Here is a 72,089-nt window from a genome sequence, read left to right on the forward strand (position 1 = left end):
CCAAGTCATTTGTCCTATAGAATATCCTCCATTTTATATATAACTGACGTCTTCTTTCTGGTGACATAGACAGGTAACAAGCATTTTAGGCTTTGTAAGCTAACTACCTTTGTAGCATGAAACAGTTATGAATGGTAATACTTGGATGAGTGGGACTGCATTCCAGTAAACTTTTTTATGGACATAGATATTTAAATTTTATATAATATTCATATGCCACAGAATATTCTTCTTCTTTTAATATTTTGCCACCATTTAAAAATTTAACTCATTTTAGCTTGCATGTTATACAGAACAATGAACTGGAGAGCCATTTTGGTTACTACTGATTTATGGTTTATATTCTATAAGCTGATAATTGAATTTAAAATATGGATTTTTTTTTTTTTTTTTTTTTTTTTGTGGTACATGGGCCTCTCACTGTTGTGGCCTCTCCCGTTGCGGAGCACAGGCTCCGGATGCGCAGGCTCAGCGGCCATGGCTCACGGGCCCAGCTGCTCCGCGACATGTGGGATCTTCCCAGACTGGGGCACGAACCTGTGTCCCCTGCATCGGCAGGCGGACTCTCAACCACTGCGCCACCAGGGAAGTCCTGTGGATAAGATTTTGATCACTTTTTTCAGAAAGAGCACTTCATGGATGGTACATTGTAATTATTATTGAGTGAAATCATAAGGTCCCTAATGTCTGTTATGTCCATTTTTAGTAATGCTGATTATGGTCTGTCTAATTCCTCCATTACAAATTTCCCATGAACTTTCATTTATTGACATTAGTTTCTATTGATGACTATTGGCTTTATCGTTTCCTTTGGGTAAATAAATTAGTGATTTTCTAATACCACCTTTTTTTCTGCATTTATCAGCAGGAATTAATCCAAAGAGAAAAACAATAATAATATATTCATTTGGTAATCCTATCATTAGTAGTGGGTTGCCATTATTTCTTCTTAAAGGTGTATTTTTGAATGGGAGTTTCTAGGTTCAATGTCTGGTGAGCTGCTATAAAATAATTCCATGAGTTTTGTTATGAATCATTTGAGTTCTTGTGACTAATACTGACAATAGTTTATTAATGTACCCTGAAAAAAACTTTTTAGTTTACTTTTCAAGTCTATCTATATCAAATTAGTGTAGATTTATAGTGTTATGTAACAACAAATCTTGCCTATTTTTACTAAAAGAGAGGCATTATTTTAAATGCTTAAATTACTTGCTGTACTTTATTAGTTGTTACAATCTGGCATTGAACACTTTAAAGAGGATGGGATTATTTCATAATTAATTAAGGCTTACTGAGATTATTTCTCTCTTACATTGAGCTTTTCCTTAAAGTTGCTCAGGAAATTTTAAATATTTAAATTACAAATGAAAATTGATCCTCAAATTTCACTGTGTTAATTAAATGAATAAAGAAAATCAGCATAAACTGACTAATTTTAACAACTTAAAAAAACAGGCCCAGTGATCAGTTTTGGTCTTTCAAGTAAAATACATACAGTATTTCTAATTATCTATAATGCTTATGTAATTCTGTATTTTGAGATTATTTTATAGTGAAATTCCTATCTGAAAATAGAATATGTGACTCAACATGTACATCTTGGATGAAGTTGGACCTTTAATTTGTTTTTTAAAAAGGAGTAAATAAGCTATTCCTTCTCTTTTTGAATTCACTCTCCCCATTTTTATTCTGCATCCCATGTCCTCTCTCTTATCCACAGATGTTTCATCAGCAGTTTCCGACCTGTGATCTATATTATCAAAGTTTCAACACCTACTGGCTCATTTCTGTCCACATATACACATCTTAATATTTCTCTCAGGTGATTGCAACAACAACAAAAAAGAGGTCCCTCTCCCTCCTCCATTTTCCTTCTCCATCTCCTCCATTCACTTATTTTCTTCCTATTTCAGCAAAACTCCTCAACGTATAGAATACAGTCCTTGATTCTTTACCTCAAATCCTCTTAAATTCATTCTAGTTAGCCTTCCACTCCAATCCCGTAAATATCTATCCAAGATCATCAATGACTTCTACTTTATTAAATTCAGTGTTTAAGTACAAGATCTCAACTCATTTATCATAACAGCATTTCATTAGTTGATCACTCTCTCCTTCATATACTTTTTGACACCTGATGCTGTTTTGCTTTCCTCTGATTTCATTGGCAATTCTTCACTCTCTTTTCCTGGTGTCTCAACATTTATTTCTTACCATATATTCAGTGCATGTCAACTTTGCACAGTTTTTAAATTCCATTTTTATAATTTCAAATGCCATTATAACTATTTGAAATTCTGCATGCTCTTACATACGGCATTCATGATTTTTGTTATTTCTTATTTGTGTCATTAATTAGAAGGAAGTTGTTTCATTTCCAATAGTAAGTTTTATGGATTTATGTTTGCATATGTGCATTTTTATTGTTAATTTCTAATTTTTATTGGATAAATTCCAACAACATAGCCTGTATTCTATATATTTCAGGTGATGTTTTGAGAATTCTCTTGCAGCACAGTACATAGTCAGTATTTAAATTTTGCATTTATATTGTTATTTATGATCATTAAACTTATGTTTCAATTTTTTGACTGCTTGGTTTATAAGTTATTCAGATAGGTGTGCTAAAATCTTCTAATTTGATTGTGTTTTTTTGAATTTTAATTTATTTTTTTATACAACAGATTCCTATTAGTCATCTATTTTATACACCTCAGTGTATACATGTCAATCCCAGTCTCCCAGTTCATCCCACCCCCACCCCGCGACACTTTCCCCCCTTGTTGTCCATACATTTGTTCTCTACATTTGTGTCTCAATTTCTGCCCTGCAAACTGGTTCATCTGTACCATTTTTCTAGGTTCCACAAACATGTGTTAATATACAATATTTGTTTTTCTCTTTCCGACTTCCTTCACTCTGTATTAGAGTCTCTAGATCCATCCATATCTCAACAAATGACCCAATTTCATTCCTTTTTATGGCTGAGTAATATTCCATTATATATATGTCCCACATCTTCTTTACCCATTCATCTGTCAATGGGCATTTAGGTTGCTTCCATGACCTGGCTATTGTAAATAGTGCTGCCATGAACATTGGGTTGCATGTGTCTTTTTGAATTATGTTTTTCTCTGGGTATGTGCCCAGTACTAGGATTGCTGTATCATATGGTAATTATATTTTTAGTTTTTTTTTTTTTTTTTTTTTTTTTTTTTTTTTTGCTGTACGCGGGCCTCTCACTGCTGTGGCCTCTCCCGTTGCGGAGCACAGGCTCCGGACACACAGGCCCCGCGGCCATGGCTCGCGGGCCCAGCCGCTCCGCGGCATGTGGGATCCTCCGGGATCGGGGCACGAACCCGTGTCCCCTGCATCGGCAGGCGGACTCTCAACCACTGCGCCACCAGGGAGGCCCTATTTTTAGTTTTTTAAGGAACCTCTATACTGTTCTCCATAGTGGCTGTATCTATTTACATTCCCACCAACAGTGCAAGAGGGTTTCCTTTTCTCCACACCCTCTCCAGCATTTGTTGTTTGTAGATTTTCTGATGAGGCCCATTCTAACTGGTGTGAGGTGATACCTCATTGTAGTTTTGATTTGCATTTCTCTAATAATTAGTGATGTTGAGCAGCTTTTCATGTGCTTCTCATCCATCTGTATATCTTCTTTGGAGAAATGTGTATTTAGGTCTTCTGCCACTTTTGGATTGGGTTGTTTGTTTTTTTAATATTGATCTGCATGAGCTGTTTATATATTTTGAAGATTAATCCTTTGTCCGTTGGTTCTTTTTCACATATATTCTCCCATTCTGAGGGTTGTCTTTTTGTCTTCTTTATGGTGTCCTTGGCTCTGCAAAACTTTGAAGTTTCATTAGGTCCCATTTGTTTATTTTTGTTTTTATTTCCATTACTCTGGAGGTGGATCAAAAAAGATCTTGCTGTGATTTATGTCGAAGAGTGCTCTTTCTATGTTTTCCACTAAGAGCTTTATAGTGTCCGGTCTTACATTTAGGTCTCTAATCCATTTTGAGTTTATTTTTGTGTATGGTGTTAGGGAGTGTTTCTAATTTCATTCTTTTACATGTAGCTGTCCAGTTTTCCCAGCACCACTTATTGAAGCGACTGTCTTTTTCTCCATTGTATATCCTTGCCTCTTTGTTATAGATTAGTTGACCATAGGTGGATGTGTTTATCTCTGGGCTTTCTATCTTGAACCATTCACCTATATTTCTGTTTTTATGCCAGTATCATATTGTCTTGATTACTATAGCTTTGTAGTATAGTCAGAAGTCAGGGAGTCTGATTTCTCCAGCTCCGTTTTTTTTCCCTCAAGACTGTTTTGGCTATTCGGGATCTTTTGTGTCTTCATACAAATTTTAAGATTTTTTGTTCTAGTTCCATAAAAAATGTCATTGGTAATTTGATAGGGATTGCATTGAATCTATAGGTTGCTTTGGGTAGTATAGTCATTTTCACAGTATTGATTCTTCCAATCCAAGAATATGGTATATCTCTCCATCTGTTTGTATCATCTTTGATTTCTTTCATCAGTGTCTTATAGTTTTCTGCATGCAAGTCTTTTGTCTCCCTAGGTAGGTTTATTCCTAGGTATTTTATTCTTTTTGCTGGAATGGTAAATGGGAGTGTTTCCTTAATTTCTCTTTAAGATTTTTCATCATTAGTGTATAGGAATGCAAGAGATTTCTGTGCATTAATTTTGTATCCTGCAACTTCACCAAATCCATTGATTAGCCCTAGTAGTTTTCTGGTGGCATCTTTAGGATTCTATATGCATAGTATCATGTCATCTGCAAATAGTGACAGTTTTACTTCTTCTTTTCCAGTTTGTATTCCTTTTATTTCTTTTTTTTTTCTCTGATTGCCATGGCTAGGATTTCCAAAAATATGTTGAATAATAGTGTTGAGAGTGGATATCCTTTTCTTGTTCTGGAGAGTTTTTATCATAAATGGGTGTTGAATTTTGTCAGAAGCTTTTTGTGCATCTATTGAGATGATCATATGGTTTTTATTCTTCAATTTGTTAATATGGTGTATCACATTGATTGATTTGCGTATACTGAAGAATACTTGCATCACTGGGATAAATCCCACTTGATCATGGTGTATGATTCTTTTAATGTATTTTTGGATTCTGTTTGCTAGTATTTTGTTGAGGATTTTTTCGTATATATTCATCAGTGATATTGGTCTGTAAGTTTCTTTTTTTGTAGTGTATTTTTCTGGTTTTGGCATCAGGGTGATGGTGGCCTCATAGAATGAGTTTGGGAGTGTTCCCTCCACTGCAGTTGTTTGGAAGAGTTTGAGAAGGATGTGTGTTAGCTCTTCTCTAAATGTTTGATAGAATTCAACTGTGAAGCTCTCTGGTCCTGGACTCTTGTTTGTTGGAAGATTTTTAATCACAGTTTCAATTTCATTATTTGTAATTTGTCTGTTCATATTTTCTGTTTCTTCCTGGCTCAGTCTTGGATGGTTATACCTTTCTAAGATTTTGTCCATTTCTTCCAGGTTGTCCATTTTTTTTGGCATAGAGTTGCTTGTGGTATACTCTTAGGATGCTTTGTATTTCTGCAGTGTCTGTTGTAACTTCTTTTTCATTTCTAATTTTATTGATTTGAGTCCTCTCCCTCTTTTTCTTGATGAGTCTGGTTAACGGTTTATCAATTTTGTTTATCTTGTCAAGGAACCAGCTTTTAGTTTTATTGATCTTTGATATTCTTTTGTTTGTTTCTATTTCATTTATTTCTCCTCTGATATTTATGATTTATTTCCTTCTGCTAATTTGGGGGTTTTTTGTTCTTCTTTCTCTAGTTCCTTGAGGTGTAACATTAGATTGTTTGAGATTTTTCTTGTTTCTTGAACTAGGCTTGTATAGCTATAAACTTCCCTCTTAGAATTGCATTTGCTGCATCCCGTAAGTTTTGGATTGTCATGTTTTCATTGTCATTTGTTTCTAGGTATTTTTTATTTCCTCTGTGATTTCTTTAGTGATCTCTTGTTTATTTAGTAATGTATTGTTTAGCCTCCATGTGTTTGTGTTTTTTACATTTTTTTTCCCTGTAGTTCATTTCTAATCTCATATCATTGTGGTCAGAAAAGATGCTTGATATGATTTCAATTTTCTTAAATTTACTGAGGCTTGATTTGTGACCCAAGATGTGATCTATTCTGGAGAATGTTCTGTGCACACTTGAGAAAAAAGTGTAATCTGCTGTTTTTGGATGGAAAGTCCTATAAATATCAATTAAATCTATCTGGTCTATTGTGTCCTTTAAAGCTTCTGTTTCCTTATTTATTTTCATTTTGGATGATCTATCCATTGGTGCAGGTGAGGTATTAAAGTCCCCCACTATTACTGTGTTACTGTTGATTTCCTTTTTTATAGCTGTTAGCAGTTGCCTTATGTATTGAGGTGCTCCTATGTTGGGTTCATATATATTTATAATTGTTATATCTTCTTCTTGGATTGATCCCTTTATTATTATGTATTATCCTTCCTTGTCTCTTGTAAAATTATTTATTTTAAACTTTATTTTATCTGATATGACAATTGCTACTCCAGCTTTCTTTTGATTTCCATTTGCATGGAATATCTTTTTTCATCCCCTCACTTTAAGTCTGTATCTGTCCCTAGGTCTGAAGTGGGTCTCTTATAGACAGCATATATATGGGTCTTGTTTTTGTGTCCATTCAGCAAGCCTGTGTCTTGTGGTTGGAGCATTTAATCCATTGACATTTAAGGTAATTATTGATATGTATGTTCCTATTACCATTTTCTTAATCATTTTATGTTGTTTTTGTAGGTCCTTTTCTTCTCTTGTGTTTCCCACTTAGAGAAGTTCCTTTAGCATTTGTTGTAGAGCTGGTTTGGTGGTGCTCATTTCTCTTAGCTTTTGCTTTTCTGTAAAGCTTTTGATTTCTCCATCGAATCTGAATGAGATCCTTGCCGGGTAGAGTAATCTTGGTTGTAGGTTCTTCCCTTTCATCACTTTAAGTATATCATGCCACTCCCTTCTGGCTTGTAGAGTTTCTGCTGAGAAATCAGCTGTTAACCTTATGGGAGTTCCCTTGTATGTTATTTGTCATTTTTCCCTTGCTGCTTTCAATAATTTTTCTTTGTCTTTAATTTTTGCCAATTTGATTACTATGTGTCTAGGCATGTTTCTCCTTGGGTTTATCCTGCATGGGACTCTCTGTGCTTCCTGGACCTGGGTGGCTATTTCTTTTCCCATGTTAGGGAAATTTTCGACTATAATCTCTTCAAAGATTTTCTCATCTCCTTTCTTTCTCCTTCCTCCTTCTGGGACCCCTATAATGTGAATGTTGTTGCATTTAATGTTGTCCCAGAGATCTCTTAGGCTGTCTTCATTTCTCTTTATTCTTTTTTCTTTATTCTGTTCTGCAGCCGTGAATTCCACCATTCTGTCTTCCATGTCACTTATCCGTTCTTCTGCCTCAGTTATTCTGCTATTGGTTCCTTCTAGTGTAGTTTTCATTTCAGTTATTGTATTGTTCATCTCTGTTTGTTTGTTATTTCATTCTTCTAGGTCTTTGTTAAACGTTTCTTGCATCTTCTCGATCTTTGCCTCCATTCTTTTTCCAAGGTCCCGGATCATTTTCACGATCATTATTCTGAATTCTTTTTCTGGAAGGTTACCTATCTCCACTTCATTTAGTTGTTTTTATGGGGTTTTATCTTGTTCCTTCATCTGGTACCTAGCCTCCTGCCTTTTCATCTTGTCTATCTTCCTGTGAATGTGGTTTTTGTTCCACAGGCTGCAGGATTGTAGTTCTTCTTACTTCTGCTGTCTGCCCTCTGTTGGTGTATGTATTTCTTTTTAATTTTATCAATTTTTTTTGCCGTTTTAGAAGTATATTTTTAGGTGTCTATAAGTTCATTACATTATTTTTCATTTTGACCTTTAATCAGTATTTGTACTGAATTATTTCACCCTAAGTCCTTTATTTTGATATGTTATTTTGATATCTAATTATCATTGTAATATTTCTGTTTCTTCATTTCTTCATTTTCAAACGGACTACTGTTTCATTTTCATATAACTATTTATTTAGACTGAGCGTATTTAAATTTTTATTTTAATTTTATTTTTTCCTTACCATGGCTTTCTGGCTACTTCCTTCTGGGTTCCTTTTTCTTATCAAATATTTTGTATTGATCATTTTGTTTATTTGTTTCTTTTGGAACTCTTCCTAAATACTGTATTGCTTCTTTTCAAGTTATTTTGCATATTCTTAACTTCCTTATTAAAAAAATACTTTCCTTGAGAGACTTACCTGGCGGTCCAGTGGTTACGACTCCCTGCTTTCAATTCAGGGGATATGGGTTCAATCTTTGGTTGGGGAACTAAGATCCCATATGCCACATGGTGTGGTCAAAAAAGAAAAAAATGTTTCCTCTTTTTTATTGCTTCACTTCCATTCTGGATTATTATTTTATTTCTAGGTTAAAATTTTTGTAATTCTCTCTTCAGCAGATTTTCCCTTTTGTTGATTTAAACAAACCCTTTAACTGCCCCTTTATATAGCCATCTTGTATTTTAAATCATTTTTACTCTAATTGTAATGATGACCTTCTTTTATCTCTTTGAGATTATATAGATATATAAAATATAAATTATGAGTATTTATTGAATTTATTAGTTGCTCATGTAATTGAGTTTCTAGGGCTGTTTACAGTACTTCTCATTTTGCTTGATAATTCTTTTTCTGCAACTTGTTCCCATATTTGATTTCCTGTCTCTTCAATCCAGCTCTCTGGGTTGAATTTTTTTTTTTAATTTTAATTAATTAATTTTTGCTGTGTTGAGTCTTCGTTTCTGTGCGAGGGCTTTCTCTAGTTGTGGCAAGCGGGGGCCACTCTTCATCACAGTGCACGGGCCTCTCACTATCGTGGCCTCTCTTGTTGGGGAGCACAGGCTCCAGATGCGCAGGCTCAGCAGTTGTGGCTCACGGGCCCAGTTGCTCCGCGGCATGTGGGATCCTCCCAGACCAGGGCTCGAACCCGTGTCCCCTGCATTAGCAGGCAGATTCCCAACCACTGCACCACCAGGGAAGCCCCTGAATTTTTAATTTAGGAAGTCAGACACTTAACACTCTATCCAACTAGTGGCCTCTGGATGGTTTGTTTATGGAGGGTAAGTAACTTGTAGAACTCCTTAAATGATTCTATATCAGAAGCTCAGCTTTCATCTCTATTGTAGATAGGTCAGATTTTCAGTATCTCTATTTCATAGTGAAAGCAATGTGTGTTGGAGACTAGGGGCTGACTGAAATCTACTGTCTGAGTCATCCAGTCTACTGGGTTGTTTATTACCTCTTCCACAGATGATGATCTCTGATGGACATTAATATATAATGTGAACGTTCTCACATTTTTTGCCTATTCTCATTGCAGCACCCACATGCTTCTTCTCCAGAACAACTTTTCACCAGATTTCAAAAATTCCTACTCCTAGGTACCTGACCAACTAGACATGCTCTTTGCTACCATCATGAACTCACATAAATGTTTAACTCATTCAACTTATCTTTCCACATAATGTAAATGAAAAAGTACAACTTACTAAGATTTGGCTCCTGGAAGGATTTTCCCTCATCACTGCTGGGGGACTCTTTAGTTCTCACTAATACAGCCATTTTCCACTTTTGGTGGCTTGATAATAGTTACATAATGGGAAGTTTTGGCTACGTGGTGTCTTGATATTCCATGGTTTGGCACTCAGGTTTTCAACAGGGCCCAGTAGCTATGTTATGAATGGTGTTGGCCACTCAGGTGTAGATAGAATGCTCTTGCTCTGAAACACTGGGGAGATGCACTGCATTTTTTTTTTATTGGGTTTACAGATGATCCACCCATTGTCTTTATGACAGACACCTCTAGAATCCTAGGGTCTGTTAGATCATATGGTCTAAGCAGCAGGCCTGCTTATATTGCAAGTCAGATATAAGCTCTTTGTTCTATGGCCACAGGCTTTAACACTAGAAGCTTTTTGTATCAAGTGCTACATGGGTTGGAACAGTATTGTCAAGCATGAAATATGATGCTCCCAAAACCTAGAGTCCTACCAGGGATTATTCTTCTTTCCTAGCTGTAGAAGCTCTAAAATGCAATTATTTACTCTTTATTTTGAAGGGGATGCTCTGGCATGCAGTAGAAAAATGATTTCCTAAATTCTTTACCTTGGAAATTACAAAAGAAACAGGAATGCCCATACATGAAACCCCACCTGTACAGGAGAAACAAGCATCACTGCCATGACATGAGCCAAGAAATTCCCGTTGTCACTGATACTACTACTATAGGCGTAGACCTACCCACACTCAAGAAGCTTGTGCTTAGACCAGCAGACATAGGTTTTGCCTGCTGAAACTGTAGAGTAATTTGTGAAAGATTACCTGAAATTTGCACTGATGTTGAAATGTTGCCTCCTCTGTGCTTCTGCCTTATGCATTTCACACAAGTGAATCAAGAAGACAGAGTCTAAATTATGCCCAGTCCTCTGGTTACATACAAGTCTGTAAAATGTAGATTTAATCTTCCATTCTCAGTGATACAAGAGTGATCTTAGGAAGGAGTGAGAATAGACGCTGAGTGTCAATAGGCATCATCTTAAACATGTACAGTATTTGATGAGTATATGTAAAATGTTGAAAATATGTGCCATTTTAAGCAAGAAATTTAAACACCATTCTCTCTTATACACAAGCAAATGCACTAAATCATTAAGTATTTAAACCTGACAAAATCATGCTTTGACTTCTTGGCAAACATCTCCTATATTAATCTCCTCTGGCTGCTACAGCAAAATACCACAGCTAGATGGCTTAAACAACACACGTATATATTTTCTTTTCCTCATAGTTCTGGAGGCTACAAATCCAAGATCAAGGTGTTGGCAGGTTTGGTTTCTTCTGAAGTCTCTCTCCTTGGCTTGCTGATGGCCATCTTCCCACAGTGTCCTCACATGATCTTCCCTCTGTGTGTATCTTTCATGTTTCTGTGTGTGTTCTAACATCCTCTTTTTATAAGGACAACAGTCATAATAGATTAGAGCCCACCCAAGTAACCTCATTTTAAGTTAATCACCTCTTGGGGAGAGGGAAATTCAGCCCATAACACTCCCCTCCCACATTTTTTTTTAATCTCACAAACAGATTCCATGGAATAGGACCACTTGTATTCTCATAATAATTATGAAATTGTATAAAAGGTCATTCTCATGTACATTATTATAAACATTATTATAAAATTTAGGGTAAATTTTACTTTAAAATGTTAAAGTTTATGTATATATAAATTGTTCTTTTTTTTTTTTTTTTTCTTTTTGCGGTATGCGGGCCTCTCACTGTCGTGGCCTCTCCCGTTGCGGAGCACAGGCTCCGGACGCGCAGGCCCAGCGGCCATGGCTCACGGGCCCAGCCGCTCCGCGGCATATGGGATCCCCCCAGATCGGGGCACGAACCCGTATCCCCTGCATCGGCAGGCGGACTCTCAACCACTGCGCCACCAGGGAGGCCCTAAAATTTAGGGTAAATTTTACTTTAAAATGTTAAAGTTTATGTATATATAAATTGTTCAACCAAACTTACAAAATATCTAGGCTGAGTTATTTACACACCACATTAAAAACTACCATATGTAAAAGATAGCTAGTGGGAACCTGCTATAAAGCACAGGGAGCTCAGCTCGGTGCTCTGTGATGACCTAGATGGGTGGGATGGGGTGTGTGTGTGTGCAAAGGAGGTCCAAGAGGGAGGAGATATATGTATACATATAGCTGATTCACTTCATTGTATGACAGAAACTAGCACAACATTGTAAAGCAAATAAACTGTAAAAAAAAAAGTGAAGAAGTCCTCTTAACATTGTACAATGGTCATTATCATTACCAATTTATTCATTATGGCCCTAATAATTTCACTTTGAGAAAGAAATCCAATTTCTAAGATTATAAGAGACAGAAATGGATGTTTTTCACTTGGTTCAAACTAGTTAATTTATTTTTTTTAATAGATAGAACAGGTGCTTCTGTGATTTATGAAAGAATGTAGCTCACAATTATTATGATGAAATGTCAAAATTATGTTAATCTACATTGAATGGTGAAAGCACTACAGTCATAGATAGCACAGTCAAGTTAGAACAATGTTCTTAAATTCTAACTAGGCTTTGAATGACATTGTTTTAACTATGCTAATTTAAAAGTTTCTTAAATGTTCCTGTTGCTCATTATCTTTCAGCATATTGTAATTATTTTCTGGTGCTGACAACTACACTTTGGAATAGAAGCCCACTGGCATTTTAATAAACTATTTAAATGTAAAGATTGCTGTACAGTGGTTTATATGAGTCACTTTTATCACAGACAGTGTTCAAGGTATGAAGATTCAGTGACATATCATTTCTAGGTAGAATCAAGATGAGAAGTTTGGTCCAATTACTGCAAGGAATTCCAGTAATAAAATGCTCTTTTTTTCTTAAATTGGCAACTCAGAAGGAAAGGTCAGATCTGGCATATGTTTGAGTATAAAAGTGCGCTTATTAATTTGGCTTATTATACACCAATATAACAAGTCATTTCTGGTACACTTACTGCTTTTTATTCAAGGTAAAATAATTTATTAAATTCAGAAAAAGTCACGCAAGATTACAGAAAGCTGTTATTTTCAAGTCAGTTTGAGTGTGTCTCAAATAATTATTTTAAGATATATTTTAGGAATTCAACCATATATATATTTATGATTGAAATTTGGTTCACATACCATATAATTCATTTATCAAAGTATATAATTCAGTGTTTTTAGTATATCCACAGCCTTGCAATTACTACTATTAATTTTAGAACATTTTTATTACCACAAAAGGAAGCTCCTGACCAATTAGCTGTCACCCTCCACCCCAGTCCCAGTCCTAGGCAAATAACAATCTACTCTCTGTCTCTATAGATTTGTCAATGTGGGCATTACATATAAATGACATCATACAATATGTGATCTTTTGTAACTGACTCTTCTCACAGCATAATATTTTCAATGTTCATTCATATTCTTGCATGTATCAGTATTACATTCCTTTAAATTAACAAATAATGTTGCATTGTATGGAGATACCAAAAGTTATTTATCCATTCATCAGTTGATGGATATTTGGCTTGTTTCCATTTTTTGGCTGTTATGAATAATGCTTCTATAAACTTTGTGTGCATATGTTTTATTTCTCTGGTATATTTCTAAGAGAGGAATTACGAAGTCATGTAGCAATTCTATGTTTAATCTTTTGAGAAACTGCCAGACTTTTCTAAAGTGGCTTTACATTTTACATTTCTACTAGTCAAATATGAGGATTCTAGTTTGTCATATTCTCACCAATGCATGCTGTTATCTGTCACTTTGATTAAAGCTATCCTAGTAAATATGAAATTATATAACATTATGGTATGATTGTCTCATATTCATATATCAGTTAGTAGCAAATGTCCTCAAGTTATCACTAATGACCACTTAAATTGTACTGGATGAGCCATTATGTATGCTGAGCTTACAACTGCAAACACTGATTTAAATAATTGATAGAGATATCAGTAAAGAAAGAAAGAGTAGAAGGACAAGGGAAGAGCAATATAATAATGTTCCATTTATTGGATATATTATATTTTGTTTCTCCATTCATTGATTGGGGGACATTTTGATGGGAAAAAAAGAATAACAGGAAAAGAAGATATACTAGCATGAATAATGAGGTGATTCTAACTTTAAAGGACATCAACTCTTTTTAATGTCCCAGAAAAATAATTTCAATCTAGAATCCTATACTCAGGCAACTGATCAAACAAATTGGATAACAAAATAGACTTTAGGCATAGATATTTCAACAAACAAAATAAAACACACAAAACACAAAAATCTCTCATGTACTCTTTCTTAGGAAGCTAAACTAACTCAAATGAAAGAGTAAAAAGTGAAAGAAGAAGATAGAGCAGCATCTTCAAAGGAAGATGCTCAGCAGATCTGGGAAGGTAAGAAAATGCCCAGGATGCTGGAACAGGCATTTCCTTCCAAGCAACTCACTCTTAGTCTCTTAGAGTGAGGAGAAAAGATTGCAGCATTAAACTTCTTTTCTCCAGAAAATAAACTGAAATCACAGGTAGTACAACAAGTTAGTGTGGAAATTTGCCTGAGAGGTTGAAGAGGATGTAGAGAGAATTCTCTTGGAAATAGAGCAAAGTAAAGATATATTAAAAAAATAAAAAAATAATAAGTTGTGCATGAAAGGTAATTTAACAATAGTACACTGAGCAGCTCAAAAGTGTAAATATATATTCCTAAAATCAAAATAAGCACTACATATTGATTTAACCCAGTGGTGATTTAAAAATAATTGCAGATGTAAGGAGGGGGAAAATGGTATGACGTGGTAAGAGAAATAAATCATCATCTCCTACAATAGGAAATTAATAGATGTTTAAAATGATAATTTATTATTGCAGTATAGGCATATAATTTAAAGTTATGGATGGGTATATGAGAAACACAGGAAAAAGAGTTGTAAGTACTTTTTTATATGGAGATGAATTAGGAGTGGGGATGAATTGATCCTTGGATTCCTCTACCTTGGATATTTTTCTTTGATTATTTTAAAATATTATGTTATTAACATATATTCATATTACTGTTATAAAATTTTGTAAATAATTTGTTGTATAAGTGGCAATTTACTATAATGGTATCCTCATTAATGAAAGCAAAAACAATGGGAAGATAAAACACTGCACTGTATTGCCTAGAGATTCTTTTCTAATTGGAGAATGCATTTCTTAACCTCAAGTCTTTTATTTCCTCTTTCGTGCTTTTCTAAAATATATATATATATTGTTTCTTGAACATTGAAGATAATTGACACTTTGAACTTTTTATTAATTTATTTTTTAATTTACTTATTTGCTTTCAGGCTTATTATTACTTAGTGTATGGCTACCACCAAATCACAAGTATCTTACATTAATTTTCTTTGATATCCAGTGTTACAGTCTTTCTTTCATGCCTCCAGAAGAGAAATTCTATTTGGTTTCATGGAAATATTTCTAACAATGTTATCTAACCAGGAAGAGCTCATGTTCTTCCTTCTCTTTTCCTTTCTGGTTCACGTCTCATCCTTGGTTTCCCCCTTTTTTTTTGAAAGCAATGTAATGGAACATTTATACATGCCATTATAGGGTTGAGAAAAGGGGACAGGAATAGCAGAGATTCTATAAGCTTCCTGATAGCAGGAACTAAGTTCACCATCATTTCCTATATGGTTTCCCATATTGTTAAGGCCAGTTTGGTGCCAGTCTCTGCATGAAGATTTTCTATGTAGAAAAAAACTCTCCTTAGAAAAAAATTCAACATTATAATGTATTCTCTTCTTTATTACATCGTCAGTCTCTTGTCACCATAAGATAGTATTTTTTTTTTTTCGGTACGCGGGCCTCTCACTGTTGTGGCCTCTCCCGTTGTGGAGCACAGGCTCCAGAGGCGCAGGCTCAGTGGCCATGGCTCACGGGCCCAGGTGCTCCATGGCATGTGGGATCTTCCCAGACCGGGGCACGAACCCGTGTACCCCTGCATCGGCAGGTGGACTCTCAACCACTGTGCCACCAGGGAAGCCCATAAGATAGTATTTTGTACATTAAAATTCTCCAAATCCCCTAGCCAAGTGTTACATCTATGAAAGGTAATAAATATGAATATGAAATTTCAATAAACTATTGAAGTGTTAATCAAGAATGGTTTTGTGACTCCTATTCGAAGGTAGTTTTCCAAATCTTGATTAATTATATGATTAGCTTCGAATAATAATATTGTTTGTTTTCTTAATCATAAAATAACATGTAATCATAAAAGAACAAGTTATTCAAAATATATTAGTATTGTGTTTTGTTTTACAACTCAGTGAATTATATGATTGCCTTTTTTTTGGATATATTCTTAGTTCATTATCTGCACACATATTCACAAACAGAAGTTGAAGAAACTCACAGAATATTAGGTACAAGAGATAAATTTTAGAAGTTTAATTTCAGGATATATATTTATTTTATTTAAATTATGAGCTCCTTTTCTTGACTTAATTTCTTCATGTCTTCATTGACTAGATAATAGAATTTTCAATACTTGACTTCTTAGTGATATTCACTATAAAAATACTAAGGAAAGTGAGTTTTCTGTATCCCAGTTCATGGAAGCAGCATTCTCAAAGGAGGTTTAGATATTGTTAATGAGAAATAGTATTACTGGTGAAAATATGGGTACTAGAATGCATTGATTATCATTCCACAGTACTGGCACGTGGTAGGCTGGCCCAATCTCTAGGCCACGGAGGTTATTTACAAAGCCAAAAATAATTTAGTTTTTAATAGAGTGAGTTCACATCAGTAATTCTCTTTTAAATTTAATTATATAAAATGTTTTACTTTAATTTTATTTAACATAAATTGCTCAATTTTCTTCTATAATATGCTTACTAAAACTTTTATAACCTCAGTCTCTTGTAATTGTATACTCTTCTTTTTTTTAACCCTTATACAACTCACTGATTACCTTTCTGTGGTCATTTTATTGACCTTAAAGCTTTTCAACAAAACTCTTGCCTCTAATTATTATTTAAAACAATTTGTCTTCATAATTATAAATTTCATATTTCAAGTAATCAAATTAAAGATTTATATAATGGAAAATGAGGTTAAATTTAAATATTGTCTTTATTCTTCCAGATAAATTGATTTTGAACTTTTCTTTCCCTTTTTGTGCATCTTTCTCATTCTACCATCATAAGTAATTTCCATTAATTCTGCCTAGAACAAAGCATATTTCATAATTACTCAATTCAGTCAAGGAACCAGATATTACCATACAAATAAATATTGCTTATGAGTTGATTTAAAAAAAATAATTGCAGAGATTGCATCTTTCCAGCTATCACTAATCAGATTCTCTAGTTTTTGAAGGTCAAAAGGAAGAAAATAATAGAAGTTAGCCAATCAACCAACTCAGTAATGGTAAGCACAAAGGTCAAATATAATTATACAGAGATAGAAAGGAATATCAAGTGAAATTTTAATGTTTTATTCTTTATACTTAGATTTTCAAAAAGTATATATTCACCTATAAGCTTAACATAACTTTCAAGAAAAAAAATGTAATGTCCAATTGATTAACGATTATTTCAGTAGTTGCTTTTGTGTTTCCACCGTGTGCTGGAGAAAAAGCTAAGCAATAGGTATAAAGTAGTGAAAATATGCTTAGAGATAGCCAAGAGGAATGGTGGTATCAATCTAAGCTTAAAAACAAAGAAAATATAGCTTTTGGTAAATACATGAATGACAGAGATAAACTACAGTTTCTGGTCAAAGATGTTTTTTAATAACTTTGCATATCAGTACATCAAAGAACACTCACTACCTTTAAATGAGCTGAACATATGTTTGTAAGTGTATTTCATTAAAAAATATATGTGAAAAGACAAAAAACTAACAAGCCAGAATGTGAAGAATACTTGTCCAATGTTGTCTAGAAGCAGTGGACTTCATCTAGAGAGATGCAAGGCACTGCCTTTTGCCCTGAGCAGATGTTCTCAAATGTGGCCCACAGATCATGCTGGTCCAATAACTGTCACTGCTCTGCCTAGATAGCATGAGATTGCAAGTGAGCATTTCTATATGTTAATATCTAATTGAGAGAGTTTTCTGATGATCCTAAAAATAAAAACCTGTGTTTGTATTTAATATTTTTAATTTCATTTCTTCAATACTTCACTTTAATTGGATTATATAAAAGTATTAATATATAAGAACTGTGTTCAAAAAATTGGATGTAATATACTCTAGATCAGTGGCCCACAAATTTCAGCCTACTGGCCAAATATGCCATGCCTATGGACTGTGTTTTTACGAGTTTTCATGGAACACAGCCAAAATCACTTGTGTACGTATACATAGTATTAGTAATAGTAAATCCCTATGAGAGAAAATATTTTGCCGTTTTCAAGTATTCAAATATATTAATCCATTTAGAAGAATTCTGGTTCAGTAGGAATTATTAGTATACATTATTCTTTTATAATACAGTGAAAATATATTAAATATATAATAGACCACTAACAGAGTAAACCAATTTCTCAATTTAAGATAGTAGATTCATTAGATTCTTAGACATTTGAATAGAGTTTCCAGGGAGGATTAATACGATTTTACATATTAATGTTATTGTTCTTGAAAGATATGTAACATTATCATAACTCTTCCCAAAATACACTCACCTTTTGAAAACAGATTTTAATAATGATTAATTCAGAAACCATTTATATTTTTAATTGACAGCTCATACATCGCATTGGTGCCACATATATAACAGATGCTCAACAGTTTGTTGAATAAACAAATGATAAGCAAGTCTATGAAATGAAATGGAACACAGATATGTAAACTTTCCTGAAAAAGGTAGAATTTGGCAATAGATTGATAAAATTATTGTACATTTTTTAACTTTATTGCCAATTATGGTACAAGGTTTCTTAATAAAATAGATACTATATTTAAATATAAGATTTTAAAGCATTTTTTCCTTACTCAGCATCATTGGATAGTTAAACACTTTCTATTATTTATGCAGGTGATTTGGGGGTTTCAATGTAATGTTTACATGTATATCACAATTAACATTGAATCACAAGTAGTTTTTTAGTGACTTTTAAAAAATGGTCTTACAAAACGTCCTAGAATCCTCTAGTTCAGGGGTCCCCAACCTCCAGGCCACGGACCAGTACCAGTCGGTGACCTGTTAGGAACCAGGCCACACAGCAGGAGGTGAGTGGTAGACAAGTAAGTGAAGCTTCATCTGCTGCTTCCCCTCACTCGCATCACTGCCTGACCATCCTTGCCCCCCTCTCCCCGATCTGTGGAAAATCTGTCTTCCAGGAAACCAGTCCCTGGTGCCAAAAACTTTGGGGACCACTGCTCTAGTTAATAGATTTTTAAATATATTTTTCTCTGTTTCTTTCTCTGTTTCCCTTCCTGTCCTTACCTGAACCAGGGATTGTCTTGCATTTAGTAAACCTGTGCTTTTCTACTCTTGAGACCAGTGCCAAATTCATAGATAAGTCTTTTTCTACAATAGGCAGGCAAAGGATTCAGTTTCTGCTGAGCTTGTCTGATACTCAGAGCAACACATTTCAATTATGTTATTCTAGAATTAGGAATTTTATATTGCTGAATGGAATAAAAATCCAAATAATATACTGCTTAGTTGTAATATTATAGAATAGAAAAAGAGATATAAAACCAAATGAAAATGTAAAACATTATTTCTCAGCCTCTTAATGTTTTGCAAGACCTAAATGTTTAATGTTTATATTTATGCACTGTTTCCTATTTTTTTTTAATTTATTTATTTATTTTTGGCTGTGTTGGGTCTTCGTTTCTGTGTGAGGGCTTTCTCTAGTTGCGGCAAGCGGGGGCCACTCTTCATCACGTCTAATTTTTTTAAGAATATATTTTTTTCTGTTCTTTAGTTGCTAGGTATGTGAGATGTTAGCAGCATGAATAGCCATATAATTTAAATATATTTTTCATTAATATTCTGAAAGCCAATATCATGTAGGGAAAGAAAAGCTACTTGTAATCAAGAAAATAAATTACCAGTGTTTCACTTATTTAATGACATGATAATATGCATACCAACCACCAAAATAATAAGCATTTGCTGTTATGATATTTGAATTCAGTTGAGGGCACCTAGGTGATTCACATGATCTTGAACCACTCATGGATATTTTGGGGGGCTGGCTGATTCTCAGCCAATCTAGGCTGGTCTTGACAGCAATGGCTTAGGAGGATCAGATCTGTTCTACAAGCTCCTCATCCTCCAACAGGATAGCACATACAAGTTTTGATGGGAATACAAAGAACTACAGCAAGTGCAAACACACAGATCCTCTTGAGGCCTAGGTGTAGAACTAGTACCATGTAACTTCCACCTTCCTCTACTGGCCAAAGCAATGCACATAAACAAGTGTAGAATCAGAGTGTAAGAACACTACAAGATTACATGGCAAAGGTCATGAATACAGAGAAGTGAAGATTTGGGACCAGTGATGCAGTCGACCACAGCAGTAAGTGTTCAATTACATTTAAAAGAAATAGATCTATGATGTAGTTTGCAAATAGTGTCAAATTAAGAAATACAAATGAATATTCAAACATTGAATTTCTGTGTTCTATTCACTTATGCCTTTTCATATTGCTGAATTAAAAAAATCAAAGTATAATTTATATAAGGTGAAATGTTCAACTATTAAGTACTATTCAGTCAGTTTTCATGTGTATCAAGATACAGAATACTGATACTTTCACTACCCCAGAAATTTCCCTCACAGTCTTTCCTAATCAATTCACTTCAACTTTATTAATTTTATACTAGATGTATTAGTCACTTCATTAAGATAGAAAAAGAAATAAAAGACATAGCTATTAGGAAGAATAAACAAAGCTCTGAATTCTGAGAAGATTCATGTATTCATGGAAAACTGAAGAATTTAAAAGAAAAGTAATAAAATATAAAAAGTGGATACAGCAATGTTTCATTATACACAGTTACTATTAAAAAATAAATTGTATTTATGTATATAAATGAAATACTAAAACTGAAATTTAAAACAGCATCAAAAATTATCAAATACCAAAGTACAAATTTAACAGTGCAAGATTTTATAGACTCTAATCTATAAATCTTTGATGATATAAATTGAAAAAGATTTAAAAAACTGTAGAAATATACCAGACTTATAAATTGAGAGATCGAACAGTAAGAGGTCAGTTCTCCTTAAACTGATCTGTGGATTTATTTTAATTTCCCAACTTAACATTAAAATATTAGCTGTGAGCTTTTCATTGGTGTCCTTTATCAGGGTGAGGAAACCTCCTTTCATTCATAATTTGCTGAGATATTTAATGAAAAATGTGTAGTTTACCTTGTCAATACTTTCCTTGCCTCTATTGAAGTAAATAATATTCACTCAATCTGTTAATGGTATGAAACACAGTAATTTTTGAATGATAATCTATTCTTTCATCCTTGTTATACACCTCATATGATAATACTGTGTTTTCCTCTTCCTAGAATGATGGATTCGATTCACTGATACTTTAATGACTTTTGCATCTGTTTTCATAAAACATACTATTCTGCAATTTTTTTGTCAATACCATTGTCTGGTTTTGCTCTCAGGGTTGTAGTGGCCTCACCAAATGAGTTGGGAAACCTTTACTCTTTCTCTACTTTATGAAAAACCTTACAAAAATTGCTACTCTTTCTTCTTTAAATGCCCGATTTAATTCATCAGTGGAGCAATCTATACTTGATGCTATATTGTGGGAAGATATTTATGAACTAAATATTCACATAGACATATGAATATTTAGGTTATCCACTCTTCTTGAAAAGTTATGTGTGTCTTTTAGAGTACATTTTTTTTTCCATTTGGATTTCAAATTTATTGGCATAGAATTCTTCAACATACCACTTGTTATTTTAACATCTATGAGATATGTAATAGGTGGTTTCACTTTAATTCTTGACATTGGTAATCTGTTTCATTTTTTCTGTTTCCTTTTTTCATTATTTTACTAGGGATTCATGAATTTTATAGATATTTCTGGAGAAACAACTTCTCATTTTAGTGGTTCTCTCATTTATTGATTTTCTCTTTTTTGTTTGTTTTCTATTTCATTGATTTTTACTGGTATTTATTTTTCTCCCTCTTCTTTAGTATTTGTTCTTTCTCTAACTTCTTTTTGTACTGGGAGCTTTGTTATAGGATGCATTCACATTTAGGATTATATCTTCTTAATTAACTGACCCTTTTAAGCTTATGGCCCTACCTTATATCCTTGAATTAATTTTTTCCTCATTTAAGAATATCAACAATGGCTTTCTTATGATTAATGAATGCATGGTAGATATATATCCCTTTCTCATGCATAATGGATGAATAATAAATATAGGTCCGTTCTCTCATTTTCAACCTGTTCATGTTTTTTGTTTGTTTGTTTGTTTGTTTGTTTTTTGTGGTATGTGGGCCTCTCACTGTTGTGGCCTCTCCCGTTGTGGAGCACAGGCTTCAGAAGCACAAGCTCAGCGGCCATGGCTCACGGGCCCAGCCATTCTGTGGCATGTGGGATCTTCCCAGACTGGGGCACGAACCCACGTTCCCCGCATCAGCAGGCAGACTCTCAAAAACTGCGCCACCAGGGAAGCGCTGTTTGTGTTTTTATACTTACAGTAAGTTTCTTATAAGTGGCATATGGTTGAATCTCACTATTTTTATCCATTCTTATAATGCCTCCCTGTTAATTGAAGTGCTTATTCTATTTATATGTAATGTACATTATTCATATGTGTGCATTCAAGTCTAATATACTGCTATATGATTTTGATTGTCTCATCCTTGTTCCTCTATCATTCTCTCCTTAAATTGTGGGTGAATCAAATATTTTAAAAAAATTATTTTATCTTCTGTTACATCTTTGTTGTTATTGTCATGTATGCATGTGTGTGTATATGTTTGTGTTTTGCATTAAAAATGCAATATTGATCTTTAACTTTGAACATTCTGTTTAAACTATTTTAATGCTTCATAAAAGTTTATTTATCATAATATGTTTCAAAATAACCTTTCAATTTTTGTTGTTGTTTATTATACCTCTATATATGCTGTAAAACCTCTACTATAATCTGAATTGTGTCCCCCCAAAACTCATGTTTAAGCACTAATCCCCAATATGATTGTATTTTGATATAAAGCCTTTAAAGTAGTAATTAGGGTTCAATGATGTCATAAGGGTGGGAGTTTAATCTATGATGATCAGTGTTCTTATAATAAAAGGAGGAGATACCAGGGATGTACACACACAGGGTAAAGGCCATATGAAGGCACAGCAAAGAGATGGCCATGTACAAGCCAAGGAGAAAGGACATGGGAGGAACCATCTCCCCTGCTTGCACCTTCATCTTGAACTGCCCGTCTCCAGAATTGTGAGAATATAAATTGCTATTTTTAAAGTCATCCAGTGCAGGGCAGTTTATATAATAAACTAATATACTTATGTTCTTTTATTATTTTTGACATTTTAATAAGCTACAAAATTTTATTCTTAAATATATATACATCCTAGATACAGTTGCCAAATTAGTATTTGAGTATATCTTGACGTTACAGAATGAAAACTGAACACACTGTGAAGTTTAGTCATAGTTAAGGTGAACACAGAGTCTTGTAGTCTTTTGATTATATCTCAGTTATAGAATAATGACATTCATGCTTTTAACCCACAATGCACATTTTTTTTTTTAATTCATGGCTCTTTTTAAATCTGAGACAGCTAACATTTTAAAAAATTGCTGCTGTTTGGGAAAGTAATGGATACGTCTTTAAATGAATCATAATACAAACATATTTGCTTATTTATATGATATTAAAATTCTTCATTATATAGCTACTAAAATGTACCTAATGTTGATTAATTGATATTTGAAAATGTGGAAAAATGCATTGAATTTCAGGAACATAGCTCCAGTCATAGTTTACTTTGCTAACTTGTACTTATTTTTAGAACTCTCATCAGAGGACAGTAAAATAGGACCTGGATCAAAGGTCCAGTGAATATGACTTTTCCTTAATGCATTTTGGTCTGCATGTTTACTTACAATCATTATTACTCTCGAGATTTTCCACTTAGTCCATTAAAAATTAATGCTATGAAAGTTCTCTAAAATGTTGAGCTCCTTTTTGGAGTCTCTCAATGATTGCAACATTGTACACATCTGCTTCTTCCAGTGTGACTGTTTCATCTAGCAATTTGAGAAAAGGAAGTGGCACTGCCAGGGAAAGGGAGGACTTCTTTGAGACCCTTGGTATTTTCCGATGAAGTCTTTTTGATGTGGCTTACCCAAAATCTGTGACATGCAGCTCAAGCAGTGTTTAGAGGGAAATGAATAGCTATTAATGCTTACAGGAAATATAAAATTTCTGGAAGATCTTTTTCCATTTGGCTAACCAGATCTGTATTTTAGTGAAATGTTCCAGATTATTAGACAACAGGCAGAGTGTTTTCATTCTCATCCTCAGTACTCTTTGCTTTAGAAAAAAATTTTGGTGTAGCACTTCCCAGTTTGTGATCCTGCCCTGAGAAGGGCTGGAATACAGTTTTCATTGACATACATAGTTCATTTTTTTTTTTATCTTCAACTAACATCCACCATTTCTTTGTCAAAAATCTTTTGTAATTCTGAAGGTAATTCACCTTTTTGATGGAGTTCAGAACCTACTTACTGACTTGCACCATTGGAATAACTTCTGAAATCATTAGCAACTTAGAATCCATTTTACCATAGTTTTTTTTTTTTTTTTTTTTTTTTTTTTTTTTTTTTGTGGTACGTGGACCTCTCACTGCGGTGGCCTCTCCCGTGGTGGAGCACAGGCTCCGGATGCACAGGCTCAGCGGCCATGGCTCACGGGCTCAGCCTCTACGTGGCATACGGGATCCTCCCAGACCGGGGCCCGAACCCACATCCCATGCATCGGCAGGCGGACTCTCAACCACTGTGCCACCAGGGAAGCCCAATTTTACCATAATTTTTTTATGCTGACATTAACCTGTTCTTCTCCATGGGTTACAAACAGTTAACATCAATCTTTTGAGCTTCCTCCAATGGCTGTTAGCAGAATATTCACAGGTCATTTGTCAGCTGTCACTAAGAGAGTGGTTGTCAGATGCTGTTTCACAAATCCATTCTTCTGTTAAACCCATTTACTCTTTTTTTTTTAACATCTTTATTGGAGTATAATTGCTTTACAATGTTGTGTTAGTTTCTGCTGTATAACAAAGTGAACCAGGTATATGTATACATGTATATCCCCATATCCCCTCCCTCTTGTGCCTCCCTCCCACCCTCAATATCCCACCCCTCTAAGAGGGGTGGGAAAGGGAGGGTCACAAAGCACAGAGCTGATCGCCCTGTGTTATGCAGCTGCTTCCCACTAGCTATCTATTTTATATTTGGTAGTATATATATGTCAGTGCTATTCTTTCACTTTGTCCCAGCTTACCCTTCCCCCTCCCCGTGTCCTCAAGTCTATTACCTACGTCTGCATCTTTATTCCTGTCATGCCCCTAGGTGCATCAGAACCATTTTTTAAATTTTTTTTTTGAGATTCCATATATATGTGTTAGCATATGGTATTTGTTTTCTCTTTCTGACTTACTTCACTCTTTATGACAGTCTCTAGGTCCATCCACCTCACTACAAATAACTCAATTTCATTTCTTTTTATGGCTGAGTAATATTGCATTGTATATATGTGCCACATCTTCTTTATCCATTCATCTATCGATAGACATTTAGGTTGCTTCCATGTCCTGGCTATTGTAAATAGTGCTTCAGTGAACATTGTGGTACATGTCTCTTTTTGAATTATGGTTTTCTCAGGGTATATGTCCAGTAGTGGGATTGCTGGGTCATATGGTATTTCTATTTTTAGTTTTTAAGGAACATCCATACTGATCTCCATAGTGGCTGAATTAATTTACATTCCCACCAACTGTGCAAGAGGGTTCCCTTTTCTCCACACCCTCTCCAGCATTTATTGTTTGTAGATTTTTTGATGATGGCCATTCTGACCAGTGTGAGGTGATACCTCATTGTGGTTTTGATTTGCATTTCTCTAATGATTAGTGATGTTGAGCATTCTTTCATGTGTTTATTGGCAATCTGTATATCTCCTTTAGAGAAATATTTATTTAGGTCTTCTGCCCATTTTTGGATTTTTTTTTTGATATTGAGCTGCATGAGTTGCTTATGTATTTTGGAGATTAATACTTTGTCAGTTGCTTCATTTGCAAATATTTTCTCCCATTCTTAGGGTTGTCTTGTATATGATTTCATTTACTGTGCAAAAGCTTTTAAGTTTCATTAGATCCCATTTGTTTATTTTGTTTCTTTTTCCATTTCTCAAGGAGGTGGGTCAAAAAGGATCTTGCTGTGATTTATGTCATAGAGTGTTCTGCCTATGTTTTCCTCTAAGAGTTTTATAGTGTCTGGCCTTACATTTAGGTCTTTAATCCATTTTGAGTTTATTTTTGTGCATGGTGTTAGGAAGTGTTCCAATTTCATTCTTTTACATGTAGCTGTGCAGTTATTCCAGCACCACTTATTGAAGAGGCTGTCTTTTCTCCATTATATATTCCTGCCTTCTTTATCGAAGAGAAAATGACCATACGTGCATGGGTTTATCTCTGGGGTTTCTATACTGTTGCATTGATCTATATTTCTGTTTTTGTGCCCGTACCATATTGGCTTGATTACTGTAGGTTTGTCATATGGTCTGAAGTCAGGGAACCTGATTCCTCCAGCTCCATTTTTCCTTCTCAAGATTGCTTTGGCTATTCGAGGTCTATTTTGTTTCCATACAAATTGTGAAATTTTTTTGCTCTAGTTCTGTGAAAATTGCCATTGGTAGTTTGATAGGGATTGCATTGAATCTGTAGATTGCTTTGGGTAGTATAGTCATTTTCACAATATTGATTCTTCCAGTCCAATCCAATCTGACCTCAAGAAACAAGAAAAATCTCAAGTAAACAACCTAACCTTACACCTAAACCATTAGAGAAAGAAGACCAAAGGAAAAAAAAAAAAACAAAGTTAGCAGAAGGGAAGAAATGATAAAGATCAGATCAGAAATAAATGAAAAAGAAATGAAGGAAATTATAGCAAAGATCAGTAAGACTAAAAGCTACTTCTTTAAGAAGATAAACAAAATTGATAAACCATTAACCAGACTCATCAAGAAAAAAAGGGAGAAGCCTCAAATCAACAGAATTGGAAATAAAAAAGGAGAAGTAACAACTGACACTTTAGAAATACAAAGGATCATGGGAGACTACTACAAGCAACTATATGCCAATAAAATGGAAAACATGGGAGAAATGGATGAATTCTTAGAAAAGTACAGGCTTCCAAGACTGAACCAGGAAGAAATAGAAAATATGAACAGACCAATCACAAGCACTGAAATTGAAGGTGTGACTAAAAATCTTCCAACAAGCAATAGCCCAGGACCAGATGGCTTCACAGGTGAATTCTATCAAACACTTAGAGAAGAGCTAACTATCCTTCCCAAACTCTCCCAAAGTATAGCTCAGGGAGGAACACTCCCAAACTCATTCTACAAGGCCACCATCACCCTGATACCAAAACCGAAGATGTCACAAAAAAAGAAAACTACAGGCCAATATCACTGATGAACATAGATGCAAAAATCCTCAACAAAATACTAACAAATAGAATCCAATAGCACATTAAAAGGATCATACACCGTGATCAAGTGGGGTTTATCCAAGGAATGCAAGGATTCTTCAATATACGCAAATCAATCAGTTTGATACACCATATTAACAAATTGAAGGACAGAAACCATATGATAATCTCAATAGATGCAGAATAATCTTTCAACAAAATTCAACACCTATTTATGATTAAAAACTCTCCAGAAAGTGGGTATAGAGTGAATCTATCTCAACATAATAAAGGCCATATGTGACAAACCCACAACCAACATCATTCTCAATGGTGAATAACTGAAACCATTTCCTCTCAGATCAGAAACAAGACAAGTTGCCCACTCTCACTGTTGTTATTCAACATAGTTTTGGAAGTTTTAGCCATGACAATCAGAGAAAAACTGGAAATAAAAGCAATCCAAATTGGAAAAGAAGTGAAACTGTCACTGTTTGTAGATGGCATGATACTGTACATAGAGAATCCTAAAGATGCTACCAGAAAACTACTAGAGCTAATCAATGACTCTGGTAAAGTAGCAAGATACAAAATTAATGTGCAGTAATCTCTTGCATTCCTACACTAATGATGAAAAATCTGAAAGAGAAATTTAGGAAACACTGCCATTACCTATTGCAACAAAAAGAATAAAATACCTAGGAATAAACCTACCTAAGGAGACAAAAGACCTGTATGCAGAAAACTATAAGACACTGATGAAAGAAATTAAAGACAATACAAACAGATGGAGAGATATACCATGTTGCTGGATTGGAAGAAACACACTTATTGTTGATACTTTCAAGAGTATTTACTTCTTTCATTCCCTTTGCTTTACTTTGGGTTTCATGACGTCTTCCTCAGTTTCTTCAGGGGTCCTGGGGCCCTGCCCCAGCGTTCAGCCTGCACAACCTTGCCCCACAGCCAGTTCACTGGAGCCCTTCTACGGGAACACAACTCCCCGAACCTCTGATTTTTTTAATTTAGAAAATTTAGTGATATACTTGTATAAACATAGGAATTTTTGAGTTCTGTGTATTTAGAAAGTTATTTATTCTCTGTTGTTCTTTATATCTTTTTGTTTCAATCTGTAAAACTATCTTTTAGCATTTCTTGGTAGTACAATTTTGCCAGAGATGAATTCTTTAAGATTTGTTTCTGTCCTTTTATCTCTACTATATTTTCACAGGAAATAGAATTCTAGACTTTCTTTTTAGCTCTTTAAAGAATTAATGTCATTGATTTCTGAATTCCATTGTTCCTATGAGAATTCAGCTATCATTTTACTATCAATTCATTCTATATCTTCATTTTCTCTGACTTCTTTCATAAATTTCCTTTGTCTTTCGTTTTCAGTAGTTTTTTTTTTTTTTTCTTTTTTTTTTTTTTGCAGTACGCAGGCCTATCACTGTTGTGGCCTCTCCCGTTGTGGAGCACAGGCTCTGGATGCGCAGGCTCAGGGGCCATGACTCACAGGCCCAGCCTCTCTGCGGCATGTGGGATCTTCCCGAACTGGGGCCCGAACCCGTGTCCCCTGCATCGGCAGGTGGACTCTCAACCACTATGCCACCAGGGAAGCCCCGTTTTCAGTAGTTTTATTATGAGGTACTTGGCTGTGTTTTTATTTGCATTTATCACACTTCAGGTTTCTCTGAACTTGGATCTGTGGGAGGTTTTGTTTGTTTGTTTTTAAACATTTAAAAAATTCTCAACCTTAATCTCTTAAAATATTTCTTGTGACCATTTCTCTCTTTCCTTCTTCTCCTCCTGGGTTTCCAGTACTTGTATATTTGAATGTTTTCATATTGTCCTATGGTTTTCAATTATCTATTCCATTTTGACTCTGTCTTATTTTTGTGCTCTAGGTAAGATAATTTCTATTGTCACATCTTCAAGTTCAAAATTATTTCCTTTGTTTTGTCTATTCTGAATATACCATGTCAATCTAGCTTGTAGTTGAGTGGGGTTAGGGACTCTTGCTTATTTAGTTATATTCAGTACCCCATGAATTTGAAAATCCTCTAGTGACAGACAGCTGCTGCTTTTTGCTTAGCGTGAGGCCTGGAATGATTGAGGCTATCTCTGTGGGTGTTACTGTTCCACCTTCTGCTTTCAGCAGGCCCAGGAAGACTTTACTAAAGATGGGTTTCTCCTTTTGCTTTGCTCCTCTCTCAGCAGTAGGGCATTGCTTGCTACCCAATGTAAGACTTATCCAGTGGGGAAAATATTTTTCAATTTCCCTGCTACCAGTGCAACCTGAAACAGGCCCTGTTTCCTTGAGCCTCATGTCTTAGGCTTTCTCAGCATCCCTACTCTTCCACAGCAAACCACCACTTCCTCCTATCCAGTGCAAAGTCCTGAACCTAAAGAGATTTCCTGGTACTCTCTCAACTGTAGCAAGTGTTTGCCTCATACTGATGCACTGTCAGAGATGCGTGTGTGTCCTGCTCAGCCTTTAGGGGCTGATGGCTTAATGCCATGAATTTAAAGAGGCTGTGGTAGGTACGTGTTCTGTACCTCCCATAGCATCAGAGAGCTTTGCCTTTTAGATCAAAGTCTTTTAGGGCAGAGTCTTTCTGGCCCCCTCCCAGTGGTAGTCAGTCTTGACCTTGTATTGATGTATGGGGTTGGGGAATATTGGTCATATTTCTGTCTTTCCCCCAGTGACAGATATTTTCTGCTTCAGGCAGTGAAAGATCTGGGGCAGATGGTGTTCAATTTCCTTCCTTTCCCCAGTAGCAGAGAGCTGCATCTTTCATCACATCAAGATCCAGGTTGAGTGTGGATGGTTTTCCTGCACACTTCTCAGGGCGGCCAATCCTTACCTTGCAGTCATGCAGGTTTGGTGAACAGGCAGGTTGCTTTAGGCTCTCCTTCTTCAGCCCCAAACATCAGCAAGCCATGCATCCTGTGAAGTTGGTATGTCTACCTTCCCTGTTCTCAGTCCCTCTCATGAGCAATTGACCTATGAAAAGGGTTGACGAGGGAAGGCAGTCTCCTCTTATGTCTGGTCTTTCAGGGATTCCAAGTTAGCATGCTAGCCCTTACTTGGCATTTAATAAGTCATCAAATTTAAGCTGTTTTGATCCAACTTAATTTTATTGTAGCTAAGTCTATTTCCCATTGTTATGTCTTAGATGAAACACTTTATATGTCTTATCCTTTCTCAGAAATGCATGTCACCCATTGGAATTTTATTTTTATTAGATAACCTTTTGATCTTACCATTTTGTTGAAGGGCAGGCCTGTTCTCATTTTTAAGGTGATAATAAAGTTGGTTTTTTTTTTGGTTTTTGGTTTGTTTGTTTTTTGCTGCTTTCCATGTTTTATGCAAAAACCAAATCTCACTCTTCAATTTTAAAACATAATTTTGGAAAGAAATGAAGTGTTAGCATATAACGTTTGCCTGGTTTGCACTTTTACTAGTGGGCACGTTAGCCACATTTTTTTTCTCATTCTAACTCTCATAGTCCTTTAAAAGTATAAAAGTTTGACTCAGTTTTATGGTAAAAAATAATTTGATAAATTAGAAGCCCACTTTATTTAGTATGTGACTATTATTGATTAAGTCCATCAGGTTATATATTTCTAAAGAGCTACAATATAAAGAGAAAGAAGAACAAATTTTGAATTTTTTATTGTCTGTTGAAGCATTTCCTATAGGCATGTACAGACAGGCACACTGATGTACAAACAGATCCATCTAGAGTCTTCATTTCTACATCTTTACTGTCATCACCTATTTACAGAGAGACTCTTGGGACTTCACATATTTTTCTCCTAGAATTTTCTGGTTAACCTCAGATATTACATGGGCTCGAGGACAGTCTGTTGGTACAATGATATTTGTTCTGCGATAACATGGGGTTATTACAAGTCTTTATGAGAGGACTTTAGCTTAGTTTTTTTCAGATCCTACAACATGTCTTTTTCATTATTTTTAAACTGGATGGTTAGAGTGTGTGGATCATTAAATTTTGCATTCACACTAAAGAACAGAAATAGTGTAGGTTTTAAATAAGAGAGAGTACTAGGGCACTAAGGAAGAGAGTGTCCCTTCTGACTTTGCAGAGGCAAAATCCTTGACTAAATGGCTGATAAGCAGATCACTTTGAATATTTATAATAGTTTTGCAAAAAACTCCAAAGCAGTCATGCTACCTGTAATAATGAAAGTGAAAATCTTTTCAGCTACAGACTTATTTCAAATACTATTAATTTGTAAATGTGCTTCCAAGGAGAACTAATAATTATATTTTCATTTTTTTAGATATGCAGAGGTAGTAGCAAGTTTTTCATGGATTTTAATGGATCATGCATATTTTCATTCTATGCTTAGCAGTTCTAGACTTACCACTATATCCTATTTAGCTTCTTAGGGTTTCTCAGCATATTTGCCAAGTTATTTTTGAATACAAAAAAATTTTATTAAGTTTATAACCTAAGTCCAGAATGGTACACAATCATATTTGTATTAGTGATGCATTTACAGAAAGTAAACACACACTTCTTTTCTTCTTACAGGAAGAAACAAAGTATTATCAGATCCCTCAAATCCTCCTTCACAACCTCTTTTCTTTGGTGACTACAACTGTCCCACCCCCAAAGTGAATAACAGCAATGCTGACATCTAAAATAATATATTGTTTTTGCACTTACTAGAAAAGGGATCATCTATTATGTACTATGTCTGTCTAGCTTATTTTTATCAATATTTAGCATATGACATTCACCCATATTGCTACATTTGGTTGTAGTTTATTAATCTCATTAATGAGTAGTCCATTTTATCAATGTATCACAATTCATTAATTGGTTTTGCTGTAAATACACATTTGACTCCTTTCCAGATGTTAGCTAGTACAAATGTTGCTGCTATGAATGGTCTTTTTCATATATTTGGCTGAACATATGTGATGGGGAGATACACACAAGTGAAATTACTTGCTCAAAGTATAAGTAGGTTAGCTATAATAAATACTACCAACCACATTTGTAAAGTAATTGCATTAATTTAAATTCTTAACAACTATATATATATATATATATGTATATATGTATATGTATATATGAAAGCTCCAATTGCTCCATGTTCTCCCAAAACATGAAATTGTCTATTATTTTTATTTACCCTGCTGGTGAGATATTTCTGTTTTAATTTGTATTTATACTTTATGATGAATGAAATAGAGGACTTTTTCATGTGATTATTTCCAGTTGAACATTATCTTTTGTGAATATCTTGTTTGAATCTTTTGCCAAATGTTCCATTAGGGTATCTTGCTTTTTATTGATTTATGAATGCTCTTTATATATTCCAGACACACCCATTATTATATACATACATATATTAATGCACATATATTTTATATCTACTTTGTAGATATACAAAGCCCAGAACATATTTCTCTATATTTATACATTTATGTTAATCCTAGAGAAATACTAAAAGTTAAAGAGGATGGAAGACACAGACTATTAAAAATTGACAGGTCATCTTGAGGCTATGTCCTTGAAATCTCTCTTTTGACATGAAGATATAACATTAATTGAAGATCTTGGTGGCAAAATGCCATGATAACAAACATTTTTTCCACAAAAATCTACTCTTATTTTGACCATGAACTCTTACTTCATGTTTTGAATTTGATCTTCAAAGGCCACTAAACTCAATCTCTCATATTCTTCTTTTCATCAAAGGTTATAAGTCTTTTTCTTGAAGTGTTCTAGAACTCATTATTTTCATGGTTGTCTTGCCTGTTTTTTTCTCCCAGGCCTCTGGGATCTGCCTTACAAGTATCTTAATAGAAATCATGTGTATTATTATTTTTTCCTTTGACTAGTATAACATCAAACAATAGCATTAAATTCTGTCTCTGATAGAGCTGTATGAGTTATTCGTTTCTCCTTTTACCCATTTCTACCTAATTTATCACCTCATACCTGCATGATTTCATTTGCTTGCTGACTGATCCTCATGGCTTTTGTCTACCTCCCTTCCAAGTCATTCTATACAAGGCTAACAGATAGATATATTTAAAAGTTAAAACTCTTTATGAGAATAACCCACTTAAAATCATTTAATAGTAAAGTTTTAGCATGTAGACAGAGTCTTCCAATATTTGATTGGGCCTTACCTTATTAACTTATGCTCTAATAGATTTGTGTAATTGGGACATGAGATTGAATTACTTAATATTCTTATGTCAGTAAGGAAGAATTCTGCTTAAATCATTGTCCCATACCTACATTCTATTAAATAATCAAGGATCTTCATTTTAATAACCATATAAATTATTTTTCTGTAGAATTCAATTTGTAACTGTTTTCATTCTTTCTTTCATTTTATTGCAAGTCTTTTGAAAACTTGTATAAGACATGATTAACTTATGATAATAACTAAACTTAAAATAGTGCATTCTTCATTCAGTCATTGTCAGTGTTCTAATATATGTCTTGTTCTTTCAGAAAAAATTTAAAAATTCACCTTTTTCAAAAAATCATTTGGGATTAATTTAGGGTAGACTTAGACAGGCAACAGGGATTTTATTTCAGTATTGATATTCCACAAAAATTTGCTCAGATTCCCATATGATCGTACCATATTGCTTACAGCACAGCCCAGAAGTTTAGTATTAAATATCAGTCTTGATAAGACCTCAGGGGATTTAAGTACATCTTGGAGTCATTTCTCTCTGATTTCTCTTGAGTTATCTACTGTGGAACATGAAACAATTTTATTTTACTTAAAAAGCTCAGGTCTAAAGAAAAGATGGTTGTTTCTTCCAAAGGAAAATATTTTTATATGAAATTTCAGTTAAAAATATTTCAGGATATTTCTGTCTTTGTAATGAACTCTTTCATGTGAATCAGTTTATTTTGAGTCATTCTTTTAACCTGTAGAGAACATTATACATACCATATTTATTTTATATCTAATTTTTATTCTTATTTTTCACTGTTTTATTCCTCAAAAGATTACCTGGCATAGAGTAGGTACTCAACAAATATTGTTTTAATGAAATTAGCAGGTCCACTGTGTACTATTATTTACCTTTGAGCAAACTAATCTAATCTCCCAATTTCTTGGCCTTTTTCTGTAAAATGTCAGCAATAAAGTAAGTATGTATTTCACAAGGTTGTTATTAAGATTAAGTGAGATATTGAATATAAAGCAAAGTATAGTGCTCAGCATATTGTAAGCTTTCAATAAGTATCAGCTTTTCTTATTTTCTTATTAAAATATTTTCAGAACTTTCTTAAGGAGAAATCTTAAGTAGTATAAGTTACTATGTTCAGTTTTAACTATTTAATAGATCAAATCCACCATGAAACACAAAGACATTCCTAGTGTAGAGAATGTTACTGAGAACATAATGCTGCCTGAGGCGGTTTCTCAGGGAAGTCTCAAAATGTTTTGAGCAATGACAATGGTGTGATAATAAGTGTATGTAATAGTTTCCTAGAGCTTCCATAACAAATTACCACAAACCTGATGTCTTAATATAACAAAAATGTTGTTCTGTCCCCGTTCAGAGACTAGAGTCTGAAATCAAGATTCAACAGGGTTGTTCCCTTACGGAGGATTGAGAGAGAATCTGTTCTATGTGTCTCTCCTAGCTTCTGATGGTTACAGATAATTATTGTCATTCTATCGCTTGTAGCTGTATCAGTCCAAACTGAGATTCCGTCATCATATTTCTCTTTGTGTCTCTGTGTCGTCTGTCAAAGACACCAGCCTTTGGATAGGACCACACTAATCCAGGATGACCACATCTTAATTTGCTTACATCTTCAAAAATCCTATTTCCAAAAATAAGGTCACATTTACAGGTTTCAGAGGATAGGGTTTGAATTTATCTTTTTTGGGAGAACACAGTTCAAGTCACAACAATGTATATAATATGCTTTTTAATATACAGAACTCAGTTAACATTTCAAAGATAAATATATCTTGGGAGAAGATATGTCCAAAAATAATGTTACAACATTTTAATTAATTAATTTTACAGCCTGAATATTAATAATCTGCATAATCAGTTAGATGGGAAGTTTTAGTGAGTGCACACACATGTACCATTATTAACTGGCCCCCAAATAATACAGAACATTTCAGCCAAACTTCAAAGTCACAAAGGCCAATTTGCAGTCAGTTTTCTCCCCAGTGTCCAGCCCCTGGTAACTACTAATCTGATTTCTGTCTCCACAATTTTTCTTTTTCTTGACTTTCAAATAAGTAGTATCTTAAAGTATGTAGTCTTTTTTGTTTGTTTGTTTTTTGTTTTTTGCAGTACACGGGCCTCTCACTGTCGTGGCCTCTCCCGTTGTGGAGCACAGGCTCTGGATGCGCAGACTCTGTGGCCATGGCACACGGGCCCAGCCACTCCGCGGCATGTGGGATCTTCCCGGACCGGGGCACAAACCCGTGTCCCCTGCATGGGCAGGTGGACTCTCAACCACTGTGCCACCAGGGAAGCCCAAAGTATGAAGTCTTTTGTGCCTGCCTTCTTCACCTTGTCATCGTGATTTGAAGTACAATACTTGTCACATGAATCAGTAGCCCATTAATTTTTATTGCAAAGTAATATGCTATTTTATGGATACAACACAATGGCTTTATGCATTCTTGTATTGATGAATACATTGGTTGTTTCATGCTTGAAAACAGGAATTATTATGAATAAATCTATATACAAGATTTTGTGTAGACCCATATTGCTGTTTGTCTTGGGTAATAGCTAGGAATGGAAATGGTGAATAACATAGTAAGTGAATCTTTAACTATATAAAACAACTGCCAAATTTTTCCAGAGTGGCTATACCATTTTATATTCCCACGAACAATAAGTTCTAATTGTTTTACATACTCTAAAATTCTTGGTACTGTCAGTCTTTTTAATGTTAGTAATTTTGTTGAATTTTAATAAATTCTTATTATGATTTTAATTTCTATTTCCTTGATGAAAATTATGTTGAACAACTTTTCATATGCTTCTTTGCAATGTGCATATCTTCTTTGGTGAAGTGTTTGCTTATGTGTTGTCCATTAATTTTCTCAGGTTGTTTGAGTGCTTATTTTTGATCTATAAGAATTATTTATATAGTCTACAATAAAGTCCTTGTCAGAAATATATTTTGCACATATTCTCCATCTCAGTCTTGCTTTTAACATTTTTTGAAATGTCTTATGGTGATCAGAAATTTTAATTTTAATTTCAAATTAATTTTTCCATTTTTCTCCTTACGATTGTTGCTATTATGTCATATCTAAGAAATCTTTGCCTAACCGATGATCACAAATATTTTCCATTAACATTTATTTCTACAAGTTTACTTTTATCTTTAATTTTAGGTCTCCACATTTAGGGCTTTAATCCATCTGGAATTAATTTCTATGTATAGTGGGAGTATTTCTTTTTAGTATATATTCTTTTTTTTATTTTTAATAAACTTTATTTTTTAGAGCAGTTTTAGGTTCATAACAAAATTGAATGAAAGATATATATTTTCCATTGTAATTAATTTGCAATTGTACTAGAGGAATTTGCTGCAAAGATTCTCTTTTCCACATTTAAATAGCCTTGTACTTTTTCATAACTCAATTGATTTTATATGTATGCATCTATTTCTCTTCTGTCTTCTTGACTCAATTGATATATATGTGTGTACACACACACACACACACACACACACACACACATTGTTTTTCTTTTCATACTAGCCTGTGTTGTTTATTGTGACTATAATATCTCTTGAAGGCAGGCCATTTAAGCCCTCAAACTATATTCATCTTTTACAAACTTATGTTGTCTCTTTAAATCCTTTTGTCATTTGTTTTGCTATTATTTTGTAAAATTCCATATTTAGATTCTTTGTGGCTGACGTATAAAAATAATATATATAAATGTTTCCCATTTAACCTACAGCCATGATAAAAATACATATAAATCTATTATATTTTTGTTTATTTCTTCAGGATTTATCTATACACAATAGTTGCTTTTGCAAATAAAGATGAACTTTCTATTTCCCTTACAGTATGTCTATTTTTATTTCCTTGTCTACCTTTCTTATACTGCCTAGGACTTTCAGTAAAATGTTTTCTTTCTTTTTTTTTTTTTTTTTGTTGTTGTACGCGGGCCTCTCACTGTTGTGGCCTCTCCCATTGTGGAGCAAGGCTCCGGACGTGCAGGCTCAGCAGCCATGGCTCACGGGCCCAGCTGCTCCACTGCATGTGGGATCTTCCCGGACCGGGGTATGAACCTGTGTCCCCTGCATCGGCAGGTGGACTCTCAACCACTGTGCCACCAGGGCAGCCCTTCTTTTTTATTTAAATGTTCTTTAGTTTTTAACTTATTGTGTCTTGTTATTTAATGTGGGATATCTATAGGGTGAATATTTTGATCTTGCTCTGTCATCTAGCTTTATACTCTATGAGCTTGCCTTAACTCATAGTGATTAGATCATTCTTATTTCTTGTAATTTTTGTTATGGTTTAAGTCTGACATCTTGCTGTTTGTTTTCTCTTTTCCCATCTGTCTCTGTTTGTTTGTTTTTTTTTAATGTTTCATGCCTTATCTCGATTTTTTAAATGTCATTACATCCTAGCTATATATTTTTGTTCTATTATTATTTTTCAATGATCACTCTATGGTATGAAATATACACTTTTTAACATTACATTCTACCTTCAGATTACGTGTACTACTTAACTTATAATGTAAGAATAGTACAAAAGTGCACTTTTTAAATTTCTATTACTGTATTACCATTTCTATTATTGTATTGTATTAGTAAACATTTAACTTGAACACAAATCTCACAGAGCATTGTTATTGTTTTCTTTAGAGAGTAAATTATCTTTTAAAGATAATGAAAACAAGATAAAAAGCATTATCTTCTGTACCTACACATGCATTTACTTTTGCTGACACTTTTCATTCATTTTTATCTGGTGTAATTTTATTCTACCTGTAGGATTTACTTTTACATATCTTTGGGGAAGGTTCATGGACAATGAATTCTGAACTTTTCTGCCTGAAAAACTATTTCCCCTTTATTATTACAATACATTTTCTCTGTGTTTAGAATCCTTGGCTGACATGTTTTTCCTACATTTGTAGTCTGACATGAATGAGTTTGTGATAAGAAGATTATTGTTTTGCTTATTTTCTTTCCTCTGTACACGTTGTGTCTTTTTCTCTACTTTCTTTTAAGAGTTTATCTTTATCACTAGATAAGCCTTATGATAAGTGTCTTTATGTCTATTGTGATTGTGATTTATTTAATTTCTTGGACTTATGGGTCTATGAGTTTAACCAAATTTTGTATTAATTCCTGTAATCGTCGCAAGTCCAATAAAGTTGTGTCCCATTATCCTATTGTCAACCATGTTAAACTGGGAACTAAATTTTCCAGAATCCAATTTCCTGTCAAGTCTTAGGTTAGAGTTGGTCAGGAACTTTCACAAGGTATGGAATGAAGAAGTGTGGCATTGGCCATCACTCAGTGAATGTTGCTGTGGTTAGATGCTGAAGTACCCAGAAGTTTCCAGCTTGCCCTACTGCCCTCTCAACTCATTGTCCAGATCTTCTGCCAGTGGGCTTTTTATGTAGATTCACAGAGGCAATAGGCTGACACTCCTATTCTAGTAAATCTCTCTTTGCACTTGCCCTTCTGTAGCTGAATATGAGCTTGGCTTCTCAGATTGACAAGGTGGTAATGCAGCTGAATCTCTCTTACCTGTGTTTGGACATTCATTTTTCTGTCTCTTTTCATAATTGTGCAAGCTTTAATTCCTGTAGTAAATCACACTCCCACTATTATTGCATTTCCATTTTCATCAATCAACCTTTGCTGATACCGTAGGTATTATGATGATCTCTATTTTTTAAATAAGTAAAATAAGAAATGGAAATAGTTAGTAATTTCTTTAATATTAAAAAGCAAATGAGCAGTTGAGCTAGGATTTAAATATGTGAAGCCTATTTAACCACCTTGCCATATTGTGGTAATACAATATATTTTATTTTAAAATGTGATATTTTTATGACTATATGTGTTGAAACATTTGGAGATATTTATTTATTTGCTAAAACTCCTTGCCAACTCTCACATTCATGTAATGACTACAGAGTATTAAAATTAAGTTCAAGAATATGTGTTTTTGTGTTTTATGTCAGGGATGATGTGTACAAGAAGAAGCATTCTGTGAATAAAAGTATCAAGAAAAAATATCTCAAAAATATATTTGAATAAGAAATAATAAGTACTGATATAAATATAAATTTAAAAAATTCAAACAAATTAACATTACCTAGATTTTCTTATATTTTTTCTACCATAATTATGCCATGAATTATTTTTTTCACTGGCAATTATTTTTAAATAGCCACACTCATTATGCATTGCCTATGGACAAGTAAAGACTCTAATTAATAAATATTGATTTCAAATGCCTGGAAACATATAATATTTCAATAAACACACTCATAATGAAACAAATTAAAATGAATAATATATGCTTACATTTGTGTATTTACTAAAATGTGAATAAAATATCTTTTATTAACACATAATTCTGGTTCCTGAACACAAAATAATTTTTTAAAAGGAGAAAATATTTTATTATTACCTTATTTACTTATTCAAGATATACCTAATCACTTCTCTATTCCAGGCACCTAAATTTTATAAGCAACTATTTTCATTAGTGTTAATTGTGCTATTAAATGCCAGATTATGTATTATATACAATTCAAATCAGTAGGTAGGTAGTTGTGTGGATAATGTTTACATAGCTTCAACTGAATTTGAAAGTATTATCATAATATTAGATTAAAATATGTTGTCACTTGTCAATTAGATAATCAGCAAAGTGCCTAGTTCAAACAATAGAATATCAAAAAAAGTAGAGTAGTACTTTTGTTTATTTGTAAAATAGTCTACATTTTTATGTTCAAATGAATAAACTTAGCTTTTGTTTGCATTTGCAAAAGACTGTATAGTTGTTTCATATACACATTTAATTTTAAGTTAGCAATGATTTAGAAAATTTTAAAGTGCATAAAATAATACATAACAAATACTACAAAGACACAGTGTAGTGTAAGAATACCAGGTTACCTCTCCTGGATCTATAAATCAATTTATAAATGATTTTGAACCACTGGTTCCTCATCTATATAACATAAAGGAAGAGAATGGAATAATCTTTTCAAGCTATATGAGGTGATCTAAGTAGTTAACATTTTGAAATTTTCCCAATGTATTTTTACTGCCTGGTTGGTCATATTTGCTCTGAAAATTCCTACCAATGGAGTAAGACATGAGGATAAATCTCATTGCTTCAAATAAATATAAATGTTGCTGTAAGTAAAATTCATCACATAAATTTAACTTTTGGAGTACAACCTTGAAGTGACTCACAACCAAAATATTAGCCTGAGTGCAAAGGATGTTCAGTTACTAAAGCTAAATAAGTTGGTTTAGTTTTGAATTTAAAAGCCTTTTCTTGGAAGATCATGGTTATATTATTTAACTTATTTCTCTGTGGGTAAGCAACCTATAATGACAAATTCCAGCAGTATCCAGGTTCTAAACCTACTTTGGTGGTGTAAAATTAATGTTTGATTTTTGTGTGTAACTCTTGATAGTTATGTTAGTTATTTTGGGCTGTCATAATAAAATAGCATAAACTAGGTGGCTTAAACAACAGACCTTTATTTCCTCATGGTTCTAATGCCAAGATCAAATTTCCAGCATGGTCAGTTTCTGGTGAGACTTCTCTTCCTGGCTTTCAGATGCTGCCTTCTTGGTATTTCTTCCCATGGTGAGGAGTGAGTAGAAAGCAAGTTCTCTGGCATCTCTTCTTCTAAGGGCACTAATTTCATCATGAAAGCCCCACCTTCATGACCTCATCTAAGCCTAGTTATCTCCCAAATGTCTCAGCTTTAATTTTCATCACATTTGCTTAAACATATGAATTTTAGGGGACACAAAATTCAGTCCATAATAGTAGTGCTCCTGTATTTTCATGTTCACACTTCATACACTTTCAATTTTATTTTTGTCTCAGAGAATTTGCCTTCACTCCCTGGGAAATACATCTTTATTTCTCAGTGGAGTGTCTGTCTCACTACCTACTGGGAAGTTGGGTGTTACATGAACAAATTTTCCATGTATTATTATAGGTTTCACCTTGCTGCCTTTTCCCAACCTTTCAGTCTGCTAATATTTTGCCTTATGTGTATGAGCTGCTATATATTTCATTTTTGTTATTCTATTTGAATCAATTCTGCCAATTCCTAGACGTTTCCCTAATAATAAAATTTTAATGATTCAAAAGAGTATTAGAGTTAAAGTGAAAAATATTAATAAAAACAATGTATATTCATTTCAGAAAATTGGTTATATTTTCCAAAATATCTTTTCAAAGAAGAGGATTTTTAAGTGTGTGTTCAGTTGAAAGAAGGAATTACTTTTTCAGTTATAAATATCATGAAAATTACATAATTTATAAGTAGATATTGACTTTCTAAAATGAACATCAAAATTTATTGAACACCATGTGTATCTTTAGCCAGGCAACTTGAGAAATAATTAATCTTGATATTCATAGAAAATGGAAATCAATAACTAAAATGTGAGAAGCATTAACTAGCATGTTGTAAACTCTGTAAATTCCATTGATGTTTTAAGGATTTAATCTAAGTGTTTGATTCTAAAGAGTAGCATCACTTAAAGTAATTTAGCCTAACTAAAGAATGACTTATGTAATATTCCAAGATTACAACCATGTAGAGAAGTATTAGGCAACTGGCCAAATCAGAGCCTAATAGATGACAATATATTTAGATTTTTTTCATTTAATAGAAAAATAAATTTTAATAACTAACAAATTATGATTGCCATCTACTCCTAATTTTCACATCTGCTTAAATTTGTGTTTTAAATAATAGAGTCTGTTCATTATATTGCCAACAAATTTTCATGCAAAGTTGAACTATGTCATATAATGGGATGAGTTGACATGGATTTTGATACTTGCCTTTCCTCTGTGACCTTGGGCATTCCAACTTAATAAAAAAAATAATAATTGACTTCAACCATCAAAGCACTGAGTCAGATGTCACAGGGATAGATACCAAAAGGAAACACTGTCCTCACACTGGAGGAGTACTCAATTCCCTTGGGGACAAAATTATGAAAAATGTACAAGTTTCTGTAATTCAATGTAGACTTTAAGTGCCTTTGAAGAGGGACTCTGGGAGGGATCATGCCAAGAAGTACTTCCCAGAACTTCTGCTGCCAGTGTCCTTGTCCTCATGGTGAGCCACAGCCACCCCTGCCTCTGCAGGAGACCCTCCAACACTAGCAGCTGTGCCGGGTCTCAGTTGCAGCACCTGGGATCTTTGTTGTCGTGTGCTGGATCTTTGTTGTGGCATGCAGGAGCTTAGGTCGCAGCATGTGAACACTTAGTTGTGGCATGTGGAATCTAGTTCCCTGACCAGGGATTGAACCAGGGCCTCCTGAATTGGGAGAGCAGAGTCTTAGACACTGGACACCAGGGAAGTACTTAGTGCTACTCCACTGGTGGATGTGCTCCAGTTTCTTTCCCATTTACTTGATGGGCTTTGCAGTTATTTCCAGTCTTGGGCTACTTTGACTGTTTTGGTGATCAACAAAGGGACCCAAAGCAGACTTCTCTCCTTTGCCTGAACACTACAAGGAACCAGAGCCTTGGTATCACCTCCTTGGAGAATCCAGACAAATTCAGATAAATCTCTTCTGGTTCTCAGAGTTCTCATATTGGTTGATGGTCCTGAGTTTTACTGGCAGTATATAACAGCCATGTGGCTGACAAGGTCTTAGTGCTCCAGCCGGATGTCAGGCCTGTGCCTCTGAGGTGGCAGAACCGAGTTCAGGACATTGCTCCACCAGAGACCTCCGAGCTCCATGGAATATCAAATGGCAAGAGCTCTCCCAGAGATCTCCATCTCAATGCTAAGACCCAGCTCCACTCAATGAACAGCAAGCTACAGTGCTGGACACCCTATGCCAAACAACTAGCAAGACAGGAACACAACCCCACCCATTAGCAGAGAGGCTGCCTAAAATCATAATAAGGTCACAGACACCCCAAAACACACCACAGGACACGGGCCTGCCCACCAGAAAGACAAGGTCCAACCTCATCCACCAGAACACAGGCACCAGTCCTCTCCACCAGGAAGCATACACAACCCACTGAACCAACCTTAGACACTGAGGGCAGACACCAAAAACAATGGAAACTATGAAGCAGCAGCTGGTGAAAAGGAGACACAAAACACAGTAAGTTAAGCAAAATAAGAAGACAGAGAAATATGCAGCAGATGAAGGAACAAGGTAAAAACCCACCAGACCAAACAAATGAAGAGGAAATAGGCAGTCTACCTGAAAAATAATTCAGAGTAATGATAGTGAAGATGATCCAAAATCTTGGAAAAAGAATGGAGAAAATACAAGAAATGTTTAATAAGGACCTATAAGAACTAAAGAGCAAGCAAACAGTGATGAGCAACACAATAAATGAAATTCAAAATTCTCTAGAAGGGATCAATAGCAGAATAACTGAGGCAGAAGAACGGATAAGTGACCTGGAAGATAAAATAGTGGAAATAGCTACTGCAGAGCAGAATAAGGAAAAAAGAATGAAAATAATTGAGGCCAGTCTCAGAGACCTCTGGGACACATTAAATGCACCAACATTCGAATTATATGGGTCCCAGAAGAAGAAGACAAAAAGGAAGGGACTGAGAAAATATTTGAAGAGATTATAGTTGAAAACTACCCTAATGTGAAAAAGGAAGTAGTCACTCAAGTCCAGGAAGCACAGAGAGTCCATACAAGATAAATCCAAGGAGAAACATGCCAAGACAGATATTAATCAAACTATCAAAAATTAAATACAAAGAAAAAATATTAAAAACAGCAAGGGAAAAACAACAAATAACATACAAGGGATAACCATATCCCCATAAGGTTAACAGCTGATCTTTCACCAGAAATTCTGCAAGCCAGAAGAGGCTAGCAGGACATATTTAAAGTGATGAAGGAGAACAACCTACACCCAAGATTACTATACTCAGCAAGGATCTCATTCAGATTTGATGGAGAAATTAAACCCTTTACAGACAAGCAAAAGCTAAGAGAATTCAGCAGCACCAAACCAGCTTTACAACAAATGCTAAAGGAACTTCTCTAAGCAGGAGATCATCAAAAAATCTACAAACAATAAATGCTGGAGAGAGTGTGGAGAAAAGGGAACCCTCATGCACTGTTGGGGGGAATGTAAATTGATACAGCCACTATGGAGAACAGTATGGAGGTTCCTTAAAAAACTAAAACTAGAATTATCATACGACCCAGCAATCCCACTAATGGGCATATATCCTGAGAAAACGATAATTCAAAAAGAGTCATGCACCAAAATGTTCACTGCAGCTCTATTTACAATAGGATATGGAAGCAACCTAAGTGTCCATCAACAGAAGAATGGATAAAGAAGATGTGGCACATATATACAATGGAATATTACTCAGCCATAAAAATGAACAAAACTGAGTTATTTGTAGTGAGGTGGATGGACCTAGAGTCTGTCATACAGAGTAAAGTAAGTCAGAAAGAAAAATACCATATGCTAACACATATATATGGAATCTAAAAAGAAAAAAAAAGCAAAGAAAACAAAATGGTCAGAAGAACCTAGGGGCAAGACGGGAATAAAGATGCAGACCTACTAGAGAATGAACTTGAGGATACAGGGATGGGGAAGGGTACGCTGGGGCAAAGTGAGAAAGTGGCATGGACATATATACACTACCAAATGTAAAATAGGTAGCTAGTGGGAAACAGCCACATAGCACAGGGAGATCAGCTTGGTGCTTTGTGACCACCTAGAGGGGTGGGATAGGGAGGGTGGGAGGGAGGGAGATGCAAGAGGGAAGAGATATGGGGATATATGTTTATGTATAACTGATTCACTTTGTTATAAAGCAGAAACTGACACACCATTGTAAAGCAATTATACTCCAATAAAGATGTTAAAAAAAAAAAAAAGGAAACACAGGGGAAGGAAAACCTACAATAACAAACCGAAAACAATTAAGAAAACGGTAATAGGAACATACATATCGATAATCACCTTAAAGGGAAATGGATTAAATGCTCCAACCAAAAGACATAGACTGGCTGAATGGATACAAAAACAGGACCCGTATATATGCTGTCTACAAGAGACCCATTCAGACAATAAAAATAAAGTTAAAAATGAGAAAAATAAACAGTGACTTTGAAGAGATTTTTTTTTAAATCTGGAAGCTAAAAGGAAGTAAATATTATAATGATCAGATAACATTCAAGGTGAGCTTTCAAATTTGTGTACTGTTTCAAAAGAGAAATGGAGAATTGGATGAGAGAGCACTGCAGTCAGAGAAAACAGTGTGAAATCTTGGGAAAAATGTTTAAAAGTAAGAAACATCTTCCGAAAGAGGAAGTCATAAAGTGGTATTTTAGAGTGAGCAAATGTAGAGGAATCATAGTATATAAAGCCAGAAAAGTAGTTTAGAATCATATTGTAGAGGAATTTAATGGACAGAATTTAACCTATTAACTCTACAAATAATTTATTTGGGGCAACAATTCCAGAGACCATATTACACACTAAAAGTCCACCAGGTCTTGAGACTATATAGGGTGAAGGAAAATAGGAAAAAATGACATAATTACATAAAAATATCTGAAACTACAATTATATGATTCTGAAGGCTGTGACAGAGAGTTGCACAGTTCTAGAAAATACATGATATGAAATATGACTTCATCAGATGGATTAATTAAGAATTCCCTGAAGAAAAAAAAATGAGTTCAGAGGACAGAGGTGAAAGGAGGACAGAAGAGTATTACATGCATGTGAGAAAGTTTGTATGAAATGTAAGGCCAGTGTGGCTGCAGTACAGGGAGCCAGGTGTTCTCCAGTTGTAGGGGAAATAGGAAACATAAGACAGTCCCAGATGTTGTAGGGTTTGTAAAAGTCAGTTTGTTCTTTATCCCAAAAGAAATGGGTAATTATTTAAGTGAATAATAAGAGAAAATATTTTATTATTATCAGAACCAAAACACTCACTGTTGAGTGAAGAAAAGTTGGAGGGTCGGAATGAAGGAGATGAAAATGTTGCTACAGTGGACCATTTGAGAGCTAATTATTGCTCCAAATAAGTGCTTTGGAGACAGATATCTTTGTACTAATTTAAGAAATATTTAAGATATAAAATGGAAAGTACATTGTGGAGAATTAGAAATTAAAGGGACAGAGTTATCCAATGTTACTCTTTGTCACTGGATTGTGATATTTAGTTGAATAATGGTTTTATTCACAGTGATAGGGAATTTAGGCAAGCCTGGGAAATAAAGTTATTTAAAGGAGGGAGACTACAAACTCATTTTAAGTACCTATGGGGTTCCTTTGAAGTACACGTCAAAGCAATGATGCAGATTTATAATTTCAAAGAGTGAGACTAGACTAGATCATTGATGTTGGAGCAGTAACTGGGCTTTGCTAGGAAGCAATGAAAAAGTAATAATGCACCCCAAAATACTGACCAAGTAGCATGGGATAAGACTGAAAGGAGATTAAGAAAGAATAAATGAGTGTTAAGAGAAAGCCTAGAGTGTGACATCACGGAACTGTTTTAAGAAAGAGGGCAACAAATGCTGAGACAGCAAGTAAAAAGATATTGACCACTAGCTTTCCAGGTGGAGAAATCAATGAAGATTTTAGAAGTGTTATTTCAGAGAGGTTATGGAAAGAAAACAGATTTTTATGGGTTAAAGAGAGAAAGGTAGTGAGGAAATAAAGCCAGTGTTCAAAGGTAAATATTTTAAGAAATGGTTTGTACAGGTAGGTGACAGGGCCACAGTTGAAGAAGCATATAATTAAATTGAAGGATTAAAAAAAATGGAATACTGAATATATTCAATGGAAAAATGCAGTTGAAGAGAAATGGGATTATACTACATTTGGTACCTGGCATAAATCATTGATTTTTTTCCTAATAAAAATGACAAGATAGAAAACTTTATTTCTTGAAAATTAATACAACTAAGGTAAAATGATGACTTGAAGCTAAGTTCCTCTTGAAGGACATAAGAACAAAAGGCAAAGGCTGATATAAACGTGTATAACTGAACTTTTGGACTTGATGTACATTAATGGCAGAGAGATTGGAATAGAAAAATAAGGAAACTGATGTGATAGTTCTAAAAAGGTAGAATCTATTGCAACTGGTAAATAGTTTTACCAAGAAATTAGAGCTACTTATGGTGAACCATAGGCAAATGTCCAGGATATAATTACTGGCTTTTGAAAGCATCTGAAGAAATGATTTACAGGAAGGATGAGGTGTTTCCTCCACATTGCTAAGTCCAGTGATCAGTTTCCTAACTTCATTTTGCTTGACCTGGTAGCAACATTTAGTAAAGGTTATCAGTCCCTTAAAATTATTTCTTCATTTGGCTTTAAGAAAACAAACACTACTGATTTTGTCCAAAAGTATTGTAATTCATTTTTTTTTTCTTGCGATACGAGGGCCTCTCACTGTTGTGGCCTATCCCGTTGTGGAGCACAGGCCTCGGAAGCGCAGGCTCAGCGGCCATGGCCCACGGGCATAGCTGCTCCGCGGCATGTGGGATCTTCCCGGACTGGGGCCCAAACCCATGTCCCCTGCATCGGCAGGCGGACTCTCAACCACTGCGCCTCCCGGGAAGCCCTGGAATTATTTTTTGATTTCTTGGAAAAAATCTGGAGAAATTCAAGGATCAGTTCTTGGAATTCTTCATTTTATTGATTTTCTGCATGATATTTTCCATTAAATAGCTTGAGGTGCTTTTGATAGGCTAGCAAGTCCTACATTTTTATCTCAGTCCTGAACTTTAATAATATATCTTTAACACTGTTTGACTTCTTTGCTTGGATCTCAAGTAGGCCTTTCAAAATTAATAGGACCCAAACCCATATCCTAATTGGAGCTCCTCCAGTAAGAGCCTGCTAATCTTGCAATCTTTCTCCCTTAAATTAATAAGTACCCTACCTTCTTATTCTTCAGGCCATGGTCTTGAAGTTGTTGCCCACACCTCACATCCATTCCATTAACATACGTTGTTGGCTCATTGTTCAGAGTATATTCTATATCTGGACATTCTCACTGTTGCTACTGACACAAAGCATCTTCCTAACTTCTCCTATTATTACTGTTCTTCACACACACAAGATTCCATGCTCTTTTTGGTATCAATTAAGCATGCTTATACTTTAGAACCTTTAAATTGGCTAATCTGTCTGCTTGCAATACCCTTTTTCATCATATCTGCATAGCTTGCTCTCTCATCTTTGTCTCTACAAAAATATACTTTTTAACAAAATTATCCCTGAATACCATTATAAAAGAGATTACACCTCATTCCCACACTTTCTATAACCTTCCCATGCTTTATTTTTCCACATAGTAGTATACCATGCAGTGTACAGTTTAATTTTCACTAGTTTATTTATTTATTGGTTACCTCTGGCTTGAGCAGTACTATCCAATGGAATTTCTGCATTATGGAAATACTCTGTATCTGGCCTTTCCAAATTGGAAGCTGCTACCACGTGTGAATTTTGATAACATGAAATATAGATAGAGTGACTAAGAAAATGGATCATGATTTTATTTAACTTACTTTAAGTTGTCATTTAAATAGCCACACATGGCCAGTGGCTATCATCTTAGACAATGCAAAGCTAAAATGTTAAATTGTGATGGCACGGATTGTTCTCTGTTTTTTTCTACTTCTTTCATTATTCTCTATAGACTGTCTAAAGCACAGTAAGTGACCAATACATACTTGCGTTAATAAATGAATGAAAGTAGAAGTCCAATAGTTAGTTGATAATATTAAGTTTGGATCATGGAAGACCAATAATTAATTAAGATAAAACTGGAAGTTCATTAAACAGTTTTTTTTAATTTGAATTTAGAAAGAAAATAAAGAATAAGCAAACCGTGATATTTCAAAAAAGATATTTCAAGGAGAGATTTGCAATTAAATGTTATAAAGATTTTGAGGAGAATGAAAAGCTTGAAAATAACGTCCTTGAAATTTGAAAAAATGATAGTCATAAGTAACCACAGATAGAGAATAATCAGTGCTTTGGTGAAGGAATGTCAAGAAGCTAACCCAGGCTTCAAAGTTTAGGGTGGGGTTGGACTAGAGAGAGTTGTGTAAATTAGGCAAATTGGCACATTAGCCATTAATTAAAGACTAGAAGAAAAAGATAAGTTATAACAGTGGAGAAATACTTTAGTTTGTATTTGTTTGTTTTTGGTTTAATAACAATTGACCAGTTGTTTTGTGACCATTGGTACAAAAACATTGAGAGATATTTTAAGACGCAGAACATAATTGGTAGACTAGGCTCTTAGAGGAGATGCCTTTGGATTGACTCAGGTTAATACAGATTTTAATTGGAAAGAAAAAGATTCTCTCTCTGTCTCTGCTTCTCCCTCTTTCTTTCTTTCTCTCTCTCTCTCTCTCTCTCTCTCTGCTTCTCTCTCTCTCCCTCTGGAGGAAGAAAGGAAATATTAGAGAAGAGATAAGCAGAAAGTTTAAGTTTAAGAAATGTCTTTTCAGTATTTCCAAATCATAACAGAATGGAGGGAAACTACTTAGTTACACCGAGGATAACACTGCTCTGGAAGATATGATAGGAATTAATAAAGTAAACAATAAAATAAACAATGCAGGTCCAGCTGAGGTTAGAAAACACGAACAAATCATGTTTTCGTGAATATTGCCAATCATATTTGACAGCTCTGGTGTTAGAAGACACAAAAAGGCAGGGAAAAACAAGAGAGGTTATCATAATATAACATGCCTGACAGACCTTCCCAAAAGTGCTGCAGTGTAAAACCAGACATATTACAGCTACATTTATTCCTGTCCATTGACAGATTTAAATGTGGAAGTAAATTTAGCTATTGCACCTCTAACGTAATTACCTTAAATTTAAAAAAAATACCTATAATAATACTCATTACAATAAGGTATTAACTTGCTAATATATATTTCACACTGTCTACAATTACATAGAATTTTTAGATATTATCTGTCTCTTCCATTATTAAATTTTTCAGGGCATTGAGAACAGTTCCTTATTCAGAGAATAAATTCCTTTCCTTAATCAGTGACTATAATTTAATTTCTCAGTACTAATTTTCACATATTAGAATGTAAACTTCACCCCTTAACCCCAGACTACATTCTGTGCACATTTGAGAGCACCTTCCTGGTGTTTGAACTCCTCTGCCTGTCCTGAGTGTGTGCATGCTGTCAGCGGCAGGACCTGGCTTAATCCTCCCTTTAGCTTTGGAGGGTTGTTCTGGCTGTTTATAGTCCAGTTCTTCTGACTGTGACACTTAAGGCTAAGTTTAAGTTAAAAAATTCACTCAGGTAGTTTGTGGTAGCACCAAGATTAACATCATGACCTCTGTACTGCTGCCTGATGTACTCTTTTTGAATTTCTCTGCATTCAAAATGGTAAATCTCAGCTTTCTTATTTGACATTTCAGACCACTCAGGAACTCTTCCCTACATAGATTGGTGCTTTTTACTTCCCAGCATAAAATTATCAGGCCAGTTTGAATGCTTTCTTCCTGGGTCTCATATGTTCTTCCTTCTTGGTTCACGAATTAATTTTGCTGCAACCCATCTGCAATGGACTGAATGCTTCTGTCCTCTGTGCCGCCACACCCACAATTCATATGTTGAAATCCTAACCTTCATTGTCATGGTATTAGGAGGTGGGGTCTTTGGGAGGTGATGAGAATTAGATGAAGTCATGAAGATGGAGTTCTCATGAATGGAATTAGTGTCCTTATAAAAGAAAAATGATAGAGATCCCGGGGCTCCTCTGCCACATGAGGTTACAATGTGAAGAGTGCTGTCAATGAGGAAGTGGGTCCTCACCGGACACCAGATCTGTTGGTGTCTTGATATTGGACTTCCTAGCCTCCAGAACTGTGAGAAATAAATGTTTGTTATTTATAAGCCACGCTGTTTACAGTATCTTTTATAGGAGCCTGGATGCACTTCAATTAGCCAGCCCAAAGCAAGATCTTACTGATTTTAATGTTTGCATATTTGAAAATGTCTTTATTCCACCTTCACGTTTGATTTGTGGTTTGGTCGGATGCCTGTCTTAAATTCTGTTAACTTTGTTATTTGAAAACACTCTTTCCATACTCGATGTTCTGGATGGGAGTTTGGTGTCCATCTTTATTGTCCGTGATGTATGACATGTTTATTTGATTTTATTTCCTACCATCTATTTATTTTTTTCTCAAGTTTTCAAAATCTTATTTCAATTTAAAAGAGCTTTTAATTTTATTGGCTTTGGTCACAGATGCCTTTTTTTAATAGGTGCAATTTCTTCTTGAAGAAGGCTTCCTTCATCAGTTGGTAAGAACAATATGTTTCTATGGTTGATTTAAATTAATTTCTGGGGAACCATGATGTCTAATGACATTGCCACTTTTGCTGACTGGAATTTTGTTTTTAATTACTTGAACAGTTCTGGGTAGACAAAAAGAGTCTGGCAAAAGATAACTAAGAAATAGATACCTAGAAACTAATTAGATGTTGGTAAATTCCTCATCCTTTCTATACATTGGTTTAATTTCTCTCTATATTCTATACACTCTCTTAGTCTGTTCAGGCTGCTGTAACAAAATACCATAGACTGGGTGGCATATAAAAAACATAAACTTATTTCTCACAGTTCTGGAAACTGGAAATCCAAGATCAGAGTGCGAGCATGGTCAAGTCCTGGTAAGGGCGCTCTTCCAAGTGGCAGACTGCTGACTTCTTGTATCCTCACAGGGTGAACAGCAGAGAGCAGTAACCTCTCTGGTGGCTCCTATAAAGCCATTAACCCTGTCACCTCCCAAAGGCCCCAACTCCTGACACCATCACGCTGTGGGTGTGGGATTCAGCATATGAACTTAGGAGGAACAATAACCCACACATGAAAGAGAGAGCAAGGAGAAAAAAAAAAGGAGAAAGAGATTTCTGAACTTTGGAAAAGATCAGTAGAGAAAAATGAGAGCCATAGATTTTGAATATATTTATTTTTCTATAACTAGACTCTATGCAATCACTGCTTCATTCTAGAAAAACTTGTTTGATTAGTCATTTTGTCATAAAACTTTTGAATCCTGTTTATAGCAACTCATTCTGTTATATTCATCCTCTAATACAACTCTATACAAAAGAGACCTTTATTTGCTATATTGCCTTGGGCTTACCTTCAAATGTTCTCTTTCTTTATAATTTTGTTTCCAAAATTTCATACCTTATGTTTCAGAGGGGAAGTTGCAGGCTTGAAGCTGTATTCTGATTTAGGATTTATATTTTATTGCTTTGTTATCTATCCCTCAAAAGTAAAAACATGCTATATAATTGTGAGAGTGTGTACATGGATGTGTTTAATTTTGGTGCTGTATGTTTCCTATAGCACCCAAATTAAACACACACATTGTTAGAAAATATTTTAAAAAGAAATAATATAATTATATGACATTCTTTAGATTTCCAGAAACTCACAATTCTTCTGGAATGATTATGAACTTATTTCCAAAAATTACTTTTATAATTTTGCTTGCTGCTCAAGGAAATTTTGGATATTGGCCTTATTAATATATATATTTTTTTCTATCAGAAAAAATGAGATTAATGAAATGTAATGATTTGCTAGCTTGGTGTTGGAAAGTTCTGTTTGTCCCATTAGAAGAGAGAAGTTACACATTTACAACAAGAGAATAAAATGATATCATGTAATATTTTGTGAAATCTTACATTTTTAAATGACTGCCCAGGAAATATGTTCTGGTTATTTTCCATTTACTGCTACATTTCTCATTTCCTTCCCTGGCCCTGAGGTCAGTTCAGGAGGATGACCTTAACAGAATCATTATCTAAGTCTCCATTGTCATCTTGCTTTCAGTGGGCTTGGGAGGAGAGAAAGTTTGGTTCCATGTTCTTGTTCTTACCTCAGTCAGCACCATTCTACATACAATGTCCATTATTCAAAAAAAAAAAAAAAAGACAAAAAACCAAGGAAGATAATCCAATATCTAGAAACAAAAAATCAACATTCATCTAGTTTAAATCTTGGATATATCAGACATTAATTTTGTAATAAAATGAAAAGAATGATATGTTAAAAGCTCAAGTAAGAAAGGTTGGCAGCATGCACAAAAAAATGGAAATTTTAGCAGAGAAATGAAACTGTGTGAAATATTTAAAGAAAATAGTAGAAATAAAAAACACACTAAGTCAAAAATCACTGAGAAATTTTCCCACTTCAGACACAAAGATCTGGTCTGCCTAAGAGTGAGGCTGCACCAGCACAGCTGAGAACATGCACACCACCCACCATCACCATATATTTAATACATTAACATGAAATAAAATAGATTTCAAGCCAAGAATTATTGCTAAAAGTAATCGGGTATATTTCACAATAAAAATGATCAAAACAGAAGAAATACATGAAAGAATATATAACCTTAAGATAGGGCTCAAAATCACTGAAGAAAAATCTAATAGAACTAAATGTAGAAACGCATTTTTAAATTATTATTTGGAAAGAGATGAAGATTTTCATGCACTTCTAGCTGAGAAAAATGACACATTTTTGTATAATATCAGTAAGGGTGTTTTTTTTTTTTTTTGAACCCTCATAGCACTTTGAATCTTTCAGCACTTAGCAAATAGTAAGGGTGTTTTATTAGCCAGCCACCATGACTACCTCCAATGGCTCCAACCTCCCTATATTCACAGTCTCGTATATTCCCCTCTAATATTTTATCAGAAATGATCTGCATGACCTATAGCATATGCAGAAGTAATGTTACTTCAAACTGTAATCAATCCAAATGTCACTCAACTACTGTATGGCTATTAAAGGCTGTATCTCTCTCTTTCTTTCTCTCTCTCTCTCTCTCTGATTTTATTAACAGCCAAGACTCAACAAACTAATTTTAAAATGAGTGAATTGTATTCTATGTAAGTTATATATAAATAAAGCTGTTAAATGTCACTAATTTTAAAAATAAATTAGATTACACTAAATTTAAGAATTTCTATTTACCAAAATACAGAATTAAAGTAGTGAGAGTATAAGACAATTCACTGATGGTGGAAGATTTCCCAGTATCTATATCCGAAACAGATATATATATATCCAGAATAAGGTAAATCGTTCATACAAATCATTAAGAAAAAAATAGTATCAACTTAATAAATAAGATGCACTAGTAAAATAATAAGAAATGAACAAAACCCAGAATATTTAAATGTTCATTTAGTGAAATATACTTGGCATCTACCACACACTCCCAACAAAACATCTAAGATTAAAAGGGTAGAAAGTACTGATGTTATGAAAGATGTAGAACAACTTGAAGTCTCATAAATTCCTGGTGAAAGTAAACATTTGAACAACTTTTTTTGAAAACTCTTTTTCAGAATTTCTAAAACTTTTGAGCAAAAGAAATCAGACACATATCATATGACACAATTTTTATAAATTTCAAAGATAAGCAAGTGAATCTATGGTGATAAATCTCAGGGAGAATAATAAAAAGGTGCATGAAAGAATTGTGGATCACAGAAGTGGTGTGTATCTTGGGGAGCATAGTGATTTTCTGAGTATATAAAATTGTAATACAACACCAAGCTCAAAAATATGTTTTACTCAACAATAACAAAGTAAACATTTTATTTTAAAAGACTAGATATAGGTTCAAGAATTACTCAAGAATTACTCTATATAAGAAAACACATTTTATCCAATTTTGTACTTTCCTCAAAATGAAGAATAAAGTGAGTAAAAAAGGAAAAGGAAATTTTTTTCTTAAAAAAATATATTATATCCCTGTATACATAACATTCAAATTTGATGAGACAATATTTATATCGGGTACATTCTGAAAATGGATATTTAATTATAGGATTACAGCTTTCATTTATGATATAGTCATATTAAAATTTGAGAGAAGTAAAAATTGAGAGTAAAATAGAAATGTATTTTAAGTGTAGTTATAAGTCCAGTTTATTATAGAACGTATCAAAATTAATATCATGTTAGAAGAAATTCTGGCACTGAGCCAGGAAATCATTAAGCTTTTTTCTATATTCTCTGGTATTCACTTGCTTTGATTAAAAGCTGTTAATTTATAGTCATTTCCTTTAATTAGATTTACATACTACATCCATTATTTTAAGACTTTTTATTGTTTTTTTTCTGCATCTGATCATTCTTAAAAAATGTTTTTATTACGGTTACTTTTTAGAAATTTAACGTAAATTATTGAACAAGCCCATCCTTCTAAATGTTTCCTAGAATCAATATTTATATCATAATCACTGTGTCATCCACGTAAATTAAAGATACATAAAAATTTCCTCTTAATCAAACAAAAATTGTAAATTTTGTTCTGAGAGACGTGATCCCTACTTTGAATATTTGGGAAATATTTAGAAACGAAAACAAGGTGAAGAACAGAAGAATACTTTTTCAACCTTAATGCCACATTTTTCTTATGATCAGTAAAGTGAACATATTAAGTGGTTGAAGCTATCAATCAATTAAATAAATATATTAATAATAAAATGACTCGTTAAAGAAATGCATAATAGACATTTTAATTGATACAAGATTAATAAATGTATTTATAGAATAATTTCTGATTAAAGTGGTGATTTTATTGAACAATAAGAAAGCCTATTCATGATACAAAAGCTTGAAATATTTCAATAAATTATAAGATTCATTTTTGTAATCCCATAGTTGGCTTCTTTCTCTTCTATTCTTTCAATTCAATACAAATTTTGACTTTGTAAGCAATATGAACCTTAGATAGATAGATTGATATTATGAAACACTATATTCAAGGAACGACTAAGCAATATAATGCTATAGTCCCTTTTTTTTTTGGATTCTTTGTGACAGAAAAATAAAAGAAAAAAATTACAGGTGCAGGTGAATAATAGCCTGTCAAAATGAACAAGGGGATGCTTGTAAAGCTGTGCTTTTATTTGAATTATTTATATAAGAAAGGAAAAGTGAATTTCTTACAAATAATTTAACACATGGCGCAAAATATGCTGCAATTTCTTTAACTAGAGCTCTATATAGACAAGTCGGCACTGTTATTGCATTATTTCCAATATGAAAGGAGTAAAAACACACTTGTACTTCAGAAATTCTTCAAAGAATAAAATTGGGGTGCAAAACTTATACAAACCTCATTGTGAGAAAGGGTAATAGCATTTCTGTCAACTCCAAATTATCTTCAAGGAACAATCGAATTACACATACCTGTTATTACTAGATTACAGATTACAAATTTATTTTCAGCATATGATGGGGATGATGTGGTTCAGAGCAAGAGGAGGCAAAGCCCTAAACCACAGGGCTTAGCCTGCATTACATGTAAGGCATAGCCTTGGGAAATATTATGAAAGACCTGATAGGAGAACCATTTTCCAGCTATCACATTGTTAAACGTGTGATCCATTTTGGATGTGTAGTTACTTTTTTTTTTTAACATCTTTATTGGAGCATAAGTGCTTTACAATGGTGTGTTCGTTTCTGCTTTATAACAAAGTGAATCAGTTATACATATAAATATGTTCCCATATCTCTTCCCTCTTATGTCTCCCTCCCTCCCACCCTCCCTATCTCACCCTTCTAGGTGGTCACAAAGCACTGAGCTGATCTCCCTGTGCTATGTGGCTGCTTCCCACTAGCTATCTATTTTATGTTTTGTAGTGTATATATGTCCATGCCACTCTCTCACTTTGTCACAGCTTACCCTTCCTCCTCCCCATATCCTAAGGGAAAAAAAATATATCATGAAGATCCTAGGGGTAAGACAGGAATAAAGACACAGACCTACTAGAGAATGGACTTGTGTAGTTACTTTTTAGAGTTATTTTAGGCACAAGATATGTAAAATAGTTATACAGAAATAAAATTTATCTGTTTCTTTTATTTCTTCCTTTCTTCAAGTCTGTAATGAATGTCCATGGAATTTATATTTCAAATTTCTGGAAATATAAAAAAGGACATTGGTGATTTACCAGTGTACTTATCTTTTGTGGATAAATATTATAATGTGCCTTTAAGGTGTATTCTATCCACTCGCATGCTAACTGTACAGATTTAGACATTTTTTTCCATAATTCTAGCTTCCAAATACACTATGCATAAAAATTCTTTTTCATACTTGAGTAATGAATAGAACTATATGAGTATGTGAATTAATTCTTTTCTAGGAATTTCCTCTCTGGAAATTGAGAATCGAGAGTAGACTGTGACTGAAGGATGTACAGGTCTCATGTGCTTTTAAAAAATTACAATAAAGAAAGGCTATACATTGGCCTTGAAAAATTACTATATAGTTATGGCCATTGTTTCAATTAAATAAATCATACATTAGAGATTGTGCATTCCATATCAATTCAGTCCATAGCTACTTGCGTTCACAGTTTACTGATATAATTAATAGATTGTGACAGAGAGGCTTCCTAGCAAAGTTCTTAGACTTCATTAGATCAGAAACAACTTTGAGTATCTGAATAGATCATTGAGCCATCCTCCTAATAAATGCAGTGATATATACATCTGATCATATATGCAATTTCCACTGTTTTACAAAATTCTGTATAAAAAGTCTCCATCAGTCAGGGTTCTCCAGGAAAAGATAAATAATAATTATAGATAGATAGACAGATAGGTAGATTTTAAGGAATTGGATCGACTGGCAAGATCCAAAACCTCAAGGTAGGCCAGCAAGCTAGAGACCCAGGAGAACTGATGTTGCAGTTCATGTCTGAAAGCCATTAGAATTTCCTTTGTCTTGATGGACATCAGGTTTATTGTTCTACTCAGGCCCTCAACTGATTGGACGATGCTCACCTACATCATGCAGGGTAATTTACTTTACTTGATTTCTCTGATTAAATGTTAATTCCATCCAAAAATAGCCTCACAAAAACATCCAGAATAATGTTTGACCAAATACCTGGGCAGCAACTCAAGTTGATACATCAAATTAATGATCATGGGCTTCCCTGGTGGCACAGGGGTTGAGAGTCCGCCTACCAATGCAGGTGACATGGGTTCGTGCCCCGGTCCGGGAAGATCCCACATGCCACGGAGCAGCTGGGCCCGTGAGCCATGGCTGCTGAGCCTGCGCGTCCGGAGCCTGTGCTCTGCAACGGGAGAGGCCACAACAGTGAGGCAACAGTGAGGCGTACCACACACACGCAGAAAAAAAGACAACAATACAGTCAGACTTTGCCTAACATGGTAAAACTATCCTTCACACAACACAAAGCATACTAACAACATTTAAATATTATGATATAAAGTCAATATATCTTATGTTACATGATAAGGGGAAAAGAGATGAAAGAGAACAAAGATAGTTGCTTAATATATACAAAGAAATATGCTAGTAATAGAATAAGGAAGAAATAATCATGATAGTTACACTCCTCGTTTCTGCAGCTGGTCATATGGTTATAAATGATATTTATAACTACATTTTTCTACTACCCATTTTGTATTCCCCTTGCCCTCAAGAAGCACGTCAACTGGTTGTGCTATGTAACCCTAGACAGCCAGCCACTTTACTCAGAAAAGGATATCTCCCAGTTAAGTATAAGAATTAAATGGGATAATGAATGTAAGACACATAAAGAGAAGTGTTTCATGTTCTCATTCAGCCTCCAGAGTTGTTGTAAAATTAAGCATTAAACACATAAACATATATATATATATATGTATATATATATATATATATATAACTACATAATTAAAGTATTCTTGATAAAAATAAAATGAAGTGTCTAATTAAATGAAGAGTTAGAGAAATTGTTCTGAGTAAGTAACACTTAAGAAGAAATGAGTTGAATGGAAATTAGGTAAAGAGTTAGGAAGAAAACCATTATAAATAAAGTGAACCATATATTAGATCCTAATGCAGAAAAGAACCTAACACATTTGAGGAACTGAAACGTGTGTGTGTGTGTGTGTGTGTGTGTGTGTGTGTATCTTGTGAGAGGCACAAGACCAAAATGATGCTATAAGTTAAGATAACACGAGCTGGTTGTAATGGTTAACTTCATGTGCCATATTGGCTAGGTTATAGTCCCCAGTATTTAATCAAAGCCATATTTGCATTTTGCAGAGGAGGTATTTTGTAGATACGGTCAGTATGTACAATCAGTATCTTTGAAATAATACCTTGCCTTATGTTATTATAGTGTGCTGAGGTACAAATGTAGAAGCCTTCTGTTTACTACTTTTAAAATATATAATCTCTAAACAAAAGTGTGCTGAATTGGGAAAGGGTATAACTTGCTAATCTTAAGAATTAGAAATTTCCACAACTATTTTTATGTTTACATTTAACATTTATACTAATGCTAAACCTATTTATAGAAAAAAAGTTATGCTCTTAAGTATAGCACATCCTCAGTAGTCCTGGAGGTTATAATCACTCTTACTTTTCCTAAACCTGGAGAAATGTCCAGAGCTTTAGCAGTTCCTATATTTTATGGGTGTGGAAGACACTGCTCACAATGTATTATCCTCACTTGCTGTCACTGTGTTCCAGGGCAGTGGAATTCCATTTTACTCCGGAAAGACAAGAGACACCTAGATCTTAATCTTAGATCTTAGATAAATAAAGCCCTACAAGAGTCCTTGGGGATGTATCATGATTAGCTGAAGCCAGTAATAATAATCCCATTCTACATTTACAGTGGTTAGTCTAATGGTGTATTTATAATTCAGTGCTACTAATGAGGAGATATCAGCTTTATTAGCTATTGAAAAAATACTTCCCAAGGCAAATATTTGAAAGCAATTATCTTTATACTCTGCCCTTCTTTACTACTATATACACCAAAGTGAAGGTTTGAAGCCAGTACTTTCTGAGGAATGGGTCAAAAGAATAACATGGATGTGATTGTTGAGTGACTGAACCAACAGTGTAATCATCCTCCAGATATGTTAAAGGGAGAATACATCTTCTTATGATTTGTGACACTTTCAGCTCTTTATCAAAAGTTCAAAAAATTAACAAACTTTTATATTGGTGCTGACAAAAGGAAAAAAAGTTGACTCAGAAACTGTCTAATCAATTTTCCAGAATTATAAACTTTGATAACTAAGCAAAAATAATAAAGATGAGTTCTTGGTCTCAAGCTGTGTTTTTAGGGCTATGTTGGGAGAAAAACTGCCCAGTGTATTTAAGCTATTCACATATCATCTGTAGTAAGAATTTTACTAAATGTGGTTGTTTTGTGGAGCAAACACATTGTTATGCCAGAAAAAGTTGTGAAAATTTTGGCTTCACTACATGAAGCTGATTAGGGAATTTTTCACTTGAAAGTATCAGCTAAAAGTCTTGCCTGGCAATGTGGAAGCTAGCCATAAAAAAACAAAAGCATATAAAATACATTGTAGGCAGGATGCCTTGACAAAAGCATCTAATTTTCTCATGGAAAAGGATCAAGATTCCTTGGTTAGAGGGCATGTTAATTATTTGGGACCATATCATGCAGAGATAATTGAGTCCTTTATAAAATGACTTCTGTGTTCCATATAAAGCCCTGTGGCAGCAATGATAGTTCCATATCACATAATGAATTGGAACCATATCTAAGTTGTCACTATTGCCCCACATCATTTCAAGTCTGCTTTAAGGATAGCATGACAGATAAGGTAATCCAATGGGAGATTTTGGTGAAAATTCGACAGCAGCATCCATTATGTATCTTATTGTTCATCATGTCTAGAAAAGCACTTTGATAATAGAGAGCACATCTTCCTGGTTCAGTGCAGTATCCCCAGTGTTTTTAACAAGTGTATCTGATGCATGATAAGTCCTGTTGCATGAATTATTAAGTCAACATAGCATGCCCTATTAAAAAATGTTCTTGGTGTGCTTGTGTAAATAATGAAGTAGGTGTGTAGAATATAGATGATTAGTTATAAAACAAAGGACATATTCTAAGCACTACCCTCCATGACTCTGTTTTGCTTTATTTTTTTCTAGAACTGTAGAATTGTCTAGATTGGATTTCTTACTCTAAAACAAAACAGAAGCCATTTTATTTTACTTTAAAGGATATATAAATTGCAAATACAGTACATAGGTAAAGAAAACACATACAGCATATACATGTTAAAACATTAAATAATGTTAGGCAACCAAAGTAAAAATAAACTACTGGGAATGCATCAAACTATAAAGCTTCTGCACAGCAAAGAGACCAATGAACAGAGTGAAAAAACCTACAAAATGGGAGAACATATTTGCATACTGTATATCTGACAATGAGTAAATATTCAAAATATAAAAGGAACTCCTACAACTCAATAGCAAAAAACTGTATATCACAAACCTGAATAAAAAATGCTCAAAAGACTAGAAAAGATATTTTCCAGGAAAACTTCCAAATTGCCATCAGATTAAAAGATGCTCAACATTAGTAATAATCATCAGGGAAATGCAAATCAAACCACCATGAGATATCACCTCACACATGTTAGGGTGGCCATTATTATTTTTTTTTAAAAAAAAAGAACTGTTAGATAGAATAAGGAAAAATTAGAATCCTTGTGCATTGTTGGTGGGAATATAAAATAATACAGCCCTTATGGAATACAGTGTGGAGTTTACTTAAAAAGAAAAAAAGAGAACTACAACAAGATCTAGCAATCCCACTTCTCAGTATTTATTCAAAAGTATTGAAATCAGAATATCAAGACATCTGCATTGCCATGTTCACTGTAGCACTATTCACAATAGCCAAGATATGGAAACAACCCAAGGGTCCATTGACAGATGAATCAATAAAGAAAGTGTAGTAGATACATAACATTCGTGTATAATTCACCCTTAAAAAAGAGGGAAATCCTTCAGTATGTGACCACATGAATGAACCTGGAGGACATTATGCTAAGTGAAATAAGTCAGTCACAAAAGGACAAATACTTTATGATTCCATTTATATGAGGTATCTAAAATACTCAAACTCATAGAAGCTGAGACTAGAAAGGTTGTTGCTAGGGGCTATGAGGGGGGAATGGGGAATAGCTATTCAATGAGTATAAAGTTTCAGTCGTCCAGGATGAATAAATTCTCGGAGTCTGCTGAACAACATTAAGGCCATAGTTAACCATACTGTACTGTGCAGTTAATGTGTTAAAAGGGTAGACATCATGTTAAATATTCTAACTATAATAGAAACATAACTATACTAAAATTAAAATTGAAAAAATAATGTACATTAAGTTGAAGATACACTATTTCTTGGAGATGGATAAGTATATAAGCATGAAGGATGGAGAGGGCTAAAAGATGACTCTTTGGTTCCTTTATTAGGAGTTGAGTATATCATGGCACCAAATGGTAGAATTCTAGAAATGACAAGTCATGGTTTACAAAGTAGGACCACTAGATATTTTTGGACTAACACTGAAGATGTTTGCCATCTATCCAAATGTAGATGTCAAAGAGTTACTTAAATTAATTTATTTATTAATTCCTTCATTCTTTCAGAAACTACTATATACATGTATGAATGTATGAATTGATTGATTGATTGATGGCATTGTGTGTCTGGACACGGTCTGAAGCATAGGGTTTAGAGAAAGAATTCATTCAGAGAGAAACATCTTTGTCATCCAGAGAGAAAAACTGTTACTTAGGTTGTCAAAGACACAGGAATGAGAATGTTTTGATATGCAAGAAGTTGTAAGCATTGTTGATTATTGCTGAAAATTCAGTTAATGTAGGAACCCAAAAGCGCCATTGAATTTAGACACATATAGGACACTGTTGACCTTGGCCAGAGCAATATATATAAAGAAATGGAGGTGGGGGCTGGATTGTGATTGTCCAGAATTTGAGCACTTTATACTGGCAGCTATAACTCATAGTTTTCTTTGTTAATTACACTATTGAAGATTAAAATATTTAGTCAAGGAAGCAGAGATACTAGGCTTTCAGTGAGAAACGAGAAAGTCCTATTTATTCCTTCAACTTCTTGATAATGTGATATTTGGATATATGGAGTGCTGATTTCTGGCATGGAGAACAGAAAAAATATGCAACCAAATACATAAAGCAAGAATCAGAAATGCTGGTCTCTCAAATGCTAGATAAAATGGCACAAACCGCAGATTGGGTCAAAGTGTCCTAAAAGAGAAAATTATTCACTATATTCTGAAAATTACTTTTTAGCGATTGCTTTATTAATCTAGTGCTTCAGTTTCATCTTTTATTACAGCAATTAATGAAAAGTATATATTAGTTAATGAGTCAAAATTTATTTTGTACAAATAGAACAAGCAATTTCAAGTTTTTTAATATCAAACATCACACTGATTCCTTGATATTTTTTATTCCAGTTCCTAGCAAAATTAAAAGAAACAAATTTGTTTGGGATTCTGGGTGTCCTGCAGTTATTTTGGTGGACAGTTTTTCTCAGCACAGGGAGATTTTTATGTAGAGATAATTTATATAATTAATCAATTTATATTGATTATATCAATATATATGATATAAATATCTAACATATTGCATATACTTTATTTTATGTGGAAATGTGTATACTATATTAAATATCATGTAACCCCTATATGTGTGAAAAAATATGGAATATAATCACCTAGTTTTGACTAAGCAATTTATATCTAGTAAAGATAATAATTTTGTGTTTTCTAAAGCAGTTTAAAGTAGGATATAAAAGTGAGTTGGCTAGTTATATGATTAGTTTGTTCTGTGAAAAGCAGCTATAATTCTAAATTTTCATCTCTCTTAATTTTGTAATGCATAAGAGTATATATAAATTGATAGAGCAAATATTTCTCCTGTTTCTATAGTTTAAAAGTTATGAATACTTATTATATCACGTCTCCTCTATTGGCCTGCAAGTTACATACCTTTTTACAATTATTTGTTTATTATTTTTATTATTAAACATGTATTTCCAATTTGTCAAGCCCAGTGCTAGTTAGTGTATTCCCTTTTTTCCAGAATAATGCAAGGGCCATGAAAAATTTATATCTAGTTCACCCTATTAAATTAATATGTCATTGTCATTCTATATTTTAATACTAAATATTTAATTTCCACAGAATACTGTTAGGCAGTCATAATTAATTTAAATTTACTGACATGGTTTTCACTTCCATTGCCCTTCATTCCTCTCTGTTGTTGTTTAAACTTGTCACTATGACATTTTATCTTTGCTAAGTCTGATTCCTATTGGTGCTGGATTACTCTCAAACTTTCACTCAGATTTTGTTTCCATAACACCTCTATTTCAAGAGAAGAATTTTTAATTTTATTACTAATATCAAATAATTCATTTTTAAGATATTGCTCTGCTCTTTTATGTTTCAGTCACCTAACAAAATCTTCATTTCATATTTTATCTCCTTTATAACTCTGGTATCTGAAACCCCTACAGGTCTATTTCTATTGACCATTAGTCTTGCTGGTTGTTATTCAAAGTTTCTCCTCATAGGCCCAGTCACTTAGAAAGGGTGTGGAAAGTGCTTTAAAACATGTTTCCAAGTATTGAATACTAATAAGATGTTATTTTCCTTCTGATATAATGTATTTGCTTATTCCAGGCATCTCAGGCCATTAATAAGCCAAGGTCATGATATTTTAATTTCAAGAGTTAAAGTAATTCAAATCTAGTTTTTGGAAAATTTGTGCCAGACTCTTTCAGGGTCACAAAATAAAGGTTTTGGGAGTGGTGATTAGCAGATATCCCCTGCATGAACAAGTCTGGGCTCCAAATTTTGTTCTCATATTCCTATGAGGCTCATAAAGGCACATCTCAGGTCGTCTGCTGCCTCTTTCATAAAAGGCAAATGTACACTGGGGAAAAATAGTCCTAAGTGCTAGACTCATCTCAGAATATATGTTGTTTTCTTCCCTGGGAAGATGGCCTAGACATTCTCAGCAATTTTATTAGCTCTTTGAGGACTACAAGCAATTTTTAAAATATCTATATTGTCCAGGTTTCTTAACTGCCCTCAGTAGAATTGGTCTCAATGATCTGATCCACCATTACCAGATATAGAAATCTTACATATTTTTTGTAGGAAAAAAGAATCTGCCATTTGCCTGTATATAATAAAAGAAAAGAATTTTGATAAAAATAACTTGAAAAGGAAACGTTCACAGTCTGCTTTTCTTGTAGTTTCTCAAGAGTTTGTCTGCAGTTGAACCAGTTTATTTCTTTCACAATAGCCAATATAGTGCTTTATATGCAATAGATACATTTTATGAAAATAGGCAAGTTGGAATATCATATGTTGTCAGAGTTTTAAAATCTTTGTGCATTATTAGTATTTTACATGGACAAATTCGTCCATTAACTTTCATTAAATGTCATGATTTTTTTAATAAAGAAAGTATGTTCGAACTCAAAAGAAGTAAGAACTTTAATAATTAAATCTGCTTAACTAAATGTCCCATGCAGTTCAAGGAGAAACAATATATATAACAAAATTCTATGTATTTTGGGGGAAGTTCTCATCATGTAGTAGCAACATAGGCTTCAGAACTATTATATGATTAATATTTCTTTTAAAAAATCAAAGAAAGAAAAAAGTCATTCAAGATTAGATTAATTTATTCTGATTATCCACTTCATGAAATTTGTGGCTTGAAGTGAACATATTAGAAAATTTAAAACGACAATCTCATTTCAAGGTATATACCCAAAAATAATTAAAAATAGGAATTCAAAGAGATATCTGTAAAGCAATATTCATAGCAATATTGCAGTAAATCCCCCACATACAAACCTTCAAGGTTTGAAATTTCAAAGAGGTAAACATGCGTTCTTGTGTCCAATCAAGTAAGTTAGTTCACGTGTATGGTGTACATTGTCACATGTGTGCATCCTCTAGTAGTGGCTGTACTTGTGTGTACTTTACTGTACAGTACTGTGTAGAGTACAGTAGTACAGTATCTTTATTTCAAGCCCAGAGTGTCCAGAAGCAAGCATAAAAGCAGCAGTGATGAAGCTGGTACTGCTGAAGAACCGAAGACATTCATGATGCAGGAAATGGCAAGGGGATTTTCTTTATTTGAGGTGAGGAGGCACTGTTAGTTTTTGAAGCAATGGACCCAGATGTAGAACGGTACATTGAAGATTGCAACAGCCGTTCAGAATGCAATCTAGTGCTACTGTGTCATCTATGACAAGAAAAAAAGAGCTACTACCCAGACACCATTGGATCATTTTCTGAAAAGGGTAAGTAGAATTGAATCCAGCAGGGAATCAGAACCTGTGCCAACAACTTCAGGTGTGAGTGAAATCGGAGCTTGGCCTCTGTTCCCTATTGCTGACGATCATTCAGCTCTACCATCTCCCACCTCCTCTCCCTCCTCCAGTCAGTAACTTCTTGCCTGTTCGCTCTGTGTCAGACACTAGATGCCAGCTGTTGTACTGTACTACTGTACTTTTCAAGGTACTGTACTGTAAGGCTAAAAATCTGGGCAATTCAAATTAGCATTTTCCTACTATTGCATGAATCAATATGAAAAGTATTCTTTAGAACATTCAATAAGGAGAATTAACACAACTGCATTTTCACTTCAAGGAGTAACCATGTAATATATGGCTACCCTTACAGTATTGGTTCATAGCACAATGTGCCTGGACTAGCAGAGTCACTTACATCTGGGAACTTGTTAGACAGGCAAATTCTCTGGCCTCCCTCCAAACCTACTGAATTAAAATCTCTGGTTAGAGCCCAGCAATCTGATAATTTTTTATGGAATACATTTTCAGAAATATTGCCGTCCAGTTTCAAATAAAAGAATAAGTAAATCAAACTGTTTATTATAGAGAGAAATTCAACCTCCATCAATAAATTAATTTCAGAATACAGGTTGTGTATTTTATTTGAGAAACAAAGCATTTCATCCACTGCACTAATGTTACAGAAAAAGATTTAGACACATATCACATTCTTAGATATACTGGAAACTTAACAGCGAATTGTGACTTTCTCTAAAAATAAAAAGGAACTTGAGATATTGATGACAATAAAATAATTTGGAATAATATATCCACACATAAAAATTATGTTTTTTAACTGTATATATTAAATTTGCAAGGTTGAAAATTATGGCATATAATAGAACATGTCATCTTTATTTTTAAAAGTAGAAATTTAAGAAAGTAACTGAATTAAAATATTAATATGTTATGCATAATGTTCTTGTAAAAAAAATAAGGGTTACCTAATGGAAAAGACATGAGACTGGTTCTCAGGCACATGGCCAGATGGCTTTTCTTGCTCTGCCACTTACCAGTTTATGAGTTTGAACAAGTCATCTAACCTATAACCTCTATGTGACTAGACTCTCACTATAACATCATGTAATTAGATGATGCACAGATTTTTATTTAACACAAAATATTTGAGGAGATAGAGTTTCAGGTTAAAGAGAGTGATGTCACTAAAAGGCAAGATATACAGGCCAATATCTGGAAGAAGAGATTGCTCTGGATTAGCATCCCTAACACTGTTAGATGTTAGAAAGCTAAAAGCCTGGAAGGGCATAGACAAATGGTAAAAAGAAAACAGAATAAAAAGTAAAGGAGGGAGGGAGGGAGGGAGGGAGGATAGACATTTTATATACATAGGGTTGGCCAAAAAGTTCATTCGGGTTTTCTGTATCTTACACCCAGTATGTGTGTATATATATTTTAAAACATATGTTTAGGATAACAATTCTTCTGTTTTAAAATGACCTCCAATTAATTCACGTTTATGTGGGTGAATATTTAGTCAATTTTAGCTCAAACCGTCTATGAATACCAATTCTCACGAAGACATCTGGCTGCAGACTTACATAGCTCCTTAGTGATCTTGGGTCAGCATGTTGCTCTTTGGTGCTCCACTAGTCTCAGGTTTAAGATTATACTATAATCTGGTCCCTAGATTCCCAGGATCCATGCCCATTAAAACATATTTTTCCTACCTAGTGCTATTTTTTTTATTTTAATTATTTATTTTTGGCTGCATTGGGTCTTCGTTGCTGCACGCGGGCTTTCTCTAGTTGTGGCGAGCGTGGGCTACTCTTCGTTGCAGTGTGCGGGCTTCTCATTGCAGTGGCTTCACGTTGCAGAGCACGAGCTCTATGCACGTGGGCTTCAGTAGCTGTGACACGTGGGCTTAGTAGTTGTGGCTTGTGGGCGCTAGAGCACAGGCTCACTTATTGTGGTGCACGGGCTTAGTTGCTCCACGACATGTGGAATCTTCCCGGACCAGAGATCGAAACTGTGTCCCCTGCTTTGGCAGGCAGATTCTTACCCACTGCGCCACCAGGGAAGCACAGGCCTTTTTTTTTTTTTTTTAAATGTCTCTATGCATGTATAATATTTGAGGTCTATACCCATCTGTATGCTGTGATTTTCTTATTCTTACCCCAGGACTTTTCTAGTTAACTGGTTGCTTCACTGTTTCTACATCCCCATATTGAGGTACCTATTTCATATGCTGGGGTGAGTGGGGCCACTACGTTTAATTCATCATTTGTTGAGGCTTCCTAGATTCTCTATTCATCTGCTGAGATCTATTCCCCTAGAGGCTGACATCTTTGAACCATATTCTCTAGATTCCCTTTCCATGTATTTTTAAGTTGTAATCAGCCAGTGAGTTGCACCAGCAAGAGGTCAGAATGCAAGGGGCAAGGGAGTTTACATAATTCCCCTTTGCCCCACCCTCCCTGTCTAAGCAAGGTTTGGCCAGTGGCTGCATTCTTCTATAGCAGAAGCCCCTCTTGGAAGCTCCATTTTTACATTTCTGTTTCCCCTGACTTTTGTCACATGTCTCCCTTCCTTGCACCTTAACACCATGGTGGTAATGGCTCCCTCTTGTTATTTGTCCCTTGTGCTTCACTTCATTGTTTGGTTCCCTTAAACTTCATGAAATTCCCCAAATTCTCTTTAGTTTTCCCATTACTTTTTATGAAGTACTTGACTAGACACTTTGTTAGTCATCTGTCAATGCCATCAACCATTTGTGAATTATTATATAAGTCCAGTAAGATCTCTACCTTAATTAGCATGCACTAACTTCAGGTTATATTTCGGGAAAAAAAAGAAGTAATCCACATTAACGGGAAGGCCATTCAAACATATGTAACATATTTACCACTCTTGGTTCCTCATAAGGGATTTTCACTTACAGAGAAAGCTAGGATCACAAGCTCTAGATTCTCCTGGGTCTCCTCCTCATCCTCTCTTCTCCTCCCCTAACTACTTCCTCTTTCTATTCTCCTCTCTTATTAATAGAAGATCCTCTATCATACAGTTTTGTAAGCAACAGTCCTCTGCTTCTCTATGATGAATAAGATAAAGGGACTTCAAAAAGGAAAGAAAGAAAGGAAAAACAATCCCAGTGAAAAAGCAAAACATTGTGATATATTTTTTTAAAAAGATCAGAAGATATGAATTTTGAGATGTAACATTCATAGATGTGATGAAGAATTTATTGTCTTGGCCAGGTCTTTACAGGAAAAATTAAAATCACTGTACTCGATAAGATTAAAGAATTACAAGATCAGAGTGTCATATACATGTAAATGTGGCTTACAAAAGCTAAGAAAAGGAAAATGTGAGCGTGGCTTACAAAAAACTAAGAAAAGGAAAATGTGAGCCAGATGCTTAATTTCTCAGAAAAATAAGGATATTGTGGATATTAAAAATAAAGCTTTATTAAAATATAATTCATACTATTTCATACAGTTATACAGATACAATTCATACATACCAAGCAGTTCACCCATTTAAAGTTATACAGTTCATTTGTTTTATTATATTTATAAATTTGTGCAATAGCTATGTTATTTTTAGAATAACTTCATTTCAGGAAACTCCATACCTGTTAGCAGTCATTCCCCAATTTCTAGAGTCTCTGTAGCCTAGGCAACCACTAATCTACATGTCTATACATTTGTTTATTCTGTACATTTCATAAAAGCAGATAGCTTCCTTCCTTTACCACCTCAAATAGTCACTATGCAGATATGATGTAATTTATACATATCAATTAAAATTTAAAGCATGTAAATCAAAGAGTGAGAATAGGGATAAGGTAGAGTGTAAGCATAAATGAGGTCATTCATTGAAAATGTTCTAAATGGAATACGTTTCTATTTTCTTATTGCCTTTAGAATAGATTTGGGTTATGTTATCAGTAGTTCCAATAGCTCAGTCATGTTTTTATTTAGATGCTATTTTTCCATATTCTTTCACTTCTACCACTTAATTTCATATATATCCATATGACTTGCATATTATTGTGTATATATATATATAATCTTATTTGGATGATTTATGTTTCTTACTCATAAAGTCTGGCATAGAATTAGTAAGTGCTTTTTTGTTGTTGTTTCTTCTAACAATCAGTTTTGTAGTTAAAGAACTGTGCATAGAGTTCTTACTGTCTATTAGTATTTACATATTTCTTCATCTCTGTCCCTATCTACTTCACCCTTATTATTTGACAAAGATGAAATATAAATAAAAGAAAGAAATCAATAGTTATTCTCAGATACAAATGTAAGGAAGATGCAATGTGTAACTTTATGAGATTTTTCTACACCACTGAACAATTCTGATTCTACTACTTGGTATGAATGTCATCAGCAAAATGCAGTATGACCAATCAATCTTTGCTTTAAATTATTTCCAAGAATACATTTAAAAATTTAAGATTTTCTTTCATATTTATTGATATTTTAGTATTCTTTCTTTGGTCATTATTCTCATCTGAGTTTTCTTAGGCTTCTTGTTTCTTCAACCCCATCTGAATATGACATAATTCTAGTGCAACTGTGATAAAAATTTCAGTTTTTAAACCAATCAGTGGCAAATATCCATTAAAACAGAATATATTTTTCTCACTGCTATTTTGGGAAAATAAATTTCATAGCAATTCCTATGTTGAGGTAATTTTGCACGTGTGATAAGGTGATGTGTTGGGAATAGGACCAAACATATGTCTGACCAGTTTACTTCCATAAATATTTTCAAAGTGCCTATGTTTGGTTGGACATTTATTGCTAAGTGCTATGGGTTAAAGAACATGGAAAGAATAAACCTTACCTTGGAAGTGCTTACTGTGCTTCCTGAACAAATGTTACCATAATATGGTGAAGAGCATTCATAAACTGTTGCTGAAGCATAAAAAGGGGCATTTATGTCTTATTTTTCCTGGTGCACAATATAGTGATTCAATATTTCTATACATTTCAAAATAATAACCATGATAAGTCCAGTTACCATCTGTCACCATACAAAGATATTACATAATTATTGCCTTTATTTCCCACACTATACCTTTCATACCTGTGACTCATTCATTTTGTAAGTAGAAGTTTATACCTCCTAATCTCCTTCACTTCTTTGTCTCATCCTCCCAGCCCCCTACCCTGTGACAACCACATGTTCTCTGTGTCTATGACTCTG

The 72,089-nt window shown here is 34.2% G+C and overlaps 1 pseudogene; it reads right to left on the reverse strand.

Annotated features, from left to right (window-relative positions):
- Positions 1-23,830: 23,830 nt before the first annotated feature.
- On the reverse strand, positions 23,831-28,235 carry LOC132485125 (UBX domain-containing protein 2A-like; annotated as a pseudogene).
- Between the last annotated feature and the right edge of the window lie 43,854 nt (positions 28,236-72,089).

This window comes from Mesoplodon densirostris, chromosome 3 (assembly GCF_025265405.1).
Source record: "Mesoplodon densirostris isolate mMesDen1 chromosome 3, mMesDen1 primary haplotype, whole genome shotgun sequence".
Classification (NCBI taxonomy): Eukaryota; Metazoa; Chordata; class Mammalia; order Artiodactyla; family Ziphiidae; genus Mesoplodon; species Mesoplodon densirostris.